This window comes from Ambystoma mexicanum, chromosome 5p (genome assembly GCF_040938575.1).
Source record: "Ambystoma mexicanum isolate Mex_15411 chromosome 5p, UKY_AmexF1_1, whole genome shotgun sequence".
Lineage (NCBI taxonomy): Eukaryota > Metazoa > Chordata > Amphibia > Caudata > Ambystomatidae > Ambystoma > Ambystoma mexicanum.
Window position 1 is genome coordinate 978,125,066 of NC_090930.1, and position 72,089 is coordinate 978,197,154.

Consider the following 72,089-nt stretch of genomic DNA (forward strand, 5'->3'; position numbering starts at 1 on the left):
CTTTTCCATATGTGCCCGTTTTTGCCCTAGAAGAGCTGTGCCACATTAGCCAGAGCTATAATCAGCTCCAAAACTGACTATTGTGGCAGCCTTTTAGTCGGGTTTACCAAAGGAGACTGCATGAGGCTGCAAGTTATTCAGAACAGCGCTGTCAGGGCAGTAGTTGGTCTCGATAGGAGAGCGCATGTGTCTGAGTCCAGACGAAATTGTTACACATTACCAACGTTGGTCTTGGTGGCAGAGCAGGAGAATAGGGAGAATGGCTCATAATGTATTCATGCAGGCTCCCAAAGCGTTCTTCAGGTAGAAGACAACGGTCTAGTTGTTTCAAGTACATCTGACGTACCCGTACCTGTTCACATGACTCCTGATAAGGAAGGAAGTGTTGCTAGCTTACGCGTCGCTACTGCCTTTACTGACGCTCCGTAACTTCGCATCTAGGATATCCACATTCTGATTCTTCAGACTCTCTTACCTTCTTATTACTAACTTCTGCCTTCTCTCTGCATCTCATACCCACAGGCCTTTACTCTGGCCGTATTCAACATACACCATTAGTTTCGTGTCGGGAGTTCCACCCTTGTCAGTGAGTGCAACAAAACTATACTTCCCCTCCAGCTCTCTCTCTCCCACCATGACTCACACTTCACTCTCCATTCCTGTTAGTTTAGCACGACAGCTCTAACAAACCGGAACAGACTCCTTGGACTTCTGGACTTCTCTGAGAATATCCGGACTCCATTAAGAACCCCATTCTAAATTCCTTGTACGTCACATTTCCTATACTCAGTGCTCTTCTTTCCTCGCAGTCTTTCTTGCTGGCACTTACCTGTCCTGTCTTGTTTCCTTGGTAAGGTCTTCGATCCTCTTCGCGTTCCAGCTCGTCTAGAGGGACCTGTCCAGACTTCTACCGTCCAGTCCGAAGAGTTCCAGCCACCCAGAGTTTTTTCCCCCAGGAGGGTTTCCTTGGGGGTCTTGCCTTCCTTGGTATCCTTCACAGGGAGAGAGGGAGCAAGATTGCCACGGGGGATTTTCAATTTTCTGCCAGTTGCTTCCGTTGCGGACCGCAGTCTGCCCAGGTTAGTGATATTTACATCGATAATTCAATATCAGTTGACAAAAATTGCACTGGCTCCCCATCGGGGCCAGAATTACTTTACGTTTTGTGGGATGTTTTGATCCACTTTTGCTCTGCCATGCGGCATCACTGTGTTCTGATGGTGCCACAAATAGTAAAATGGCCGCAAACACTTGTGCGCGCCAAAACCTCTGAAAATCGCGCTTTGCAAAGCACAAAAAGATGGCTATCGAATCTGCCATGCCTGTTGTCAGTGGTGGAACAGAGATCTCACTCCTGAAACACGTCACTGGGCTCCACAACATGTGAAAATGGAGCACAAAAGGAAAAAGCAGTGCTTTGCTAAAGGAAACCCCAAAATCTTGCTTTAAATCATGTTTCTTTGTTGCTGAAACTGCAGAATGCTGGTACAAAGCACCCTCAAACATCAAACATTCTTGCTGGGTGCTACAATTCACTTAGTGTAAGAAATCATTGTGAACTTACAATGTCCTGAAAAGCTGAAAGCATCAAGGGATTTCCACAGCAAAAGTGGCCTGCCTGTGAATCTGTCAAAATCTGGGTGCAGTACCCTGGGCAGCTTGAATGACAGCTGTCTGTAGCCTGCCTGATTAAACTTTAAACATGTATAAACTGAAATCAAATGTTTGCAATCTAAGAGGCCTCTTATTGAGAGTAACCCATCTTGTAATTGTTTTGATTCCATGGTTTAAAATCCTAAATAAGTATTTAGCTGTGATTTGATTCCACAAGTTTGTTTTATGCTAAGGGAAAATTCAACAGAAGTAACAATTAAAGTAAGCTGGCTAAAGCTACCAAACTGGAATAAAAGCTATCCTCATAGAGGCAAGGCATCTCCTTCCACCAGGAAATCACACCAAAGCAATAATTATAGGGTTTGGGAAGAACCTGGTCTTCAGTGGAAACAATGGCAAACTGCAAAGCAGGAAATGCTAGGTGTGAGGACAGTCGCAAAATGGCCTCTGCCAAGAGAACAGGGAGGAGACTGCTTCTGAACTGAAGTGAGACAAAAAGAGGCAGACCCGAACAGCCATCTGTGGCTGAACATTCACAAGGAACATTTTGTTTAAAGACTTCTAACTTACCACTTAAAATTGTCAAAAATACAACAGTAACAGAATTGTAAATCTAAATTTTGGTTGGACATTTCAGGAGGTGGAAAGATCGTGTGGCATGTTCTGGAAAGAAACGGCAGAAAATGCAATTTTACACCAAATGTATTTCTGTTAGAAGTATGAAACTTTATACACTTATGCCCAGGTTATACGCGCACACTTATAGAAATTTACTGATAAATTGGACATTGTGTTCCTGATGAAAAGGGCGAAATTCTGTGAAAAGCAGACAGAAAATCCCACAGCGACGGGGTTTTGAGGAGTAGCTGCTACACAAAATATGTAATCTGTATATGTGATTGTTATAGAGGTTGCTCACATGTAAATATGTATTGTGTCAAAAGTAGATTTTGTGTTCAAGTGGCTAGGGGTGGACTCTAAGCCTCATAAACCCACACCATAAAGGTGACACACTGTTTATCTCCTCCTATCAAGGCAGAGAGGAGACTCTGACCAATCACCTGTCAAAGGGGCTAGCTTAGGCTAAACCAGCATACACACCCCCTTTAACATAGCATAAATAGAGACAGCAGAGGGCAGATAAGACAGACAGAATCACTCACCACCCTGATGCTGGCGGAGCACCCTGCTAATGAACTTTACATCTTCCTTGCTCCAGACTCCAGAAACTTGGCAAAGCCGAAATCCATTGCACAGCTGAACCATTTTCAGCTAGGCCTCGAACTCCAGAATCAAAATCCCACAATTCTAAGGTGAATCAAAAGACAGCCGTGCTGCGCTGTTCTGCTTGCCTGCTAAAAATAAATGTCATCCTAACCAAGAAGGGCAGATCCAGTCCAGTCCTGTGCCGTGCGGTGTCCACAGCGCCTTGAAGCTGCCCAATCCGATGTGCCCAGCAGTCTGTCCTAGAACCAGATCCAGTTCCCTGACCAGAAATTTGACGGACCAGAATCCTGACGGTTCCGTTTAAAAACATATCTAGTGAGTATCTATAGAAAGAACTGTGCCACTAGCATATGTACTGTCCATAGTCAATCCCTATTTTAAACCCATCCTATCTTGTATCCAGAACCTGTGTTGTTAGAAATATTTTTGAATTGTCTGAACGCTCCATCCAAACCATCCTATCTTCCTCCTGAACTAGTATTGTTAAAACTATCTTGGCGCTGATTATTTTTCATCTGAAGAAGGCAAGCTCCTCTGCATGCAGTCACCCTGATCAAGTGGCTGTGTTCCTGTGTGGTATTTGTTTATTTATAGTCATCTTTATAGTCATCCTCTAGTGTAAGAAATCCCATTTGTCATTTTAAAAGTGCATTCCCGTTTTCCATTCTTGTGCCTATCTCAAAAAAAAGACCTCCACTAAAACGTCCATAACGTCCTCAGTATTCGTGCTAGAAACAATCTGAAAACCGCATCCCAAATCCATACGGTTTTCCCGTTACCGCGATTATTGCGCAGTGAAAAAGTTTGCCACAAATTCCGTTTTTGGGAAATTCTGACACATGTAAAACAGCTTTTGATTGCTTCCGGCTTGAATTTTAAGATTTAAAATTGTTTCTGGGTATTAAATCATTGCTTGTGTTTGTGTGCAACTATCCAAAGCGACTCCCATAAGAATATATAGTAATTTCAGCATTTTTGACCATATTTAGTGTTTTACCCTGTTCATTGTAAGATAACTCTAAAAGCCATTCTGACAGCTTAACAGTCAATTCCGTTTTTCTCTTGTGTTTGCTGGGGGACAGTGGGATTGATATTTTGTGTGAATTCTGCCATTCCTGAATACCTTCTCTCTCCTCCTATCTCTTTACATTGCCTATTGGGGGTTGAGGGGTGTCACATCACCTCATTGGTGATTATTACGTACCCATTAAAACATGGTGTGATTAAATTGTAAATCCATCATTAAATATTTTAACTTTGCAAACCAGCCTGATTCCTGGTTCAGTGTGTCCCGGGGGGGGGGGACTCCAGGAGAGGGGCGTGATATGAGTGGTATATCATTCAGAATAAAGAGCTTTTAGACAAAAATAAATAAGGATTTCCATTGTGCATTACACGCTACGCGTTGACTTGGGTGTGTTCCGGATTGAAATCACTTACAGTTTGTTGGCCATTACACACAATTTCTTGGCCGGGAGTAGTCCCACCTAAATCCTAGAGACCCTTCACAAAAAAATCAGCCACTAGACTATTGAGATCTAATGACAGTAACCTGCTTCTGGTTCCAAGAACTAATTTAGTAAGTCGCACCCATTGCATTGAACTCTCTTCCTCCCAACTTCAGGGTCAATGATTCTAAAGTCATATTTAAACAGAAGCACAAGATCCATATGTTTCAGTAATGTTTGCCGGCTCCTCTAATGTCTTCTAATGTTTTGCGTTGTGTTATCCGCCCTGTTTGTGCGTGTTGTGTTTGTTGGATATGCGCCCTCATGCCTTAGGGTCATTGGTTGCGCACCCTACATTTTTTAACATAACAAAGCAAAACAAGATGTACTCCATCTGTACAACGGCGTCTAGTGATTTATTTTTATCAGAGTGTCATAAATATTTCCCAAAAATATGCCAGCACGACCAAACACAGTGAGTCAGGGGCCGAGAGGGTTCTCTCCATGAACATTGTTTGAATAATGGGTTAAAATGGTTCATTATACTGAACAGTTTTGGTAAAAAAATTGGATAAAAGTCAGACAGCTTGAAATTGGTTGTGTAGTGTAACTCCAATCCAAAAATCCAATATATACAAGTCAGCAAATGTGCACATGAGCATATCCCAATGCATTTTCATAATGCCTTTGCCCGAAATACATGCCAATTTAAAAACATGTAAAAAACACACCCATGTTTGCTTTGTGCATAATACCAGTAATTGTACTGTATTAAAACATGTTCATGCTGGCCCTGTCACTACATGGCAGTATCCCCATGTAAGAACATACCCTACTTGGCTTTGCATTAACAAAGTAGACCAGTTTAGACACGTAACACTTAGCATACTTGCTTTACCCTTGATACCCAGTAGAAAATGTCATGCCGCAGTACAAAATAGCTAGACTGGCTGCACCAACATTCAGTTCTAGCCATTTTATAAAACTTATCATGATTGCTTTATCATAGATGCCGAGAATAAAATACCATGCCACACTAAGAAATAAGAAGCAATGTATGTATTGGTAATAATGGTATGCATACGTCTCACCTACACAGGAGAGTTGAGGGGTACAATATGAATTTATGGTGGTTTTATTTTCGTGGTGTTATTGTGTTTTTATAAAATTTGATTGTATTTTGTAAATGTACTATTTTAGGAAATAATTGCATTGTCTGGTTTTTATGGTCTGTTCACTGAAATTAAGCAATATCCTATCGTAAAAAAAAGTAAGAATTAGCTAAGAAATAGTTAGACAGGCTGCACCAAAATGCCAGCCTACCCCGGTAATAATATTTATCATGTTTGTTTTATCATAGATGCCCGTATAAGATGCAATGCCATAGAAAGAAAGTGCTAGATTGACTGCACCCAAATACCAGTCTAACCACGTAATAACACTTATCGAGCTTGCTTTATCATAGATCCCTACTAAAAATTGTCATGTAACAGTAAGAAATTGCTACACTGCCTGCACCAAAATGCCAGTCTAGCCACGTAATAACACTTATCATGCTTGATTTATCATAGATGCCCAGTAAAAAGTCATACGATAGTAAGGAAAGAATGCACCAAAATGTCATGCAATGATAGATGCCCAGTAAAAAGTGCCACTCCTGCCCACCTAAATCAGCTCCCTCCCCACACACATGTACTCATTCATTCATACACAGCGCTCGCTCACTCATTCACATGTGCACCCATACATCATACACTCACTCATTCACGCACACATTACATCATTATAAAAACATCATCTTTCTTGCAGCCCTGGTCTGGACTCTGCTCCACTCTACCAGTGCCTCAAGAAAGCCCTCTGGCTCCCACGCATCACAAACAGGAACCAGGAATCAACAAGCACTTCCTGGTTCCTACGAAAGTATGTAGGAGCTGGAGCACCGCATTGGCAGTGCCCCCATGTATTTGAATGTGTGGTGAAGTGCAGGAGCATCCCCTTGCACTTTCAAACATGCAGTTCCCCGGCCATGCAAGACGGGGAAGCAAACGCCCCTGGCCTTGCCTTGTCCATTGGACATGTATGCTGGGGAACTAAACTGCCAGAAAGAAAGTATGTTTATCTTTGACAATTTAATCCAGGCCAGGAGCACGCCCTCAAATGCAGCCAGCTGTTAGGGAGCACTCAGTGTTTCCAGTGAGCCGGCACAGCTCCTCTATGATGGGTGATGGCACTCGAGGGTTGGATTTGGAGCACCCAAACCCATTATGGATGAGCTATGCCTGCATGTGTACACAAATTGTACTTTGAAAGTTATGATGTGGTACCTAAGACATGCCATATTCCGCCATATATGTAATGATAAACTGATGAACTGTTAATCATGCACCAAACATTTTCTGTTGATACGCAGTTCTCTGCATCCATGTCTTAGGAGCAGCCAAGCCAGAAAATATGTTGCGACACCTTGGGAACATAATAAATAACCTCAATACATCATGCTTCATTTCTCTATTATTTTATATTAACTTTGTATATCCAAAGTTCTTATCATCAACATGTAGGACAATGTCTGGAATATTGTGCCCACTTGTGTGACATTGTACCAAATACTGCCTGATGTAAATACTACATAATGTGTCCGCCCTTTGCTCCACGATCGCCATTTCAATGGATTGTAACATTCAACAATTGTTGCATCCTTACCACTCGTCTTACATTTTTTAACCAAAATATCTGTGGATACCCAATAATCCAAATTGATGTTGTAGATATCTTCTTTAAAAAAAACGATGACACTCCGCTACAGAATCTTGACAAATATTGCGTAAAAATATTCACCATTTAAAAGTACACCTTTTTAGAAATGTACGCAACATAGTTTAAAAGTACACGTTCATACAAATGCCCACAACATGGTTAGCCATTACACGCCACAAAAGCATTCCCTAGCAAAAAAAAATAATTTACCAGTCAACACCAACAAACATTCTGTGGTACTATTTTTTTTTTTTACAAACATACTTGAGAAGAGCCTCATCATGAGTTGGGCCTCAGCCCTTAAATTCAGTAGTAATACTATTACTGCTGCATTTAAGGGTTGGCCCAATTTCGAGTTGGGCGGTAAATTGAAGGTTTATCTCCAGCGTTTTGGTGGTGGTAAAAATGTCCACTCACTGCCCATTTTTGGCTGTTTTTGGCACTATTACCGCCGGCACAATTACTGCCGGTGGTAATAGCGCCCCCCAATGGGAATGGGGTTTTACCACCCCCCGCAACTCTGGATCCAGCGCAAATTGCGCTGGACCGAGTTGAGGTAACACAAATAGCGTTGGGCGGAATCCCAAGACAATTAGCACTGGGATACTGCTCAGGTCTTGATGAGGTCCTTTAGTCATGTAAACCACACCCGGGCTGTAATGTGGCACTCCTGTGCACACCACACCTGGGACAATTACAAGTAAGTAAACAATGCTAAAGTTAAACTTGGACAAATCCAGGTAATTTCTCCCTTCTCTCCAAGGGGGAGCCATCCCCTTTGGCACTAGAGAGGTGAGACAGCTACAGAATATCCTCCCTAGGGCACAGGGTAAATTGACTTCTGTTGTGGATGACTCTCCCCCACTGGAGACAAGGACTGGTGAAGCAGTTATTCCCTTTCACCTCCCCTCACTGCAAAGTCCCAAGTATTTGTGGGGTATGTGAGAATTGAGCAGGCTAGCCATGTGCAGTGCCTCTATAAGGCCTGGTCCCTGCCTTACCTGAATTATAGCGTGATGGTGAAATCCAAATCCAATGGAGTGTCCAGAAATTGCTAGGAGAGCAAGACAAGGAGATCTCAGCCCCAGCATGAGCAACACCTGCTTGTGGTACCAGTCAAACAGGAAAATCCACCCCGTCAGCAGGAGCTGAACAGGAAAGCCACACAGTCAGTGTGGTATGCAGAGACTCGAAGCAGCCAGTGGAGCGCTGCCTCCTCCTTACTTGAGGTTTAGATCCCACCAAGCTCGGGACCACCGGGAGAGGAAAACCACTTCCAGAGACGGAAGAGTTACCAGTGACCTGCTCGTCCTAAATAGGAGGAAAGAAACAAGGTGAAACAGCCGACCATGTAGCCTGGAGCCAGGACAAGGAAGCATGTCCGCAAATGCCCAGGAGACTGCCTCCACAACCAAAACTCACCCTGGAGTAAAGATGTGTGATGTTGCACAGAAGGCGGGTGGAAGGCATTGAAAGAGGTCCATAGCCCACTTGGGGCTGACATTCAGAATACCCGAGAAAGGGTTAAGCAAAAGCACCTGAGGAGCTGCAACCAAAGCGGGCCCAGTAGGCCCATAACTCAGACAGGGCTGACATTCAGAAGACCCCAGGAGGGGGTAAGTGAATCCGCCATAAGCGGGGCCAAGCTGGCCCTTAGCCAGCATGGAATGGATAGGCAGAATACCAACGGAGGGGGTGAGATGTTGTAAGCTCGACCACAATCGAATTATGGTCAAGCAGGTCTAATAATCGGAAGAGCCCAGGAGGGGTTCAAATAAACTATGACAACAGACAAAACATAAGTCCGTTTGAGCAAGCCCTTGGCCTAGCCGAGGCTAAAAGCAGGACTATCCAAACAGGAACAAGGAGAAAGTGGTGTTTGTCAAAGACCAAGCAGCACAAAGCATAGGACCTCATTACATTCAATATATCCCTGAAGAGGGGATAATTCAAGAACTGTTTGGACTGATAAAGCTGTTTTGTGTCAAAACAACAGTAAGATACCTATTTTGTTGCCATTTGTCCACCAAGAGAGAGCTGGAAGAGACTCTTTCCTGTGAAGAAATTTTTGGTTGTACATTGGAACCACCAAATCAGGAACCAGAAGATCTCTTTAGTGAGAATCAGAAAACCAGCCTAACCTTGTGAATCCAGGGAGAGAAGCACCCTATTCTAAGTCACAACTTAAATTGTCTTTCTTTCTTACTTTAGAGGTGAAACAGATATTAGGATAGCAATTTTACCTTTGACCAAGTTTATTAATTCAGCATCCTGATGAGCACCCATTTGTTGTTTTTTAGAGTAGGGAACTCACCATAGTGGTCGGGCTTGGAGAAGGTTTTCTTTAATTTCATATAAACAGTTGTGTTGAAACATGTCCTCTTGTCCATCTTGTATATCTGATTTACCACAAAACACGCAAATATACTATTGAAATAAAAGCAGACAAACACATTTACATACGTACACTTTAAAAATCATGCATTGTATTCAGTTCTTGTTTCGGAAATAATGAAAAGGTAATGAGAACGAACCACAAAAAGGTGAATTGCTTAGATGTAGAGGTTAGTTTCCTATAAAAGTATTAATGTTGTATGTGTGCACACTGTAAATGTAATGCACACCATTCTACACATTGAAAACATGTATGCAGTGATGGGTTTACGTACAACCCTCATATAATGGCATTATAGCATTCACATAAAACTACAAAACAGTAAGATGTATTGGAAACACATGGAAATTACATTAAAAAGTAGCCATGCATGCTTACTTATACATTAAACATTATGTATTAGTATGCAGTAATGAAGTTAATGGGAGTATGCATAAATGTACACATTAAAACATGTACATGAAATGTATACACCAACATCGTCATTTATTTATTTATTTATATTGCGCCGGTAGCTCTCAAGTTTCGGGGCGCAGAGATAGGAACACGGAGGACAAATGACGAACAAAGTTCAAGTAGCACGAGACAATAGGTCTACATAGATTGGTGGGCGGGTTTTATTACGTGTATTTACTTAAAGATGTGAGTTTTCAGTAGTTTACGGAAGTGTTGATAGTTAGCTTCCATCCTTAGCTGGCCTGGGAGGTTGTTCCATAAGCTTGCTGCAGATATGGGGAAGGATTTACCTGTCCATTTTTAAGTCCGAATGGAGCCACCACAATCAATCCTTGTTCGGCTGATCTTAGCTTTCTGGCGGGCTTATATGGAATGATTCTGGTTTTAAGGTATTCAGGGGCTTTACCAAAAATACATCTATGTGTGAGAGTGAGGGACTTGAATTGGACTCTTTCTTTAATTTTTAGCCAGTGTAGTTCTTTCCTGGCTTCGCTGATGTGCTGGTTTGTGGTTTTTTGCTTAATGATTCTCAATGCGTTGTTTTGTAGAACTTGATAGTTGTGGTAGCAGTTTTGTTAGATCCTAGAATTAGGCATTGCCGTAGTCAAGGCGAGATAAGATGGTATCTCTTGCGACTGTGGCGCTATTTTCTTCAGATAGGTATGGTCTTATAACTTTCAATAAGCAGAGATGGTATGAGCACGTTTTTTTTAACGTAGAGGGTTTGGGCATCTGATCCAAGGGACGCTTCCAACATCATTCCCAGGGTTTTAACCTTGTTAAGAACCTGAACTTGGGTGTCTTTTATGGTGAAGGTGTTGTATGCGGGATGGAGCTTGGATCTGGCTAGACTGGAACCGAATACCATAAGCTCTGTTTTGTTGCCGTTTAGGCACATCCAGTTTTGTTCCATCCATTGCTCTACGGCGTTATACACCAGGCTTAGTTTTTTTGTTGTCTTTTTGATGGTCTCCACTTAGTTCAACTACCAGCTGAGTGTCGTCGGCGTAATTGGTGAAGAACGTATTGATGTTATCGAAGACTATACAGAGAAACCTTAGGTATAGGTTAAAAAGGAGTGGGGACATGCTAGGGTCCTGTGGGACTCCGCAGGTGATTTTTTTTTCTAATGAAAATAGGTTTCCCAATGTACTCTAGAAGTTCTGTTTTGGAGGCTGTCTTTAGTGAATTATGATCTAATAGGTCGAAAGTGGCGCTCAGGTCCAAGAGTACGAGCAGGCCTGCTTTCCCCTGATCAATGATGTTGAGCATCGTAGTCTGTAGATCCAGCATAGCGGTTTCTGTGCTATGCGCTCGTCAAAAACTAGACTGTTTGGTGGAGGAGTTCCGAGCTTTCTATATGGTCTTGAAGCTGCGTAGTGGGAATCTCGTCCATGATTTTAAGTATAAAGTTGCAGTTGGTTATGGGTCTTAGATTGTTTGGGTCCCTCTGGTCGAGATTAGTTTTTTTACAAGAGGCGTGGCTGTTACCCTTTTTATACTTTTAGGCACGATTTGATCGCGGGCGGACACATGTGCTAATCACTTCAGTTAAAGCTGGTGCAAAGATGTCAGGGTGGTCTAGAATGATGTTAGCCAGGAGTATGTTTTCGGCGCAGGTGGTGGGTTTCATGGATGCCAGGGCTTTTATCATGTCATTTGTAGTGATGGGCTTGAGCCTAAAAAATTTCCTTAACTAAATCTTGGGTAGGTGATTTGGTGGCTGTTTGGGATTTGTCTATAGTGTCCCTGGCTTTATCAATTTTGTTGAAAAACGCCATCTGGGTTGCATCACATTCTTCTTGGGTGGGAGAGAAGATGGGTGTGATGCCTTTAGGTTTATCGACTGATTTCATTATATTGAAGAGTTTGCTGGCTGAGATCTGTTTATCATAGTAGTTCTTTTTTGCCTCAATTATCATATCTTTATAGGTTTTCTCACTGGTTTTCCAGAGTGTTTTATTATACTGCGTGGGCTTTTTTGTCCACTCATTTTCCCTTTTTCTTTTATGTTTTTTCTGCTCAAGGAGTTCCTCTGTGAACCACTCTTGTTTTTTTTTTTCTTTTGGTCTAATGGTTTTGGTTAGGAGGGGGGCTTCTAAGTCCACTAGGCCCTGTAGGTGGCTAACTAGGTTGGATAGGGTAGCCTTACATGTGTCTTCGTTGTTTCCCTCTGATTCAAACATATCTAGATATTGCATCAGATGTTCTTTGCTGATGTTTTTAAAATTCCGCTGTGATTTGTTAATGGAGAGGTTGGGGGGGATGGGGGGGTTGGGTTTTTGAGTGGGAGGAGAGATATAGAAGGACACACTGCAGTGGTCTGACCATATGCATGGGTCAGTTTTGTAGTCTTGGGATATAAGATTGTTGGTAACAACCCAATCTAGTAAGTGACCATTGTCCATGGTGAGGTCTGTGTTCATTACTTGGTAGTCGATGTTATTCAGGAGTTTCTCAAATTTAATGGCCTCTCTGTCTTTGGGGTCACCCCACCACCGGTTGAGAACCCATAGGAATAGAGTGGCAGTGTTGGGTCCTTTGATCATATTGAGCTGTGGGTTATTTCTTCATTAAAGTCAGGCCTGGTGGATGGTGGTCTGTAAACAACGATTATGTTGAGACTACTATTATTGGTTTGGAGGTGTTTAAGGTGAAGGTTTTCTGTACCATTGCATTGTATTTTATTGGGGAACAATTGGATGATGTCCTTGGTGATTAGGCCACGCCTCCCCCTTGTCCAGATTCTCTGTTGATATAGTATATAGTGTAGCCCTCGGGGACCACTAGGTTGCAAGTAGGGCCGACAGGCTCTTTTAGCCAGGCTTCAGTGACACACATGATATCGATATTTTCTGCAAGTGTTTCTATAGTGGTGATTTTTGTGTCGAGACTAATTCTTTCTAGAATTGAGTCACAAGCTGATTGGCGAGTTTTGTATTTTGGTAGTTACGCAGGATGGTGGCTGTCATGTCAAAGGATAGTCGCCCCATGGTTGCTTTTGCTTAGCTGGGGTCCCTGGGGCAGTGTGACGTGCACCAGATGCCGTGGACGGCGAGGACCGGCTTGGCCCAGAAGTGCCGGCGCTGAAGTGCCTGATGTTGCTTTAATAGGGATGTTGGTGCTTCTGGGAGTTGAAGCCCCAATAGGTCTCTCACCCATTGGCAGTGGCTGGAATGGCCTTCTATTCACGTGTGCTCTGTAAAAGAGCAGGTTAACACGTGCCGCAGAGTGGCTGGGATTTACTTTAGTGTCTGTGGGACTTGGATCCCCAGTGTCAGCAGGGCGTTTGGCCTCAATACCAGAAGCTCTCGTCTATTAGTTAACAGTGCTCAGACTGTTTTTGCACTTAGAGCCTTGCACAGGAAGGTTTTTCAAACAGGTCAAAGTGTCAGCAGAGCTATCTGCTAGGCAGAGCAGGCCCTGTTAGTGCTACGGAATCTATGGCTTCAAGTAAGTAATTGTTACAACGCAGTCATTTGTTGCTTCATTCATACAAATTTCAAAGATATCAGGCGGGCAAACAACAAGTTAGTTCATCTAAAAATAAGAGACGTTTTAACCCCTGCAGTGACTAGCACTGTACCTCCCACCTTGATTGCCAAGAAGTGAATGCCCAGGTCTTCTGGGTGTTTAAGTAGCCCAGCGGGACCGCGCAAGACCAGCTTGACGCAGAAACGCCAGTGCTGAAGCGCCTGACGTTCCTTTAAGAGGGATGTTGGTGCTTCTGGGAGTTGAAGTCCCAATAGGTCTCTGAGCCAATGGCAGTGGCTGGAGCAGCCTTCTATTCACGTGTGCTCTGTAAAAGAGCAGGTTAACATGTGCCGCAGAGCAGCTGGCGTTTACTTTAAGGTCTGTGCGACTCAGAGCCGCAGAGTCAGCAGGGTGTTCGGCCTGCGTACCAGACGTTCTTGAAGGACTCGCTCTTGCAAGGACTCGCAGGTGAGTTGTATGGGAGCGTCTATTAGTTAACGGTGCTCAGACTGTTTTCACACTTAGAGCCTTGCACAGGAAGGTTTTTCAAACAGGTCAAAGTGTCAGCAGAGCTATCAGCTAGGCACAGCAGTCCCTGTTAGTGCTACGGAATCTATGCCTACAAGTAAGTAATTGTTACAACGCAGGGATTCGTTGCTTCATCCATACACATTTCAAAGGTATCAGGTGGGCAAACAGTGAGTTAGTTAATCTAAAAATAACCCCTGCAGTGACTAGCACTGTACCTCCCACCTTGATTGCCAAGCAATCATCGTGGGATTGAACGCACGTAGATAGTACAAATCAATGCAACAACATGTAATGTTTTCACTACTGCGCACTTGACACATCCATGTTCAAAAACTGTATACACAGTGGAAGATCACCTGCATACATGTATGTAGCATTGGAAATGTGCTAACATTGTAAGATATTACAAATGTACATGGTGGAATTAGCACAATGGCAATATGTAAACGTGTACACATTAACACATATGCTTCACATTTATATACAAATAGCATCTTTAACAAGAACACACATATACTAATAATAATATAAATGAATACACATTTATATACATACATTTACATACATACACTTATACAACATTGCATTGTTTAACATTCTTGTTTTAGAAATGAGGAAAAACTAACACCAGAAAATTGAACTGGACGGGTGTAGACATTAGTTTACTTCAAATATGTTACTGTTGTATGTATGACCACTGTAAATTGAGCACAAATCATTGTATGCTTCGAAAACATGTATGCAGTGACTCATTCATGTACAACCCCCTGACAATGGCATTAAGGCATGTCCAAAAAATGACAAACCAGTTCAAACATAGATGTGTTTTAATTATATTAAAAAAAGAAACATTTAATTTTGATATTAGTACATTACATGTACACCTGTACACATATCTGCATGTGTGTATTTATACATTAAACATGATGTATTTAAATTTAGTAATTAAGATGACAGTAGGCTCAGATGTACACATTAAGGCATGTATATGAATTATAAACACAAACAGCCACATCCATACAGTGTACACATTAATGTTGCTAGTTTCACCCGTTTAAGCACTGCAAACATGTGTGGAATGACACATTCTTGTACAATTGCCATATGCATACATTAATACATTTACGTACATGAATGCATCATTAGTGTAGGCATATAAGTACGTAATGATGCATTCACGAACAGTAAACATATGCATGCTGCAACACATGTAGACACTAGTACAGTAATATGTGTATCAATAACTTACTTGGCATGTATGAAACTGCATATATTTTAACAAATTACAAATAAAGAGAAAGTGCATGCAGGTTTGCATACAAATTAGATTCACATAACAGAAACCCAAATCTCAAGATATTTTTGTAAATCTTATTTAAATTAAGTTATAGATGTACCTTTGAAAATATAAATTCTAAAGACTGCCTATGTAGGATAAAAATGTTATTGTGATGTACTACCCATATCCATAATATAATAAAAGTTGATACTTATACGTAACAATTTTTACAGAGAAATCATTAATTTGGAACATAAATAATATCAACAATTCTATTATAATTTATATAAAATATTTACAAGTTAGGTATTAGAATTCTTTAGAAACTAAGTACAAATCAGGTTACAGATTAAAGTAAAATGTAATTGAAAATTATGTTTTATTACCTTTATAGATGAAAAAGAATATCATTCAGAATATGAAAAACATATGGCATGCGAAATTAATGAAGAGGTGTGGTCCCCAAAGAAACATAAATAAAGGCATAATAAAAAGAAACGTCACCATCACACTTGGAAGGGTATTTGTTTAATTACATAAATTAAATAACATTCCGCATTTGCACTTTTTATTGAACATCAGCTTTAAAGTCTGGGCATCACCAAAACCAGAATCAAGCAAAAAAGACTAAAAGAACGTCATATCTGGAAGAAACATTTACATCAGAAAAGCAACGAAAACAAAATGAAATAATATCCTTTGGTATACCTGGAATAAACATTTGGCACACCTTTGCAAGGTTAATATGAAGTTGAGAACTAAACAATTGGAACACCTTCAGTAACTCAGGAAAAACTGGAGAACCAAACAATTCTATTGGCACATATTTACAGGTACATGTGAAGCCAGACCACTACTTTACTATTAGTCACAACTGATTTGACATCAATAGATATGTACATAAATATATATGTGTTTTTATTACATGCAACATTTACTTACATTGTTCAGAGTCAGCTGTTGATGTTCCTGAAACATTTGCAACAAGTATCCCATCAATTGAAGAAGAAACGAGAAATGCATAAGTACCTGCAAATAATGTGGTCTAAGTAATAGATCGCCAACCTGATGTTATTACACACATTATTAAATAATGCATTAAGTTGTCAATCCCAAAGGTTAATAAATGAAAACTTCAAAAACCACAACATAAGTAACAACACAAAGCAGTGCACAAACCTAAATAATTAAGAAGAAAAAAACATAAATAGCCCTGTCTCCACATCTCCTATCATTTCCACCAAACAGCCAGTGCTCACTGAAACATAACCACCCCATTAACCCTTTGTGTAACATTATCATTTGGAAATTTATATTCATGGTTGTCGTATTTTTTGAAAGCCTAGAACTAGATGTGTGTCTAACATAATCTGTACACTTTGTAAAAGAGGGAATCCTAAAAATGCAACCTTGAAAATCTCACTATGTTGTCACACATGAAATGCAAGCACCAAAATATATATAGCGAGAATGTGCAAAAGTATAAAGCAAACTGCTGAGAAACTCAACTGTGACTTCCACCTTCGGGAAAAAAAATAACATTTACAACAAGGAAAGCACACAGAAGCCTATTTTAAATAAAGAGGTACATTTCCCGGGACCGCTTACTGTTTGCAAGAAAGAGAAGGATGCATTCAGTTGTTTCATACGAATAGATACTTTGCTAATCTGATTTACCCAAGACAATGGGCTTGAAAAAGAAATGCTTAAATAGACATATGAGTCGACATTTGCCATGTTTTCTCATTACAGACACATTCGACCACAATGGGGATTTCCTTAAACACATTGCCATCAACCTTGAATTAGAAATATTGACTGATGCATTTTGCTTATCCATAAACTAAATATGTATTCGTTTTTGAAGTGCCCTTGGAATGTGGGCTAATAGCACTGCAGCACTGGCATATAAATATAGGGATAAAGGGGAAATGGAAGAATTGGCACATCAAGGGCGTTGGTAAGCTTCAACTCTAAATCACTTATATATACATTGAAAAGGAGAGGTGCACGTATGGATCCCTACTGAACACTTCTCTTTGATGAAAAAGTAGTTGATAACTCACTAGACATACCATAATTTATAACAATACTTGGGCCTGTGTAGGTTACCTTTAAAATACTATAGTTCCATAAATGCCAAATATATTAACATCTAAAGGCCCATGCTTATCCTGCTTGTAAGAAGTTATAGGTTTAACGCCTTCTCTGTTGTGCTGACCCCTTCCTTGAAGCCATTCTGGGTATCAGATATTGGGGAGAATCCTTTTGCCAACCTAAAACTCTTCCACAAAGAACTCTCCCAAAAGGCATTGGCACTGTATCCACTAGGGGTATGACCCATTTAAAATTGCTTGTATCATCTTAGGCTATGAAGAGCTATAAAACCCTACCTTAGTGAAGACAACTGCACAACAATAGCCAGAGCAATTATACTATTGCGGCTGGACTATGGAAACTCACTAATGCCTGGTGCAAATAAACAGTGCAACACAAAACTCCAGCACATACAAAATAATACCATCAGAATCATCAAGCAGAAATCCAAGTCTGATCACATTAGTAATGCAGCTTCATTGGCTCAAAGTGGAAGAGAGGGTTCTGTTGAAGGCCATGACGCTTGTCCATAAATGCCTTTATGGGAAAGCACTGGCATAGCTCAAATCAAACATTTTCAGAAATGTTGCATGCCGCTCATTAAGATCTGAACACAGAGCCCAAATAACAGGAGCCACTCACAAGAGTTCCAATGAAATGGGTAAGGCCTTCCCCATATCTGCAGCTGTCAAATTGGATAGGCTGCCTGTAGATCTAAGACTAGAAACCAACCTTCTGAGCTTCAGGAAAAAGCTGAAAACCTTCCTCTTTAAATACCTCACAGAAACTACTTCATTCATAGTTCCCAGCCATTTTGTTCTTTTCTATGCTGTCCTGTCTCCATGTTAGTCTCTTTGTGTCTGTTGAGTCTTCATGTTTGCGCCCTGATGCCTGCGGGCGACCGGCGTGATATAAATAAATAAATACAATAAATAAACTGTCTGAGTCCCCACGATCCCCCTTCCTAAACATGGAAGGTAGTATAGAATGTTCCCAACTACTGTAAAACTGCAAATATTTGCAGATGGCATTAAATAATGCTGTGAGTATTGATACTCAAAAGACGTTGTGATTATTGATACTCAAAATATACTGTCTAATTTATAAATATCTACAGGGAAAAAATTGGATCACCTACTCATGTGTCAGCCACAGAACTTTCCTACACATCGTGTTTTTCTGTCCGGAGTTATAGCCATAAAGAGCTGCAAAATTCTCCATCTATGAAGACTCTTGCATGTTACAAATAAATCCCACTAAGTTTATAGGTTTCCTTGAAATGTCAGCTACTATTTCTCGCAATCTTGATCCCCTTAGCTAAGAGCTCTGTTCAATTCCTCCCATGCTTTCTTTCTGCCTCGTGTTCCCATGTCTAGCAGAGCGTTTATAACACTGCCTTTTGTACGATATTTGCTGAAATCTCTTTCCTCCTTTTTTAGCACACACAAGTGTTCCCTTTATGCAATACAGGTTTTAGCAAACCAGGCTAATACATTCCGTTTTTTTTACCTCTAGATGCCTGTTCGTCATAATCAACGGACACAAGCACCTAATTCATTTTCAAATGTGCCAGTATAAGTCATGGGTCAGTAAATTATAAAATAGTCTCAACTTCATTGATTCGTGATATCTTAAACAAAAGCCATATCCAAACAAGTGAAAGGACTGACGATTTTAGTGCATGTATATTGCTAGTGACTGTCCCCATTGTAACTTTAGGTTCTATGGGTTTAAAACCATCCCATGAACCAAACAAATATAAAAGTAGCAGCATGTTATGGTAGCTTTCTAAGCGGTCATCAATCGCGAACAGAAAAATGTCATTTAACTGCTTTTACGCATGCACAATTTCCAGAACCATGTCTTCTTGAATGGGAGAGTATAGTATTTGGTTCATTAAAATGTATGTCTTCCTCATCATCAAAGGAACTTTCTTTTTTATGCAAGCCAATCTTAATATTACAATCACCACATATCAATAATCGCTCGTCTCACAGCTTTTAAGACTCAGTAAAACAATTTGAAAATGTTTGAAGTTTAATAAGGACATTGATATCTGTCAGAGCCTTTCTGGCATCGTACACTTTTGTGCCTAGACGCTTTTCTTTATTACAATAATGTACCACTTCTAACACGGGTCTCCTTTGGATTCCCGCTACAGGAGTAACCGCTGGTGACTCTAGGGGCACTATAGAAACTATTTGCAACTTTACGGATAATAAGGCCACCCTGTTCTACCCTATACTGATTTTGTTGCCTTATAAAACAGATATGAACAACCACCTACTCCAGCAATCCTGCCATGTCTTTTGCAAAAATAAAATATCAGCATTTTTGGCAAACAATAAAAAAGCCATTCTTCCATACATGAGGATAGCCCAGTTGAATCCCGTCAGCAAATAAGAAAATACTGCAGTTGCTCCTCTTCCTTCTCTTTCCTTACCCGTTTGTCCATCACCAAAAATCCTCTGGGTGATTAATGCCAATCATTCATATCCAAGGAACATAGCATCCCAAATCTATTCATGCATAATCGTGGCATGGCTCGCCAGATCTAGCCAGCTATGCTGCCTCGGGCTACACATTTGCTCTCCTTTGCCAGGCTTTTGGCTCATATTGGTTCCTTTCCATTGGTGGTTACTCAATAGGGCAGAATATTGGTGCATGCGCATTAGGCACAATTACTCACTTTGCCTCTGTTGATATGTTGCCCCTTAGGGAGGAGCTTCCTTCCTGTGGGCCTTATGTGATGTTCCCAGGTCAAGAGCACCACCCACGGCTGGTTATTTGTAGAATCCCTCACACATACACTTTTCATTTCTTTTTGGAGCAAGCTGCTTATCTATAAAAAAAAAAAACGTCCAGAACGGCCCTGTCTTGACGTTATTCAAGGGTCTCAGTGAATAAAGGAGTCCTACTAGTGATGACCACACAATCCCCCTTCCTAATATTCTCACCAAGACCTAATCATCTTGTTCTCCTGGACAGAAAACTGTACCACAATGGCTCACATGCTAAACTAGTTACAGTGTTAAGAGAATGTATTGGGAAACGGCTGATTCCACCTGGGCAGTTCTCAAGAATGGGACCCCTGTATGTATAATCACCAACAGTGTTACTTAAGGTGTACATGTAAATGATCCATTCTGGACCCCATGGAAGCAGCCTTTTTAATACTAGGAGGATTTGAAGTGTCCATACCCAGTGGGCATACTTGTCTTGTGTCTTCACAGGCCAATTCGTTCTTCCCGCCCCCAGCTGTACATTTAGACGTATACCGCATACGCGTCCCCTTACTGAGGGGGTTTTCTTCAGTTAGATGACTGGGACCCTCCTTGTCATCCTGCATACCTATCATTGTAGAAACATCCCGTTCTTCGTTAGTGATAGATGCAATGATAGCTTGTATTCTTGCTTATTTATTTCCCCTGGATAGGCTTGGCTATTCTTAATTTTCACCTCTAATTTCTCCTGCAGCTCTGCACAGTTGCCAGTTAGTAGGGCCATGTTAATTGCAGAGTCATCATTTCATCCATGTCTTTCTCTGTGGCCGTTTTTAATATATCAATCAGCATTTCAAAAGCAGTATAGCACATGTGGAGCCATTGTGCCTTTCAGGGGGGGGGGATTAAACCGTCTGACAATATTTTAGTCTGGTACTGTTGCTAACAGACTTACCAGAGGTGATTATTGGGGGCCTGCTCCGGGTCACCGGGATGGCCCCATGCTCATGTCGGGATCACCTGAGGGGCTGCTACAGTGTGGCGATCACGCTGCGGATTCATGGGTGGGGGTCACCCCACCCGCTCCGGATCACTGGAGCCGCCCACGTGGCTGGGGGCACCCAGCACACAGCAGCCCTGGCTCTGGGGGCACCCAGGCCGGGGTCGCCCCGCCAGCCATGGTCACATGGCAGTCGGGTTCCCATGGGACGGAGTTGCCCAGTAGGGGCACCATCCTCATGCTGGGCCCCGTCCTTGGGCCCAGCTAACATGGTGTAGCACCAGCATGGTGCAAAACAAAGAACAACACCGGAGCCTCTGATGGAGTGACTGACGAGCCAGAAGCGGCTTGTTACTTTTATTATGTTGGTCACGTGGCTACTGCCACGTGACCCATTACGACATCCTGGGAGCAACCATGCTCCCAGGACGGGTACTATGAAACACCGATGAACAAACAAATCAACACCCTATGTCAGACGAAGTCATGGAAAATGGCAGAGCATCATCCCTTGCATTACGCACACGTGACTCACGTTGTTTCTATCACATGATGAGCCAGCATCAATTAGGAAGCAGATATAAACGCACTCGTCTTTGCCACGTTGCAGAATCAGAGGGGACTATTTCACCAAGTTCAATAGTGAGCTGCCCACCGTACAGAAGCATTAACTTTTACTGCTTTCTGTTTGCAATTCTCACCAGTAGTTGTTGGTTACTGAACAGGTTGTGGAGGGTCACTATCGCACTGACCAGTTCATCTTCAGTAAGGTTTGTGTTGTTTGGTCAAACATAACTTCATGCAATTATATCATCACCTAAGTATGATGTGTCTGGGACTGGCGGGTTCCAGCACAACCAGCTAGTAACTTGGCGAAGAATATGGGAATATTATTGTCAACTGCCATGAGCACCCATTGACTCCATTTTCCTTTCGCCTTTTGTCTGCTTTTTACTTCCTCTGGTACCATCTTCAACAATCGCATACTTTCAAATGGTGTTTTCTACGTGACCTTGCATTGTAATGTATTGATTGTGGGACCACTGCAGCAACCTATTTATCTAACACTGTATGGATGTTCATCACTTCTGTGGCATTTGCGATCAGATCCAAATGTATGTACATTTCAATGCCTGGACACTTCACACGCTGGTGATGGGTTTAGTGGCCTGCACAAATTACACGGATGTCACAACTGACTGTTTGGGTATGCTACTCTCATGACAAATTATTATGGCCCGATTGGGGGTTATTGATTCAATTTCGCATTTTTGGTCTCTGGGCCAAGAGCCATTTCGATTGATTTCTTTATATGATGCACAGTTATTTAATGTGCCCTGATGAAGGACTTAATAGTCCGAAATGAATTGACACACTGGCAATGGCCTTAAATACTGTTTGTTTTAACAAAATTCATTCTGTTTCCTAAAAAAACGCTTGATATAGTTTTTCTTATTGAAGTGGTGAACATTCGATCAATGCCTACCCGTGCATGCTAGACAAAGGGAGTGCAGCCCTCACCGTCATCTTTTTAGCCTAGGTCTTGTAGTAAATTGGAAGTGCCCCGTGCAGAGGCATTTTTATGAGAGGGCGTGCACCACAAGTATGCCGAACTGTTAAAATTTAAAGTCAACAGACCAATTAATAATATATCGAACTTAAACTGTGCCCACTCACCAAGGGTTGTTATGGCATTATCCCCCTCCTTTCCTAACTGCCCAAAAAGGTTAATCAAGAATCTGAAATTGGGAACGCTCAGGGCAGGAAAAGGACGGTGGTGAGTGTGGGTATCCAGAGTACCCAATACATTACAGCCAGCCTCCCAGTTAACAGCCTTTGCCCACTCGATGCAACAGGAGCTCCCCTTTCCACATGTTTCACTCCTCCAAACACTTGCATTATCAAGTGAGCCACTACAATTCACTGCCAGGGAGAGACCAAGAGAAGGTTGCTCAATCAATCTGATCATTAATCTATGCAGCCATATTGATGATCTGGAGCTTGCCGCCATCTCCTGTTGTAGCGTTTACTGTTGTTGCTGCTGCTGCTGTTGCTACTGCACTCTTTGTCACAGGGGCACCACAAAGAGGTTTAATGCAAGAAAGGGAGGGACTCAAGCACATCTGTAGTATCTGCATTACCCTGGCCAACAATTCACTCAGCATTATCATGTTTTGGCTGTAAAGAGTCCTTTATCTGACGGTTTCATGGTTCCTGAACAAACTAGCGTTTTCCTCTTTTTTGCACTTCCCAAGGGGGGGCTGCCAGAAGCCACAAAGGGTTTTTCCTCTTAACCATTGTCTTTTATATGCACAGCACACTAAAGAGTCCTGTATAGCAATGACAGGAAGCAGCTCCTATGGAACCGCGTAATACACACCACACCAGCATGCTGGCCTTGCTCAGCACGATGCAGCACAAGTAATGTGCAGCTGATGCTCATAAAATGAAGCCTATTCAATAAGTACCCCAGTGCTACAGCCCCACTACATTAATAGACAAGAAATGAATAAGTGAATAAATAACTACTTTTCATAATATTATAATCAAGTGCACAATGGTTCAAGCCGCACCGTCCTCTGTAGAGTTGCCACCGATCCCGTCATGCGTCATACCAATAAGAGAGTAAGATGCTAAATATACACAGTTTAAAAAACAATCAATGGCATTCAGCATCATTGCACTGATTAAAATTGAACACATATCTGCAACTTGCAACTTACAACTTCCTTCCCTCCCTCCTTTCTCCTCTGCCCTCAGACAGAGCTGGCCTCACCACCCCCATTCAAGTGCTTACCATTGAGAATGCAACACTTACAGTTCATATACTATGCATTAAAGAATAAAATAAGTTATGTTTAACATATGCAATACATATACAAACAATTGAAATATATAAACAAATTGGAATAGTCCATTTTAATATTAAATCGAAAGTATCCAAACAAAATCAAACTAGTACGTTTTTAATAATAACTAGAAAAAGCATTAATTTGGAACAACAATTAAACACCATATAATTCTTCATACAAATAGTCCTCCAGCTTTCATTAACAGTGGAGTAAATTGTTAAGCAAATGTTACTTTATGAATACTGTTACAAATAACACCTTTAATTATATAAACTGAAATTGAAAGTCACAATCTCTTTATTGTAGCAATAAAAGCAATATTTGAAGAAATTTAAAAAATGTAAGCACATAGCTGTATTATTATACTTACAGAAATAGACAAATAATTAAATATAAACTATTTCCCAAACACTGAACAACAAGATCCACTATCAATTACTGTTGTCAATTTTTCATTTATTGATAGTGACGGGAAAAAAAGCTGTTCACAATTTTTGGTACAAATTGTACATATAAATAATTCTGTGGGGCAAATTATTAAAAATGAGAGCAAATGGAAAAAGTGCAGATGATGTGCACTTTTCATTTGCACTATTGCACTATTGCATACGTGTTCAAACTTATAGATGACCTGCTCATTTCAGTGGTTACTGGGGGTACTGGGTGTTAGAACTGATATAATATAGTTTCATCCTCATTGTATATGTTGGCCTATGCCCAGTCGCTTTGCGAGGAAATTCGTATTACAAGGTCGTGACCTTAAGTGAATCAAGCCTCCATTTTAGGTTATAGCCGCCATTTTAGTTTATTGTACAAAGTCACCCTGTGGCCTAAAATGGCCGTCTCATGTGCTCTTGTTCTTGCTTTAACCTCTTCAACCTCTGGAGGAGAGTTAATGTCCAACCTGCCTTCAGGCTACATGTTAGGGTCATGTAGACCTTGTCCTTTGTTGACCTCGGGACCAGGGGATTACTTGAATCAGCAATGTTAACCTACAAGTATACAAGAACAATAACGCTATCCAAAATATGAAATGCGAAACATTTGTTTGATCTGTGTTAAAGCAATGTGTAAAGAGTGTAACGTTAAACTTAGAGAATAATAATGTTTGTTAGTAAATGTATTAAAAAGTAAACCGCATGCACGAGATATGTAAATTAGGAACGAACCTGGCATGACCCTAGCCCAGTACATGATTAATTTAAAAGAGGCTGGACATCGTTATAACGAAAATGTATAAATACGCCGATGTCCAGCTAGCAAATGCTGTTCACTGCTCACATTGAACCCTGCTGGTGGTCTCTGTGATGTATTGACGGCCAAATAGCTATTTGTGTACTTTGTTTTGTAACTGTTCAGTTTTGTAATAAAGAATCTGGGAATCTTTACAAGCCTGTGTCAGTGTATTTTCCTTTTGCATGGTGTAAAAGCCTTAATATTGTATTTTTCTGATTCCAAAGATGGCGCCCGAATAGGGACCCTCAAGATTGACTTCGTCTCGTTGAAGGTTGGCTCGGCTATCGGACCGGGATCGGACGGTGCCAACAGAAACGGCCACTCTGGACGAGAAATGAATTCCTCGACAAAACTGCACGATCCGATCCCTGAACGGTGAGCTGTAGCCCGAGACGACGTCTTGACGAGGGTCCATATATCGAGGTGGGGAAATTTGCCGAAAATCACCAGACTTGTGGGTCATTAGCATTGTCCTTAGTAACCCGATCGGGCCTCCCAGTCCTTTGGTCAGGTGAATCGTGACCTGATTCTTAATTTAACCCTGACAATTTGAATTTGGCGCATTGTACTCGCGAGCACAATTACTTGACCAGGTAACACCAGAACATTGATATGCCTGTGAAATTGTCTGCCTGCTTTAGGGCATTATTCCACAGCGACAGACAATCTTTGGAAGATAGCCATCCCGCACCACAGGAGGGGTCGCCGGCATGTACTATGTAGTGTAAGAAAGGCTTTGGTAGTATAGCATTTAATGACATTTGGCACAGACAGACCAGACATAATTCTAATGTTCGGTCGCCAACCAATGGTAGTTTTGAAACCCCTCGTACAGAATATCTAGAGTCTGTATTAGTAAAGAAAAAGGCTAGACCTGCAGCATTTGACGCATTGCATAGTTGGAAAACAGAAGCTTTACAGCAACAAAAGAGTAGAAAAAAACATATGCGTAGACATATGACAAGTGTCGAAAAGGCACGGTTATATGATCAAAATAAACAATTGGAGTCAGTTAGGAACACGGACAGGGCGTTTCAATTAGGCATTCAGAAAATGTACCCTTCAAAAGATTTTCATACATCAGATGAATTGATTAATAAACTTTTGCATGAACGAAGGCCCGGTGCCTCCGCGCCACCTCCGTACGTCCCTCCTCCTAGTTCTTTGCCCCTTCCCGTTGTTATTCCCCCTCCTATAGTTCCTCCGGTCCTCCTTGATGTTCTTCCTGTTGTTCTTCCAGCCGTTGCTCCTTTGCCTGCCCCCTTGCCTCCACCTGTTTATATTCAGAATGTGCCTACTCTTCCTATTCCAAGTGATTCTGCATCGCTTGTAGTAGACCAGGGAGCGATACCAAGGGTTGTGACTCGTAATACTGTGCCCCCAGAAAAAAAGAATGAATTGATCGCTTGGGCTAAACATTGTATGGAGAAGGGTGAACAAGCTGATGTTTTTTTCACACTCGAAAATTTAAAAGGTATTCCTGAGAAAAATGTTTTTATTGAAGCGTTAGGGACTCATTTGAGTATTATGTGTAATAGATCAAACAATGTAGATTTCCCACAAGGGTTACGGGATTTGAACGCCTTAGCGTTGTACAAAGATACTGCGGAGAAAGTATATGAGCATGTCGAGAAGATTTTTGGTATAGGAAGGAGTTGGAAGGGTTACAGAATGGGGAAGCAGATGGTGGTAGTTTAGGTATTATGTACTCACAGAAACGTTTTTCTCCTCGCCGTGAATTAAAAGGTGAGGAAACGCGAATTTGTTCAAAGGATGCGATAAAATGGATTTCGGATATGTCGATAACTCCAGATGAAGTATATGACACATATAGTCAGTATACGTTAGAAATGCAAAAGAAGGTGATACAGGTGATGGTAGAATACCTGCAGAATGAGTGTGTAAAAAGGAAGTTTTGTTGTCCCGCAGAATTGTTGAGTGTTTATAAGAGAGCCTTTTCGATTGATACTTCTTCGACTGCCTTAGCGCTTCATTTGGCTCAGTTGCTTAGTAAGCGTTCGGAGCTGCCTACTTCTCAGTTGCCTATGAGAGAGGTCCCTCCGACATTTGTCCCGAAAGTTGAGATTGCGGCCGATGCTGCACGAGGAATACTCGCGGTGGACATCCCTGCACATTACGTATCGCAGTTTGTTCACGTCCTGTTTTCAAGACAGGAAGTGAACACCATAAAGCAATCTATTCCCGATGTAAGAAAGAATCGGACCGGGTTCTATAAAGAAATAGGGCCTCATTACACGGTAGGCGGAGGACCAAGGTGCTATAAGCACCTTGGTCCATGCCGGTAAAATACCGGCACCGCCTTGGTGGAAAGGGGAATTACCGCCCTATTCCAAGGTTGGCGGGGCGGTAATTCCCCCTTCCCCCATTGCCCTTCCCCATTCCCATTTTTGCCCCATAGGGCATAATGGGAATGGGGAAAGTGCTAATTACGGTACCGCAATTTGCGGTACCGTAATTAGCACCCTGGTCCCTTTGCGGGTAGGTTTTTAAAGCCTGCTAAACAGCAGGCGTTAAAGTACCTACCCGCAAAGGGACCTCGTAGTAAGGCGGAAAGGGTTAACGGTCACCGGTACCATTACCGGTGACCGTTAACCCTTACCGCCTTCCGTGTAATGAGGCCCATAGAGTCGGTTTTACAGTCGTCGGTATTCACCTTAAGTGATATTGATTTATTATTTCCCGTACTCCTGCCAGTTGATTTATGGAATCAACACACATAGGGGAGTCCCCCAAATGAACCATTCAACAATTGATTTAATGTCCCAGCCCGTGGTTCTGTTTCTCGAAATCTGAGGTTTCGAATGCACAAACAGGTCCCTCAAATTTTTCTGTCTGGTCATCGCAAATAATGGCATTGGTTCATCGCTCAGTTCCAATTTGACCAAAGGCCAACATTTCTTGATCAATTTCTTAACTGCATACGTATGTGTAGTGTAAGGCAGGACACAGACAAGTTTTTCTTCCATGGTGTGTACTTTCGGAGTGAGAAGGCATTCCCTAGGGGTAAATCTCGCTCTTTTAGCCGCCTTGGAGACCAGTTTACTTGGATAACCCCTTGCCACCAAACGTGTTTTGAGGTTATCCGCGTGGATGGTATACTCAGTAGTTGACGTGCAATTTCTGCGCAATCGCAGAAATTGGCCATACGGAAGATTCTCTTTCACTCCCCTAGGATGGAAACTCGAGAAATGGAGTAATGTGTTTCTATCCGTAGGCCAGGAAGATAGTGTTTGTGCCCACTCTCCCCCTGATCATAGAATGTTTTCAGTGTCACCCTTGGTTTTATGATTAAATCACATAAATGCTATTAGGTGTATATATGCATCTTTCATATTGACATATATTTGTATGTGGTTTGTTTTATTTTGTCAACCTAGGACCAATGGCCTATGAAATAAATTATAAACATTTTATATAAAATGACAAATACGTAGTCCTGTGTGTAACATTCTGTGTGGTGATTTAAATAGCCTATGGAATGGGACTCAGTATGAGCTAAGACTGGGACATTAAATCAGTTGTTGAATGGTTCATTTGGGGGACTCCCCTAAGTGTGTTGATTTTGTTACTCATTTGTCCCCTGTATGCTTTTGAGTATTTATCCCTTGTGTGGCAAGTTGATTTATGGAAACAGATTAGGACTGTAGATGATGTACCTGGGTTAGGAGATACATGGGATAACATGGTTAGGCTAGATAGAGAAAGACCAGCTGGCGAGCGACCGCCTCAAGTGATATTAACCTTGCCTGATAGGATTATTGTAAAATTGAAAACTATAGTTCCTGAAAAAAGAATCATTTGGGACAAGCTTACGGCCTGCGTCCAAGGAAAGTCTGAGGGTGCTACCGATTTCTTCAATCAGTTTGAACAGGTATTTTCAGATTTCAGTGGACAAGACTTAGGCACAGAGTCAGGGAAAAGGCTGTTTGTCGACAAATTTGTACGTGGATTGCTGCCTGACATCCAGTTACAGATTATGTCTTCCAAAAGCGCTTGGCAGGCGAAGTCTCAATCAGAAGTTCTGCATATGGCTCAGTACTATGAAAATAGTGTGAATACTGAAAAGGAAAACCTTGAGGAAAAAAAGGGTGACCTGAAAACAAAAGTCCTATTACAACAGATTGTTAGAAACCCTAGAGGGGGTAATCAATTTAGAGGTCAGTACTTTCCACAGGGAAGTACGCCCCTGGTTCTGGTAACCATTAACCAGTGTGCCTATTGTCGACAGGAAGGCCACTGGCGCGCACAATGTCCAACCTTGCAGCAAAGGTCATTTGGGAACATGGGTAGACGATCCAGAGGTCGCCCAGGTGCAGGGGGCCCTGGAAGAGGTCAGTTTGCACCGGAATCACAGCAACCTCCCTGACAAGATAAGCAAGTTTCGAATGTGGATAATAGAAACATTTTTGATCACCCTTCTGCCGTGTACCTCTCTGAAGAGCTTCCTTTTGATAATATTCTGTTTCGCTAGGATTGCCCGAAGCAGGATTTGGAACCAACGCCAATTCCCGTTCATCAGAAAGGCCCCTACGTTCAGATGGCGGTGGGAAATAGGAAGCATCTATTTTTAGTAGATACGGGAGCACAGAAATGTTCCATTGATCATTCATGGGTTCCAAATATTCCCCTGTCAGGGCAGTCCAACGTTTCCGTAGGGTTTTCAGGCACACCTGTAGTTTGTCCGGTCTCTTTGCCGGTCCGATAACACTGGGTCCCTTCATGGAGCACTGTCCATTTCTACTTACCACAAACTGTGGGGAGAACTTGCTGGGGTTAAATTTGTTGAAGGCATTGCATTCAGTAATACATTGTTCTCCGGACGGAGTTCGGTTAACAATTTCACCTCAGCAATCACTCGCCTCTCAGTTTTTGACTCGACCTTTACCGCCAGAATTTAGTAATGTTCCGGAATGCTGATGGGCAATTGATGATAATGAACTGGGCATTCTTCAAATTGAACCTGTTAAAATTATTCTGAAACGTGGAGTAAAATTGCCTCGCATCCCGCAATATAAGATCTCAGTTGGAGGCGAGCAGGCTTTGAAATGTATAGTTTCTGATTTTGTACATCGTGGAGTAATTGAGGAAATTACGGGTAGCCTATGTAACAGCCCCATTTTGACAGTATACAAAAAAGGTGATAATGCGATTCCCTTTCAGTTTATAATTGATTTACGCGCTATTAACAAAATTGTGGCTCCTCAATTTCCTATTGTACTTGATGTTACAACGAAACTAACCATGATTCCGGCTTCTGCCACTCATTTTAGCGTTGTAGATCTTAAAAACGCGTTTTTCAGTATTCCCATACACAAGGATAGCAGGTATTATTTGTTCACGTTTACCTTAGGTGGACGTTCGTTCACATTCACTCGTGCACCACAAGGGTACACTGAGAGTCCAAGTATTTATAGTAGGGCATTAAAAGAGCAGCTCGATACTCTCGAGTTGCCTACTACTTGCACGTTACTACAGTATGTAGATGATCTCCTCTTGGCTGCTGATTCTGAGAGTGCCTTGTGTTCAGCACCGGTTTTAGGAACTCCGAATTATGACAAGGCCTTTGTATTGTATGTGCATGAACGTGATGGATGTGCTTTGGCTGTGTTAACGCAGGAACATGGAGGGAAGAATAGGCCGTGCGGCTATTTATCATCCGCCCTTGATCCTGTTGCATGAGCTTTGCCGAGATGTTTGAGAACTGTTGCTGCTGCGTCTGTAAAACAGAGTGAGGGAATGGTCCTGGTTCATGCGTTAACCCCAATGGTACCTCACTCTGTAGATATTTTATTGAATAGAACTCAAACGCAACACCTCACTTCCGCACGATTGACAAGATATGAACTGATCTTGTTTGCCCCCCACATTCAAATTCAGAGGTGTTGTGTATTAAATCCGGCTGAACTTTTACCTGTCCCGCAAGATACTGTTGATGGTGACTAAACTTCACACGATTGCTTTTATGCGACAGAACAAGAGACTAAAGGTAGAATCGATCTGAAAGACATGCCTTTGAATAGCCCACAAGGAGAGCTATTTTGTGATGGCTCTTGTTTTAAACTTCCGAATGGTACATCCACGGCTGCTTATGCCGTTACTACTTTAAGCACGATTGTGGAAACCAAAAGAATTATGCATAATTCCACGCAGGCCGCAGAAATTATATTGTTAACTCGAGCTTGTGAACTTTCTGAAGGGCTTACAGTAAATATATATACCGATAGTAAGTATGCTTTTGGGGTGGTCCACAACTTCGGTAGACTTTGGAAAGAACAAGGTTTCTTGACCTCGCATGGCACGAAAATTCAGCATGGCACTTTAATAGTACAATTACTTTCAGCACTCGCACTCCCTGTTCAGCTAGCTATCATAAAATGTGCAGCACATCAAAAGGCTACAGATGATGTAGGAAAAGGGAATGCTTTCGCTGATCAGATAGCTAAACAAACTGCCACTGATTTTAGTTCAGAAATGTATGCTGTAAGAGAAACTGTAAATATTTGCACTTTGGGTGAAAGTATCGATTCTGTAAAAGACATTCAAGCAGATGCTACTATAGAGGAAACTAAGAGATGGGTCGAGGGTGCAGGAAGACTGGATGATGATGGGTGTTGGGTGGACAATGTTGAAGGAAAATGGTTACTCCCTGACGCCTATATTACAATGATGGTTATTATGGCTCATGGTCCGACACATGTGTAAATTGACTAAAATGCTACACAGTGTATGGGCCAATGATAAGATTTTCAAAACTGCGGAGCGATTTGTCCAAGGGTGCATGGTCTGCTTGCAGCATAATGTAGGAAAAGGTACCTCGGCTCCTAGAGGAAGTTTCGCTCCACCTTCTGTTCCGTTTGAGGTTATTCACTTTGATTTTATTGAAATAGAACATTGCAACAATCTTAAATATGTGTTGGTTGTCATTTGTGCCTTTAGTAAGTAGAGATGCAACGGCCATAACCACGGCAAAAACTCTGTTGAAAGAGTTTTTTCCTAGGTTCGGGCTGCCGAGAGTCATCTGGTCAGATAATGGGCCACACTTTATCGCTGCTGTAATCCTACAAATATGCAAAGGATTACAGATTGAAAAACTGTTCATTCGGCCAGACATACCCAAAGTGCCGGATTAGTGGAAAGGCATAACGCCATTATAAAGAACAAGCTCACTAAAACGTGTGCTGGCACCAAGTTCAAATGGCCGGACGCCTTACCGATCGTGTTGCTGTCGATGAGAACAACCCCTTAAACTAAGACTGGGCTCTCTCCCTTTGAGGTAGTAATGGGGAGACCTGCTAATATTTGGGGTTTGCCAAAAAGCAGTTCATTGCGGGATATAGAGAATGTGCTTCTTTCAGATTACTGTAACCAGTTGACTAAAAATCTGTTTTCAATTTATCAGCAGGTGCGAGATGCATTACCTGTACGATACAAGGGTGCTGGTCACAGTCTACGACCGGGGGACTGGATCCTCACGAAAGTTTTTGAGAGGTTCTCTTGCCTTGCACCTCGGTGGAGGGGTCCCTACCAAGTCCTACTAGTCACCCAGACTGCTGTGCGGGTAGCGAGTCGTAAGAACTGGATCCATGCGATGCACACCAAACAGATCCCGCAACCCGTGCCATACGATACAGAAGACACAGAATCCCTTCCCACTGCACTAACTAACGTGCCTGTAACAGCAACAACCGACAAGAGAGTATCGGAGACCGCTCCAGAATTCGCAAGGCCAGACAAAACAGCCATCTTGTCTCTGGACTCTCCAACAGTGGAACTTCCAGATCAATCCTTTTCTGATCCCATTTCCGTTCACTCGCCACCTCCAGTAGGAAGTGACGACACTATGTTCTCGCCAGAATTTGTGAAATATAATTTATGTCCAAGGAAATAAACGTACAGCACGGTCTGACTGTGTGATTGAGGAAATCATTTGAGGGCTTGCCTTTTGGCCCGACTGTACGGGAGGATTCTGTTGGCTAAGGGTTGTGGGAAAGACATTAAGAAGACGCGCGACTGGAGTCACCAGCAAACAAACAATTGGTGTTTTTTCGATTGAAGACTACAATGCCTGCACCCGCTACCGCTCGTACAGAACTTTTAGATAAATATGTGACTAGCAGAGACAATGATCAAGCATGCAATGGGACCCCCAAAGTGTATTGTTGCCTTTTTGTAATAATAACTGGATTTTTAGTAACTGTTGGTTTTGGGTTATGGTATCTGGAGGAAGCATATCCACTAGAGGACTTTTTACCTATTGAAAATGTATCTGTTATCCCCACTCCTTCCGTGCAATTGCATACTTTATCGCCTAGAGATTCTTCACATAGACGGAATCATCAGAATAATACCCTTTTGTTAATCATGAATGCCACTCATGCAATTTTAAATAGAACCAATTGCTGGATCTGTTCACATCTACCGCAACATGGGGATAAGGGGCTAGGTTGGTATATTCATCCCCTACCTTTGACAACTGCAGTTACGCTTCTCTTAGAGCACTATTCTTGGGCCGATGGAATGACATCATCTCAGGGAACTTTGATGGAACAAATTTGAATAGTTTTGAAAAACGTGTTTTGATGCCCCTGGGATGCTCGCTTTTTGCAAATAGGAGTAAACCGAACGTTGCTTCTGTTAAACCCTCCGAGAGATTGTCTCGTCCTTTTCAGTCTTTGATCTCTTTCAAAATGGCTCCTATTGGCAATAAGGATGCCACGCCTCCATCTTATTCTGTTAATCACAGCCCGATTCAGTATCCTTCTGCATACAGAGGAATGGAACACGGTCAATGGTAATTTTAGAAAATGCACCAACGTTGCGAATTTGACTAGTGAGAACAGACCTCTGTACGTAGGTGAACCTGTCTATTTTGTTTTTGGTAATGTGGCATTTCCATGGTTGCCCAGGGATTGGCAAGGAACCTGCTATTTAAGGATTCTACTACCTGGGGTATTTATTGCCAGTACTGCAGAAATTTTGAAAACTCGCCCACAACGAGGTGTGAAAGGGGATACTCCAGCGCAAACTCTAGGGGACATCATGAATCCTTTGTGCCATTTTTTGGGCAAATTACGAATTCAGAAGATATCAGGGGACTAGCGAGAGTATTGGAGAGAACCATCAACCGGACCACTGACATACTCTACAATATGACGTTAGAACAGAAAGCGATAAGATTAGTGGCTCTTCAGAACCGGATGGCATTAGATGTCATTCTGGCTGAGCGTGGAGGAGTATGTAAATTAGTGGGGTCCGCTTGCTGCGTTTACGTACCAGACTCCTCTCCAACAATCTTTAGGGCTTTCCAAAATCTACATATACTTAGTTCAGAAGTGCATGTTCCTGAGGGAAACTGGGAACTTAGTGCATGGTTTTGGGACCTCCTACGGTCGTGGGGATGGAAGTTGTTTTCGGCCCTGCTGATTATCTTGGGAAGTTTTCTATTCCTTTGTTATTGTATACAGTGTCTCCCTGGTATATGTTCAGTATTAGGGGGGTGTTGCGCGCAAGCAATAAGTGTATTAGGGCATAAAATATACGCCCCAGATAAGGTTTCCAAGGAGTATGTGTTGATAGAAACTCTAGTGTCTGATCTAATGGCAATAGATATGTCTGACAATGATTCGGGGTGTATAGATGTTGAAATATGGAGTTAATCACAAAATTATTGAAGGTAGTTTAGCGCTTGTCATAGGCCAAAAGGAGGGTTTGTTAGAACTGATATAATATTGTTTCATCCTCATTGTATATGTTGGCCTATGCCCAGTCGCTTTGCGAGGAAATTCGTATTACAAGGTCGTGACCTAAGTGAATCAAGCCTCCCTTTTAGGTTAGAGCCGCCATTTTAGTTTATTGTACAAAGTCACCCTGTGTCCTAAAATGGCCGTCTCGTGTGCTCTTGTTCTTGCTTTAACCTCTTCAACCTCTGGAGGAGAGTTAATGTCCAACCTGCCTTCAGGCAACATGTTAGGGTCATGTAGACCTTGTCCTTTGTTGACCTCGGGATCAGGGGATTACTTGAATCAGCAATGTTAACCTACAAGTATACAAGAACAATAACGCTATCCAAAATATGACATGCGAAACATTTGTTTCATCTGTATTAAAGCAATGTGCAAAGAGTGTAACGTTAAACTTAGAGAAGAATAATGTTTGTTAGTAAATGTATTAAAAAGTAAACCACATGCACAAGATATGTAAGTAGGAACGAACCTGGCGTGACCCTAGCCCAGTACATGATTAATTTAAAAGAGGCTGGACATTGTTATAACGAAAATGTATAAATACGCCGATGTCCAGCTAGCAAATCCTGTTCACTGCTCACATTGAACCCTGCTGGTGGTCTCTGTGATGTATTGACGGCCAAATAGCTATTTGTGTACTTTGTTTTGTAACTGTTCAGTTTTGTAATAAAGATTCTGTGAATCTTTACAAGCCTGTGTCGGTGTATTTTCCTTTTGCATGGTGTAACAGCCTTAATATTGTATTTTTCTGATTCCACACTGGGCAGCAATACAAAAGATGCTCTGGGCAGCTATCTTGCAAGCATTATTGACAGGAGTGTGCTCCTCACACTAATGTATGACTGTTTTTTGCCTCCACATGGTTATGGGAAAGGAATGTCCCAGAGAAAAGCCAAGTCTGTGTCCATGAAATGCGAGAAAAAAAGAAGCGCTTCTATCCCTGTTTGAGGGATAGAAATGCAATTGGGACATCATTGGTTCATACAGTTCCATTGCGATTGCTGTCCCACAATCCAACACTCTGCTCCTTCTCTGGTGTAGTATCAAAGTATTACATTTCTTTTTGCCTGAGGAACACCAAAGAACCTCTAATATTGATCATCCAGCCTACTGGGATGCTACATCATTATTTAATTGGCTGAGGAGCGATCTCCTTATTTCTTATTTCAGCTTCTTACAGCCTCTACATATTATAGCACAAACAGGATTGGGGGCAAATGACTCCCCTGCCTAAGTTTCTAACATCTCAGACCTTTCTTTTCATCATAGAGGGCAAGATGGTTCCAACAAAAACATGTCAACACTTGTGTGTTTCGGCCTTTCAACAGAGGGTCAGCTCATGAAGAAGGTGAAATGAGAAATCAAATGACCAGACAAATGTGTTAATCAATACATAGGAAAATCTAGACTGGTGTTTTTTGGTTCCAAATTTACACTTTTTACTAACACCACCAATTGAGCATTATTTGCACAAAAAAAATGTTGTTGAGTGTTAAATACATTAGGTGTTCACACACTATATTCTGTTTGTTTGTAAACATCTGGAATTGTATGAAAGGTAGATATGTTTATATTTTTTGATAACTGAATAACATATATATTTTCGGAAAATGGCAGGCTGAAATGTGCTCCTATTCTACAACTGTATTGTGAGATATGACTATGGTTATGAGTGAATGAGAGGGCAATTGTACGGAGAAACCATTGTCTCTTATAGGTGCTTTGTTTTGCCAGCTAAAACATGACAGAATTATAAGGGATAAGAAGAGAGAGATGAGACGTGCAATCCGTACTGTAAAGCATGGGAGTATTTACCCTTCCACCTTGATTGCCATTAGAAATATCAAGAACAAATATAGAGGTCCGGCTCGCTGGTGGAGTGTCTCGACTAAATATGTGATGTGGCAGAGAATGCTTGGGGTATTGAACCCTAGGAACACCGGAAATACTTGCCAGTTGCTGGGTGAGGCGAAAGATGACACAAAGGATCAGAGTTTCAATTCAGTGAATGAAGCGCAATGGGTTAACCAAATTAACGCGATGGCACGGAAAGACTCTCGAATAATTAGTTTCCACTGTTTGCCCAATGATTCATGCATCAATGATCATGATGATCATTGATTACTATTGATAAGGCTGAAATTATGTATACAAATGGCAAATGAAAAGCCTCAAAGTCTCCTGGTCCAAGTGGATTAGCCAGCATTGTTTTGAAACACAAACCTTAAATTTGGGCTTCAGTGCCAGAAATGGTATTTAACAAAATTGTATTGACTGGCAAAATCCTGTTATCATGGAAATCATCTATATGGATACCCATATACAGAAAGGTGACCGTACAGTGCCTTGCAATTATAGGTTGTTAGTGATGTTAGTTATCACAGGCAATCTGTTTGCCTCTTTTTATTTTAGATGAATTGCAGTGATGGACCAAGTCACAGGATTGTTCGAACATTTTCAAACCGGGTTTTGACCCGGATCTTTGACAACTCATAATTTAAAACTGCTAGACTTGTTGTCCACCTATAGCAGACTTAAAAAGAGTCCCATGCTTTATGCATTGTTTGTCGACTTTCAATCGGCTTTTGATTCAGTGTCCAGAATCAAATTGTGGCAGAAGCTTGACGGGTACGGGTGTCCTGCTTTTCTACTGCACTCCCTGAGATTCTTTCATGAGGACAATACAGTTTGTGTTAGGTTAGACTGCGAGGGTGCCTTGACGCAGCCCATTAATAGTGCCAGAAGGGTTAAGCAGGGCTGTGTTTTGGCTCCCTCGCTTTTCAACTTATATCTCGCTGATTTACCGGTCTGTTTGAGCAGGATAAGAGCATGTCCCCCTAAGATCCAGTCATATCATGTTAGATCAACAAAGAATACAGGTTCCTTATAGATATAGATAATTCTCCCTGCGCTATATTATGATAATAATCTTGTTTCAGATACTGTTTCTTAATACACTGGTAGGCTGCATGGGTGTATTGAGGTCCTGACCTGTTAGGACTATATACGAGAAAGAACCTAAAACATTTGCAGCCCTACGGCGTCAAACATCAATACATGGAACATAATATCTTGATGTATAACTTCAAATAAAAGTAATGAGCAATGAGAGCTGCTCACTAGTCCATATAACATAAGCCCAATTTAAATATAGACAAAAAAGAAATACTGGTAGATCAGCGAGGTACATGCTGAATAACACAGGTACCAGTATGCAACCAGAACCAGATATTTAAAACCAGCATGAGAGTAAAAACAAAGAGGATCATTACAAGGTGGGTGGTTAACACAAATGCCCCTTTGAAACTATGTTCAATCAGGGTTAAACTCTATGCCCACTGTTGCATGGTAGATCTAACCATAAATGAGCACACTATCCATTATGCATCAAATTGAGAGGGATGAGGACTACCTTCCCTTCAAGACCCCTTTATCAGACACTGGCAGGCACTGATTCCGACCTCACAAATGAACCAGATGACAGTTAACAGGTGCTGATGGATTGAGTAAAAAGGCGGAAAAGATCATTCTGAGACACCTTCCGCTGGTCTGAAAAGATAGCAAGAAAGGCAATGTATGTATGCAGGTGGACAGGAATATATCCAATAAATTCCCCTGACTACCCCAATGTATACTTGATTAGCCTTGTAGTACTTCAGTGTACCTATTGACCATATGTGGATGGAAAATTGATTCCATTTACAGGCTGGAACAGAAAAGGGAATAGATAACTTGAGACTTGCATGGTCTAATGAGTTAGGAGTAGATTTGTCTTTGAAAGAATGGGAAAATATAGGGAGAGTCCCAATAAAAGTGAATTTACGCTACATTCAGCAGAGAATTTTAGGACGTCTTTATTGGACTCCAGTTAGAATGTAGAGACTTGGCCTGAGTGATAGTGATAAGTGTTGGGGTTGTTTGAAGCAAAGGGGCACCATGTTAAATATGTTGTGGGATTGCACAAAGGTGAATGGCTATAAGGGTTGACATGGTGTGAATATTGCTTTTGCAAGAACACCTTTGGCTGTACTTTTGAAATCCCCAAATTGTGTTCGACGTTTGGATTGCGTGACGTTGTGTTGGGTCACTAAAGTTCTTCTAGTGGCCGTTAGACACAATTTACATGTCTGGAAAACAAGGAAAAAGCCATGCGTTGAAGAATGGCTAGTACATGTGCAGCTCCTTTCGCGTTTTGAGAAGATCAAATTTGGCAAACTGCATAGAGATGAAGCTTATAATGAACAATGGAGTGTTTTTAATGAATTTTATGTTTAATATTTGGCCGGAGTTTGGTTGTTTATGTTTTATTTTCTTAAGAGTGAGTGAAGGGGGGAGGTTTGAGGGGGGGTTAGTGTTGTGTTATGTTGTGTGTCTTGTGTTGGTATGTCTATTATTGGTATCTTTGACAATATTGTATCAAAGTACTGTTTAACATTTTTAAAATCCTGTGGATATTCTTCTTACTGTTTATGCAATCTGTTTTTGATTGTATTATACGTTTCATGGAGTCACAGATCCCAGAGAAGCATTTCAGAACTGAGTAACAGGCAATGAGGCAACAGTGCACAGCACAATACAATGGTCAAAAAAGTAGTCAGAGAAGATGAAAGGTAGAAGCAAAACTCAAAGGCAATTCAAATAGGAAGTCAGGACTCGGTGCACAGGTAAGTAGTCATAGGCAAAAAAGGTCCAAATCAGAACAGAAGCAGGTCAAAGAAACAGGATGTGGTGAAGTAGTAATAAAAAGATGTAAAAACATGGCAATTGGAGTAGGTACTTATGGGCAGATGTCCTTCCAACATTGAGGAGGGCCATGGAGTCTTCCTCTTATGTCAAAACCTGCTGTCTCTGTTGCGCCTCTGCCTTGATTGTGCTTGAAAATCCTGATGACACATTGCTGCCTGTAGCATCCTGAATGCACATCTTAATGGGAAATATGGTCCTGTTAGGTATGTGTAGTTGCAGGTGCTACAGCAACTTAATTCTGATGCCCTGTGGGATTCCAACCTATGCAGGGTCGCAGGGTCGCAGGGTCGCAGGGCCGTTGGGCCAGTTCCTGACACTCATGCAGTACATGCTGGTCTCTCATCAGTAAAGCTCAAACTGCATATTACTACTATCTCAGTCGTCTCCCAACAGGAGTAAAGCTCTCATAATGATATTCACAAACCACTTACACCTGCTGCCTTACACGGTAATCCCTAGGTCTACAATAAAATGCAATGCTATTAACAACTTTTTCACCAACAAAATAGAAAACGTGTGTCAACAGAACAATACGGTATCGGTCAGCCCCACTCTTGAACCCACACAGCATAACATAAACATGGACATCTTCACTCCACTCATCCCAAAATATTGTTGACACCTTTGCATCACTTAAACCAAATGTATACAAAGATGGCACCCTCTCCGCTGCCACCCTAAAGGAGGCCAAGGGGACCACCTCACAAAACTCTTCAAAAATGTAAATGCCTCAATTCTGAAAGTATATTGCCAAGCACCTCAAAACAAGGCTAATCCACACTTTTCTCAAAAAACTCACCTTGGACCCAGACAATCTTACAAACTACTGATGGATAACTAGCTTCCCATTCACTGGAACAATCATTGAGACAGCAGTTGCCAACCAACTCCATGACCAGATTAACCATCATGATCGGCTCTGTGATTACCAATCTGGGTTCAGGACAAAATGTAGCAGTGGAATAGCCACCATCCGAGTCATAGATCACACTCTTCAAATCATGGGCAAAGGTGACTCATGCCTCATCTTCTCCTTCACCGCTCTGCTATGTTTGGCACAGTCAATCATCTCACACTGACCATCCGACATTCCATTTTGGGCACATTACTTATCTGGTGTGCATCTTACTTCTCAGACAGAAATCAAAATGTTCAGAAGGGAAACATCCAGCCAGACCGCCTCGTGGTCAGCTGCGCAGTCCAACAAGGTTCAATACTCTCCCTGCTGATCACTAGTCTATGCATCATCATCATCAAAATATGTCTATTCGGATAAAATCCATTAAACATTGTACACAATGAAATAGCAGCAATATGTCACTGTTAAAATACAGTTCATACGTGGAGGCTACCAGGGGACGCACAGGTGATGGCAGCCTGAGTTCATAGTTTCCTTATCCACCGGCCATTATGGGATCAAAGCCCACCCCCCCAACAGACACCTCTGTGGAGAAAGGACCTCTGGGCCGAGTGTGGGAACACCCACTGATCACGCAGGCACAATTTTGAGCTCTGGGGCCCCTGCAAAGTGTGGAACCGGACGGGGCCGAGGAGCGACACACAGAGAAGGAGCCTCCTCTCAAGAGACCTTGCGCTGCAACTCAGGGAGGTATCCAACCCAGAGAGCAGTTGGCCCCAACTTCTGAAAATCTGCAGTGATGACGGGCCCCCTCCACCCCTGGATGGCCTTGGTGGGGCGAGACGCCGGACCAGAGAAGCAGTGTGCAGCCGTGGGACGGAAGACAAGGGTAACAACGTTACATGAGAAGAGGCTCCAAGAAGCTGAGGAGCCCCTGTGTGCAGCAGGAGGTGCCCAGCCTGCGGACTATGCAGGACTGACAGACACCGGAGCACGGAGGCAGCATCCCACTGAGGGACAGTAGAACTTGAAGACAACGTCTCGGAGAAAGACGGAACAGGTGAGGAGGCCCGGAGCACTGGAGGAGCTCCTCAGGACTGTCAGAGGAAGGACGTAGCCACACTTCTCGTGTGGCCTGACCCCCCTCCTTATCGTTGAGGACTTCCAGCATTTGGGCATAACAGGGCACATGGACCAAGATGTGGGAAGGCCATGGGGACCATGCAAAAAGGGGCATTGAGGGTGAATCCTCCGGCCCTCTCCCTGGACAGCAGCAGTCACAAGGCTATAAGAAAGTCCCAGGGGGGAAAGTAGCAACACGCCCATCGGACTACTTAGGGACAGATTGGTGTGAATACACACTCCTACTTAGGGGCACAAGTGTAACGCTTCACTCCTCACAGTGTATATCTCTTCTCACAGAACACTCAAGCTGTACTCTTTAAGACCTACATCACACGGTGAGAAGAAAATTAGTGACCAGGGGGAAGGGAACCACCAAATTGGCCACAGACACAGGGTGGTTACATTTGGGACAGGCAAAGGCAACCTTCCTCTCTGCATTCAATGAAGAAATGCCACACTGATAGGGAGGATCCATCTTGAGCAAGCAGTATAAGCAGTAGGGATGCAAGGCCCCCCTTGGTAGGGGCATTTTCCTGCCTTCTCTCGGCAGACTGAGAGGGGTGGGAGGTGGAAGAAGTTGACCTAGACCTAGCGGACAGTTGTGCCAGGCTGGGTCTCCCAGTGATGGGAGACGTAGGAACAGAGTTGACTGGAACACCTCCTGTGGACACGAGTAATGGGGCAAGATCTAACTATGGGTGGCCCGTGGTCCACCGCTAGCAAAAGAAGAAGAAAGGAACTGTGACAAGGGGGGCACTGAAAGAAAAAAGGTGGGCCCTGAGTGGGCAGACTAGGGGATCCAGAGGACAGAAGGAAAGAGAGTGACCTCAGAACACGTCTGAGCGCTTGGGCCATGCATGCACCCCACCTGCGGACAGTGGACTCTCTGTATTTTTTTAAGGGATCTTTGAAGAGGACAACCTCTGTTGGAGCAAGTGAGCTGTTGGACAGGGACAAGGGACTCCCCGCCCCCCTAGTGGGGTGTGAGACATTTTCCAGGCCAGTTCCAGGAGGTGTGGTCCCCAATTTTGGGGTGTCTGCCCGCCTCCCGGACTACAGACTGCAGGAATTTGGAAGGTGGAAGCAAAGAAGGGAGCACTAATAGCCGGCACCTGCCGATCACAGAGGGGTGTTCCCCACAGCAGACAAGTAGGAGACAGCGGGAAGAGGTGCATGCAAGCAAGGCAGAAGTTGGCCACCTATAAGTATACATCCAGGGGTCCAGGAGACCGAGAGACATTACAGCCCAGCATGGCCACAGCACCAGAGGAATTTGCAGCAACCAAGAAGGATGTCGCCGCGCTGATGGAGGAAATACGAAATATGAGTGCGGACATTGGGAGCAGAGTGAATGGGATCACTCAATGGATAGTCAAGACGGAGGAGAGACTTGAGGAAGTCGAGCACAATCAATCTTCCCTTGACACCCTAAAGACACAAATGGACATGCGGATTAAAAAACTGGAAAGACGCGAAGAAGAGGTTAGAATGAAGATGGATGACGTTGAAAATCGGGAGAGGCATAACAACCTCAGACTTTTTGGTATCCCAGATCGAGAGGGAGAAAAGGAACTCGACCTGAAGAGAGCACTACATGAAGTAACAAAACTGGTTTTTGAGGATGACACCATTGATGAAGCAAAGATTGAAAGAATTCATTGTGCGGGTGGGGTTCCGGGGGGCCAGAGGTCAGTCCTCGCTAAATTCCATAACTACGCTAACAAAGTGAAAATTCTTGAAACAGCCAAGTTGAGAGGCCCGGTCACATACGGTACATCCAGAGTGACGATCTTTCAGGACCTGTCCTCACTGACCATAACTAAGCGGAGAATGTGCTGCCCCCTGACCAAATGGCAAAATGAGAAAAGAGTTAGGTATAGATGGGGTTTCCGTTCTCCATCTCCTTTGAATTTGACGGCCAGAAAATATAGGTTGATGACAGAGGAAGACATTCGGAAGTCACAGGGGAGTTGCTTGGAGAAACCAGAGCCTCAGAGAATCAGGGAGACATTGTGGCAGGTGACCGGCAGTGGCTGATTAAGGGTCCAAGGAGAAGACGGATGCCGAGCTCCAGGAAATACCAGAAGTTGAACATGTTGCCCATGGCAGATACCTGACCCAGTCTGACAAAAGCTTTGGAATAGGACACGAGACCAGGGTATCTCACATCAGGATTTAACTGGCTGATGTTTGATCAAGCAAGGGGGGAAAAGGATTTGTTATAGGAGAGACCAGGGGCTGAAAGTTTATAAGGTTTGTTGTGCATGGGACCAGAAGGGAGCTGGTTCCATCTGGTGGTCCGATCTTTCTTTGGTGATGTTAACCAGGGGGATTTGGGCACCACGCAGGGTTAGGAAAGGGGGGGAGTAATCTCTGAGCGGCCTGTGATAAGGATCTTCTCAAATAGGTGTTTACCGGTTGTTGGGGGATGGATTTATACGCACATGCCACCCATAGCGCATACAGGTCTGAGGAAAGAGATGATGGGGGGGTGGCTGTAGTTCTGGGAGACAAGGGAGAAGGCCTCCTAAGGATAGGGATGCTGAACGTTAAGGGGATGAACTTGCCCATGAAGAGGTCCCTGGTGGCCAGGGAATTTTGTAAAGCTGGTTTTGATGTGCTGTTCCTTCAGGAGACTAAATACGCCAGAGGGGAAGAAAGGAGGGTCCCTGGTAGGGCACTGGGGCAAGAATACTGGCGGTCAGTCCCCCTTACAAAAGCGAGGGTTGGAATTCTTATTGCTAAAGGGCTAAGGATGGAGGTCACAAAGGTCTGGGCTGATGACGAAGGTAGGGCCCTTCTGATCTCTGGGACTATAAGCAAGGTTGGGTTTACATTTGCAGCAATTTACTTCCCAGAGGTATCTGTTGAAAACCCTCCCAAAGATAATTCTCGAAGGTACGGGCCATATAATTCTGGGTAGTGACGTTAATATGTGAGTAGATTTTAGGACAGACAGACAAACCCGGGAGGAAGTGATGGAAGATGGGCCTAGGCATGTGCATGGAGAGGTCTTGGGAATGTTGGAGATCTATGGACTACGGGACATATGGCGACATCTACACCCAGAGGAGAGAGGGTATAACTTTTTACTCGGCCCTACATGGCACTTCCACCAGAATTGATTACATCTACATATGAAGGGGTCTATGGGATGAGTCTATGAGTTCGGAGATCTCTCCGATTTTGTGGTCGGACCCTATTTGGTTATGGTGGACCCGAATTTGCAATGGTTGGTACCCAGGGGGTCTCAATGGAGATGCAACGATTCCCTATGGAAAGACCCGGTGTTCCATGAAGAACTGTCCAAAGAGATTGTTGAATATTTCAAAACAAATAATACAGGGGAGGTCTCTAGGAGAATGGTGTGGGAAGCGGGGAAGGCGACATGAAGGGGGATCCTGATAAGGGACGGGGCCCGGAAAAAACGAGAGCGGGAATTAATCAAAAACAAGCTATGGGCCAAAATCGCCCAGCTGGACAAGAGGGCTGGGGAAACCATAGAGGGAAGGGAAGAGAGGGTTCTGGAGGCAAAAAGGAAAATGGAAGTTTTGTGACTCCTTGAGGAAGGTCAGATAACTAGGAAACTGTAGTTCCTGAAACAAAAGTTCTATGAGAGGTGAAACAAGGCGGATGCCAACAGGTGGGTGAAGGGCATAGAGGGGGTGGGGAAAACAGAGCACTAAGCGGGGCGAAGGGATCCAATAGGCATTTGCATCACTCTATGAGGACGTTTATAAAACAGGCATCAACCCAGATGCTGTAGGAACTACCCGGTACTTAGAGAGAATCCGAATGCCCAAGCTCTCCCGGGAGGAGGCCGAGGCACTGGAAGCCCCAATAACGGCTGATGAAATAAGGAGGGCAGTGTCAAGGGTCCCCACGGGGAAGGCCCCGGGAGAGGATGGCATCTCTGCTGGATTTTATAAGTCTTTTCTTAACCCCATTATCCCATTCATGGTAGAATTGTTCAGTGATATCCTGGAGACGGGGGAAACCCCTGAAACTTTCTCCCGAGCAAAGATATGGGTCATATTGCACCATCTCACTGCCAAATATTGATGCCAAACTTTATACGCGGGTTCTGGCAGCTAGATTAGAGCCTCAATTGATTCATTCAGACCAAGTGGGTTTTATAATGTGACGCCTGGGAGCAGACACATTTTGGAAGACCTTACATCTGATTCATGAAGCACACGGTATGTGCGGGGACCCCGTTCATCTATCGGTGGACACGGAAAAAGCCTTTGACAAGGTTGAGTAGGGCTTTCTCAAGGAGGTATTGGGCAAAGTGGGTCTGGGTCCAAGGTTCAGGCGAGGCATTATGGCAGTCTATGTGTCCTCCGAGGTGTGCGTGGGGGTCAATGGAGGCCTTTCCCGGTGGTTTACTTTGAGCAGGGGTACGAAGCAGGGCTGCCCTCTCTCCCCGATTTTATTTGCACACTCTCTAGAACTGCTAGCACAGCGAATTAGGAATGACCCAGGAGTAGAGGGACTCACAGTGGGGGGAGTGGAATATACGGTCACATTATATGCCGATGACATGCTCCTGCACATGAAGAACCTCGTAACCTCCATACCCAGGGTAGTTGGACTGATTGAAGAGTACAGAGATCTTTCGGGGTTTAAGATTAACAGATTGAAATCGATCCTGCTACCGCCGGACAGGAAAAGGGACAGAAATATAGGACGGTTCTCTCCTTTGGGGCTAGAGGTTAGCCAGGACACATTAAGATACTTGGGAATTAACCTCACGAGGGTCCTGGAAGACATATTACAGGCTAACTTCCCCATGCTGCTGGCTGGATTCCGGGCAGACCTTGAAAGATGGGGGAAGCTAACTATTTAATCGCTCGGATGCCTTAACACCCTTAAGATGGTGTGCCTACCGAGATTCCTTTATGCATTTCAAATGCTCCCTATTTGTGTCCCGAAGCATTTTTTTGGTAAATAAAAGCCACAGTGTTGAAATTCCTTTGACAGGGGAAAAAGCCGAGGATATCCTTTGAGGTCCTCACCCTACCGAAAGACAGGGGAGGGATGGGGCTCCCCAAGCTCCCCAATATGAAACTGTACTATAAAGCCTCACAGCTAAGGGTCCTTATCCCACACCTCAGAATGCAGAAAGAGTACCAATGGGTGGGTCTGGACAATCTATACCTGTCGCCCGCCTCAGTTGGAGAATGGATGTGGGTCCCTAGATGCAGGCTCTGCTGCAGAATCTGCGACCACCCTATTCTGGGCACAATATGGGATGTGTGGAAACAGGTATTTGAAAAGGTTCTTGCCAACATTAGGTAGTGTTCCTGGACAAGTCCTTTATTTGTTTCTTTTGTTTGTTATAGTTGTCAGCACACTTAAGCTCAATATATTGTGACCGTGGCAATAATATACATTAACTTTTTCTCTTGAGTTTGAGCCTTGTTGCAGTGCGCTAACTATTTTCCAGTTCAGTTTACTAATATGTTAGGCATTTTGTCCCTTTTTCGGATTGTGCTTAATTGTTGTCTTAGTTCCAATTCCAAATCAAAAGTGTAGATTTCAGAATAGCTCTATTGCAAACAAATCAATATCTTTCCACAAGTCAAAGGTTTCTCTGATTTTGTTTTATTGTTATCATAGTTCCAATTCCAAGTCAAATATGTAGATTTCAAATTTACTCTGTTGAAAACAAATCTGTTTCTTTCCACTAGTCAAAAGGATTTTTCTGGAAAATAACATCTTCACTTTTGACACAATAATCTACAAACAGCAACAAGGAAATGCAGGAAGTGACGACCTGGCCTATCCCCATTGAGCCATTTATGGGCTCGAGAAATACAGGATGCAATCCCGAACCCAGGGAGATTCCAGGCCGGGTTTGAGGCAGGTCTTGAGAGAGTGGGTCATCAATGGAGGAACGGTACACTTGTTACTATGAATGAGCTAGAGGGGGAGCTGTGTTTTTGCGTACACTCTCTGGGCCTCATTCCGAGTCTGGCGCTAACCAATGGCGCTATTAGCGCCTTGGTCGGCGCCGGACCCGTACCGGCACCGCCCTGGTGGAATGGGAAATTACCGCCCTATTCCGAGTTGACCAGGGCGGTAATTTCCCATTCTGCAGGGCTCTTCCCCATTCCCAAATGAGCCCCCATAGGGACTCACAGTACTTTACGGTCACCGTTATTGGCTTAAAAGCCCCTTTGCGCCCTCGTTCCTAACGCCTGCTAAAAGCAGGCGTTAGGGACGAGGGCGCAAAGGGAACTCGGAATGTGGCGGTAAGGGATTACCGGCACCGGTCTCATTAACGGTGACCGGTATCCCTTACCGCCATACTCGGAATGAGGCCCTCTGTCTTCTTATATCTTCAGTTGAAACGGGTGCTCACAAATGGAAAATGGAGAGACAAGATACAGAGGGACCTTACTCCTGTCGAGCAGCTTTAAGATAAGAGAACGGAAATGAAGGGTCTGATCTTGGTCGTGTACAGAGAAGGGGTTGACGGAAAAAAATTAGACGGAAATGGGGAAATGACCTGGATAGGGAAATAGACCCTGGGTTGTGGCTGAAATTGTTTAGAGGGTCCTCGAAGACATCGATTTCAAGCCAATACAAGAGGCATGCCATCAAGTTTTTACATAGGTTGCAATATGACCCTCTCAGGCTTTCTAAGATGTGTCAGAATGCTAAACCGGAGTGCTGGCACCTGTGTGGGAAAAGGGCTGACTACTGGCATATGTGGTGGGGATGCCCACGGGTACAGATATTTTGGGACAAAGTGTTGGGCTGGATAAAGGAAATTGATGGTGTTCAACGAACTAAAACACCAATCATGACCCTGTTCGGGATGGAAGAAATTGACGGAACAGGGCAAGATTGGGGGGCTGGGGGTGCCCCTGTTGCTGGCAGGGCGGGCCTGCCTGGTTATGAATTGGAAAAGTGCCCGGACCCCAAGTAAGAGGGAATGGGTCAATGTGGCACTGAACATATGTACTATAGAAAGGATCATGGCAGCACTTCATGGGAGGGCAGCAGCTCATGAGACCATGTGGGGGGACTTCATGACCAAATATTTGAATAATTGAAGGAGTGGGCGCTTACTACAAGAATAAAGAAAGGGGGATTGTGTTATGCTCAAAGAAGGTGAAGTGAATGGGAAACCACCCTGGAGACTTCTCGTTACATTGGACTATGACCAAAGGACTATGAAAGGCGCAGGAGGCGGCCATGGACATGTGTGTAACTTATTTCTTGATTTCTACCCCACATTTTTATATCCAAAGGTTTTCTTGTAATTGTTTTCTTAAATTAGAGAATATTCCGTTACCTGGGGGCAGAGGGAGGGAAGGGGATGGGGGAAATGGGTGTTTCCTTGTTGATGTGTTTGCAAATGTTTTATGTTCTTAAACTGTGAAAACCCAAAATAAAATTAAAAATAAAAATAAAATTGACACAATAAATAATATATTATTGGATCATATAGACTATAGATTACTCCCACTTTAAAATGTTCCTGTGCATACAATCAGTTCAGGTGGGATTGTCCAGATGGCGTTTCCTGGCACTTCAGGCCCTCCTCAAGTAAGTAAGAAATGCCTAAGGAACGAGAAGTGTCTCTGCTTGAAATAAAAAGGTTAGTGCCGGACGACATTGAGTACATTTCTCTTGTTTCAATATCAGAGTGATCATCTGCTTTCTCAATTTCATGTAATATAGACAGAGAAAAACAAAATGCAAAATGTTTTCCGCTGCTAAATTACAACAAGGGCATTCCGAGTCATGCATATAATCCTGCCAATTCGCTGTAGTAGCTCGCAGCAACAAAAGACCAAATCAGGCTCTTGTTACAATCCAGCGATCTGTTGGATGATTACTATGAGTCAGGTAGGGTTGGAGAAATTCCACTTTTGTCGCAATGGCGTGTTTCCGGTTTGAGTCCTAAGAGAACCCCATTGATTCACGTCTCTCCTTGCTTAGAATGCAACGATTCCTATTAAAGGACCTCCCCCTGCCCCCCCCACCCCTCCCGCGGCTCAGCAAATTAGCTAGATGAAGGAGACTTGGAGCATTTAACTAAGCTTGAATGACTTCTTGCATTACCAATGCTCTAGGGTTTGACTAAAAGCTCAGCCAGTGTAATAATGGGGCCTGGTACCATTTGTCTGCCAAATATTTTGCTACGAGCTCAGCATGCAGAGCAAAGGTCAGGGCCGAGCACAGTGAGGCTAACATTTTCTTAAAAAATGTTTTCTATGATCTGAAGTGAACAGACATTTTCTAGGATCTATAGTTGGTCGTTGCCCTGTTTGTGCATTATAAACTTTCATTATCAGGTCAAGCAGTTTCCACTAGCACTGTTGCATAAAACAAAAGACCGCCCAGCCGATGGTCTGGCTCAATTTGAATCTTTGGTTATGTGTGTGCGCCATACTCTTCCAATCTTCTGAAAAACGAATTCCCAAGTAATCAAACTCTTTCACCCTCGGGATTACAGAACCATTGCTATGCATTCTATGCATGTCGGTTTTCTTCTTTCGCCCAGCAGCACAGGCCATGACAGCTGATTTTGTTGTATTGATTTTCAAGTCCAACTTTGTCATAAAATCTGTATACAGATAAATCAGTCTCTGAAGGGCATTAGGTGTCTGAGCAATGATAACTGTATACTCATCATAAGCTAACAAAAGAAAGGATGTATTGCCTACACAGGGGTCATCTGCATTTGATTCGACAAGGGCACTGTGGAGGCCATTTACATAATGTAAATAGGACAGGTGCGAGGGCACACCCCTGATTGCCTCCTGTATTGACATCAAAGTATCTAGTACATTGACCCACCTCCCCAATACGAACACATTTGTATTTGTATTTCTTCATTTGTATAGCGCGCCTGGCCCAAAGGTGCATTCATGTACCAACTGCAGTACCCCTAATCTATGCATAGAGCCATTGGAATCACTTCTGAATGACTCCACCAATTGGTGAACAATACCAAATTATACCTAAAAGCCAGTGGAACCCATGGTATCACCTAAGGAATTGCCTTGCTTTCATTCAAGCTTGAATGACAAGCACATACCTGAAGGAGAATCTTATAAAGACCGAATACATTTTTCTCGATCTCCCATCTAAACAGGAGACAATGTAATGTGGCTAATCAACAACCACCTCGACGGCTTCACAACTTGTCTAGCCGGACTGCCAGATTACTCAGCAAATTACTCAAGGTCACAATAGACAGCACTTGCTCCTTCAAACAGCATATCAAGAAAAAGGCTCAAGTTATGCCTGGTACTAGCCAACTGACCTCCAAAAGATAAAACAGTTCCTTCCACTGGAGAACCTCAGACCCACAGTCTAGGCCCTAGTAATCTCCGAAATCGATGGGGGAAATGCCCCCTCACCAGGGTTCTGTTGAAGCATCAGGCCCCACTTAGGGCCATCCGACATACTGGAGCATGACCGATAATAGGAAACACATCTGTCCCATCCAAAGGAAGCTGTACTGGCTTCCTATCCATCCAGAATACACGTTAAGACTGCCTGCATTACTGATAAAGCGATCACTGCTAGCACACCTACCTAGTTGAAACTTTGACTGGCTCAGGTGCATCTGACTCCTCATGGAGCAAGATCATCTCTGGTCTTGAGAGGAAACTGGAGTGCAAAGAACAAACGGCAAATGGATCTTATATTACTACTCCCCTTCCTACTGGAACATTCCAGTGGCAATCCAGACCGCCCAACATTCTTGCAGTCCAGGAAGGATCTCAAGAACTTACTCTTCAATTAATGCCTGTGTGCTACCTAGGATCCTTCTAGCATCATATACCACCCCATGGCTGGCCCATCCCTGCCACCTACTGTAACCCCATTGCTCCATGTTACCCTCAATGATATGCACAGCAATCTGCAGCGTCATAGCTAGGTTTGCACTATATAAAACCTAAAATCAACATACAAATACCTGTGAGCGAGTTTTGCACATAGTATTTTTTTTTATTGACAAAATTGGTTGCATCAGCAACAGCTACAGCTCTCAATGCTGGTTTGGCCCAATCTATTTTTGATAACAGCTGTGCACAGAATTTCGAGACACTGCTCATCATTTCATTATTAGATGGCTTCTTCGCATTCAACGGGCGTGGGAGCACCCACACAATAATGTGCTGGCCCTGGCTACAGGCATAATTCAAGTTGCATCCTTTCAAGCAAGCATTCAGATGCTGATTGCTCCCTGTCTATGTCATCTGTGGCATTTATTGGGTATTTGTTTAACATTTTAGTTTTCACTTACCTTGTTTTCATCATGATTCCGCCTAGAAACACTTGTGTACAGGCATAGCTCTCAACCTTTTTTGACATCAAGGCGGGTGAAAACATCCAATTTTTTGGGGGGTGTGGTGAGAGCCAATTGAAGTGAATGGTTGTATAGGGGGCTTGGCAAGTGCAGTGGTGGAAGTGTACGACAGGAAGTAATGGAACTATGTTCCCTGCTGGCCTGCACCCACTCCCCACAAACCCCATCACCACGTCCCCTCCCACACACAATAAACACCCCAAAACACTTGCACCTGCGGGTTAAGGGAACGTGTGCAGTGCACTGAAAGTGCAAGTTTCAACTTCTTTCTACACTTTTATTTTAAAACGAAACCATTCCGGAACGGTTTCTTTTTAAAATAAAAGTATAGGAGCTGTGAAAGGTAATTTTAAAAAGTAGAGGAGCACCGCTCCCGACCGCTCCCGCTCACTTCGACCACTGGGCAAGTGAGACAGCTGATTGTAAGGAGGGTGACCTTTTTTTTTACAAATGAATCTCGTATGATATTTATAAACTAAAACATACTGGTCCTCATTACGATACTGGCGGCAGCCGTGATTTTATTTCCGGGACCCGCGAATGGGCAATTAACTGCTTATTATGGCCGGTAATTTCCCATTCGCGGGTGCCGAAAAAAAATGCTTCCCATTCCCATTGGGAATGGGGAGGTTGAATGCACCGACACCATTTGTGAATGGTGCCAGTGCATCCGACATGCTCTGCTCGCGGGTGCCAGTACGCCTGCCAGAGCACCCGCGAGCAGAACTCGTAGTTTGCCGGTCCAGTAACAATGGTACCAGACCGCCAAACTTATAATGAGGCCCACTGGCTAAATAAACACAACATAAAAAGTTGATGCTTATCAGTGCTGACTCAGTAGACTCGAGTCTCTGTGGTGTTCCCTACACTTCCTTTTGGCTTTCTCCTGTACCCACAGCCCACTGCGCTGGCTCATTTAGTAAGACTGAGCATGTGTGAGGTACGCACCAGGGTCTGTGGCTCCAGGGCGGGTGAAACAGACAAGATGGAGGGTGGGCAGGTTTTTTGCAGGTGACACCTGCCAAAAGCGAGTGAGTTGAGAGGTATGTACAGGCGCGTTATAAATGACTCATCATATAATATCATATATCATGTATGTAATTCTACTTTCATTTCTTGAGTGCGTGTAATAAGCACAGAAAATAAGCCATGATGAATGTGTGTGTATTACTTGTTTATTTATTTGTTTTATTGATACCATCCTGTTCTTACAGTACATGTTGAATGCGTAGGTCATAATGTATTGGTATGTACTAGATACAACACCAACCAGAAACAATCAACAGTAAACTTCCTGATGAACCCCCATTCCACCACCTTAATCAAAAGCAATGTACAGCTCAAGTTTAACCTGTGTTCACTGTGATCCCCTCCATTCCCACATAGTTAACAACTTAAAGCAACAGGCCCTCATATGAAAAAGTGCAGTTTGCTGACAACTTGCATTTGGCAAGAGGCAGTAAAAAGCACACTGCTGAAGGTTAATAATACTCGCTGCATGAGTGGTGCTCCCTCATCCCACAATCACCAAAACACCAAAACCGAACGTACTGTTAGAAAAGTAAGAAATGAGAAACGGCAGCCCAAACTGTAACACACTTTTCAATAAAGATGTCACAATAAAGAGACACCATTTTGATTATTATCATAATTTCACACAAAAATAATGTTGGTCATTAAGCAGTTCGGAACCCGCACTATTTGATACCTCAGGGAATTATTTCAGATCTCGATACATAGAGTTCAACTTTTATTATTATGTTTATTATTATTATAATAGGGTATTTATTGAGCAAGGACTAAGCTTCTGGAAGCAAAAGAGTGCTTTACAATCATAGTAGGAAAAACAGTGTACAGGGAAGCAGAGAAACAATTGAGCGGGGAGCTAGCAACAGAGGCCGGTTGAGGAATTTGGCCTCAAGGGATCTACAATCAACCAGGGGAGAAAACAGTGGGGAGCAGATCACCCAGTCTCAGGGGATAAGGGTAGTGGAGAGAGTGTGGACCTACGTGGCCAGCTTTGCTAACAAAGCCACAAAGGTAACTGCTACTCCAAATGTACACACAGTAAGATGCAACTATTTGTATTCTGTTTTTGAAAAATGTTTTATTTTTATTTTAATACGTGAAGACAACTGAACAAACACAAGCCAAAACATACATTTAAAAAGGCAATTGTAAAAGGCATTGGAGGAGGTGGGAGTCAACCCATGATCTTCTACTGGTGAACATGATCACTGCTTTACAATCAAAGCCATGAAGGTGAAGCCAGGAGAAGCATATACGACTATCAACCTATCCCCAAACGCCACAATGCGCTCTGCTACACAGTGTCAAAGACATTGCACCATACCTTAGTATGAAAGGCACATTACCACTCCAAGCATGTCTGTTTCCAGTTATACTGTTATAGAAGCAAAAAGAAGCATTCACAAAGCTAGTCTAGGCATTTGCCAGGCATTCACCATATATATTATTGCCTTGATCTTCTTTATTGCTCACATCATATGAGAGGTGTTACTATCCATATAACTAGGCATTGCATACCAGCTAGATCCATAAAAAGAACAGCGTGTTCATCCATTGATAGGTTTTGACACCAGATATCAAGGTACTTGCCCCATTACATGGGATTGCAATCAAATGTGCAGGTACTTGTAAAATTCATGAAAAAAACACACTATTCACATACCTATACACCACAAATCAGCCCTACCATACTGCCACCAATTCAGCCTACTATACACTTGAACTTTCACACATCTCTGCTTCTAACAGTTCCTACAGCGAAGTAGTGGATTTACACTTCATCTACTATAATCTACCCCTCTTTTGTAATGTAAGAGATTGCAGTAACCAAGGATTGTCGATGGTTCCAATCAATTTTCTAAAGGATGTTTGGTGGCAGTTCTTGGTTATGTAGAGGAGTATCATTGTTCATTGATGGTGTGAGCTTAGAGGTAGTGTTGGGATGAGGATCAGCCAGGACTACAGCTATTAATGTTTGATCCATTATACAGACAGTAGAGCATTTTGCTCAGCACTTTATATCCATGCATGTATATTACAACATTAAATGTTGATCACCACTAGACAGGATGAGCACAGTTTCTCCCATTGGGAGTTTTATCAACACTTCATAGCGGATTATGCTTCTGCTCAGTGTTATCAAGCACAGAATATTTAGTGGTATACGCATGCATTATTTGCATGAATTCGCTGGGTTCGATTAAATGATATAAGGTCAAAAAGCTATTGTATACCGAAAATGCAAGTAATTCATGTTAAACACACAAATAAAAGTAAAAACTAAATTCACCAGTCACAGTTCCGTAAGGAAAACCTGCTATGTTTGTATTCTGAAAGTAACTTCGAGTGCAGGTATAATCCTATGCATAGCAAATACAATTTTTGTTGAAGTTATTAACAAAGTGTTAATGTGTATTGTAAATCACAGCATCGTTTTATAAATGAACACAGCAAGATGCAGTAGAGTATCTCAATACGTGCCCCAGAAAAAGAAACATCCCACTCCTTAAAGGACATATGCATGAGTGCAACTTAGGTGCACTCTTGGAGATGCTCTTTTTCACCCATTTGCACATTTGCACAAATCAGGTGGCACTTCTGCACATTTAAAAGCACATACCGAATTCAGAAATGTGCGTTTACATGAGTAGAAACTAGGGTCATTTCCCTCTGCATGTTAACAACAAATACATGGGAAGGCACCATTCATTTTTCAACATTTACTTTAAGAGAAAATAATGAATTGTTCTTTAAGTATGATAGTCACAGTTCGAACGGAGGCTATAACATTTGCATTTACATCCCCCTAATGGGGAGGGAAATGCTTGTCTTCCGGGCCTTTCACAGCGATGGCCAGTTTAAGGGTCCTTCTCTGTGAAATGCTCTCCCAACAACCACATTGTTGCCAGCAGCCAGTCACACATGTCAGGAGATGAACAGCACATCTTTGTACCACTCTCCAGTCTCTCTTGAAATGTGCAGGTCACCTTTGAGTATAAGGGCACCTGCTAATTTCTAAATTTAATGCAACTGAAACAAGTGCATACTCTGTGCGCCTTTCATTTGTGCTACTTTTTGAGAATCTTCCCCATTATATTCAAATGTGTGACTTATGCATAATTTGATATATCAATAACTCCAAGATGCATGAAGTGGCAGAAAAATATAAATGTTGTCTACTGATTTAGAATATTACTATGACCCTGTGTTATAGTGGATATCACGAGATCGGTGGGTACCTGTTTGTCTTGCTGAAGGTCTTTGGTTGGCAGCCAGACTGTCTGTTCTTCTCCGAAGCTAGTGTAACGCGGGTAGCCAGTCCAAACCTAAACCCAAACTTAGCAACTGGGCGGAGGATGAACCGACTCCCAACGTCACGGTGTGCTTTACCCCTGATTATCGTGACGTCAGGACAGTGCGAGCACTGGCAGGGGGAGCAGAGAATGGTTTGTCCTTCCGTAGCAGTAGAAGAAATATCCGGTAGCAGGCGGGTCTTGTCCACGGCGGTTAGGTACCAGGCAGGCAAGGGGGAGTTCGCAGACAAGCACCAAGGAAGAGGCAGGCAAGGCAGGAGCGCAGAAGGACTGGGGGAGAACAAGCTGATTATGGTCAAAAGGACAGGTAGGGAACTGATAGGGTCTGGCAGGTAAGGATAATGGCCAGGGGAACCGAAGGGAACCAGGAGGGAGCAACCTGATAGAGGACACTGACCAGGGAAACAGAATTGAACCAGGAGAGCAACCAGGTGGAAGGGAATGGGCCCAAGACACAGATTAGAACCAGGAGACCAGCAGGTAAAAGGTAATGGCCTGGAACAGGTGTAAACCAACGGGATAGGGGAGCGGAGCGAAAACACGGTCTGGGCAAAACCGCGTTGAGACGCGATAGAACATGGCCTGGACTCATTTTATAGGGCTGCCAGCACCTGAGAGGCTTGTACCGCAATCCGCCTCGTTCCCAGGTGCTGGCGAGCCCAGAACGAGGCTTGAGAAGCAAGCCCTCGTTGCTCCGAGTGCCCAATACACTGCGCATGCGCGGGCGCGAGGACACGAGCGACCGCGCATGCGCAGCGAAACATAACGCCGGACTCCCGGAATACCCCGGGGAGCCGAACCCCAAGAGCGGAAGCGAGGATAGAGCCGCCAGGAGGGAGCCGATCGGGCAGGAGCGGAAAGACCAGACCGCCGGGTGAGTGGCATGACACTATGACCCCCCCCAGAAAGACCCGGGGCCCCAGGTTTCCAAGGAAACCGCTGATAGAACTCGCGGATAAGACGGGGAGCGTGCACATGAACATGTGGTTCCCAGGTGCGATCGCAAGCCGGGTATCCCTTCCAGTCCACCAAATAGTGAAGCACACCCCGACGTAAACGCGAGTCACAAATCTCCTGAACCTCAAATTCGGGAAACCCCTGTACCTGGACAGAGGCAGGACGAGGACTTGCACGTCCATACTCGTCAACCACATAGGGCTTCAGGAGGGAAACATGGAAAACGGGATGAATCCGCCAGGAAGGGGGTAGCTGAAGACGAAAGGCCACAGAGGACAAGCGCTGAATGACCCTGAATGGACCAAAATAACGAGGTGCTAGCTTGATAGGGAGGTTACGAAGAGGTAGATTCTTTGAAGATAACCAAACCCGATCCCCCACCTGGAAATCGGGTTCCAGGGTTCGACCCCTGTCTGCTTGTCTCTTCATGCGCTCCCGTGCCTCCGTCAGGGTCCCACGTGCCAACTCGTGATGCCTCTGTATGGTGGATACCAAATGATCAGCAGAAGGAACGGTACTGGGCAACACTGGACGAAAAGGCAGCAGTTTGGGGTGTTGACCCGTAGAACAGTAGAATGGACTCACCCCGATAGAGGCATGTATGGAGTTGTTATAGGAGACCTCCGCCAGATCCAGAAGCGATCTCCAGTTGGATTGCGTGGCGTTAGCATAACACCGAAGATAGTCCTCCAGGGTTTGGTTAGTCCTCTCTGTCTGACCGTTGGTCTGAGGGTGGTAACCGGAACTCAATGCTCTACGAATGCCAAGATGATCACACAGTTTGGACCAAAAGGAGGAAAGGAACTGAGGCCCCCTATCCGAGATAATCTTCTCAGGTAAGCCATGTAGGCGAAATATTTCATGCAAAAAGGCAGATGCCATTTGAGCGGCTGTGGGTATCGCATGGAAAGAAATGAAATGGGCGAGCTTGGTGAAGCAGTCCACTACCACCATAATACAGGTACATCCGTCTGAGGGTGGCAACTCGACGATAAAGTCAGTTGCAATGGTGTGCCAAGGATATGGCGGTATTTCAGAGGGTCGTAACAACCCCAATGGACGCCTCCTGGGAGCCTTGATCTGGGCGCAGACCGGACAACTCTTCACGTATTCATTGACTTCTCGAGCCCAGCCGGGCCACCAAAACTGTCTGGATACGAAATCTTGGGTGGCTCGGACACCACGATGTCCTCCGATGCACGAGTCATGAAAGCCATGTAGTATAGACTTGCGAACCGTGCCCCTTGGGATGTACAGTCTCCCTCGATAGAAGAGTAGACCATCACGTTCCGTGACCAACGTCCTCCTACGGAGAGTCGTTCTTTCAGGATCCATCAAAGTCTCCCGTTGAATGGTCTGAAGATAGGGAGAGAAAGTCAACAGAAAATGACTAGGCGAGATTAAGGGCATTTCGAGACCGGAATCCTCCCCTCCCTTATCCAAAGAACGAGACAAGGCGTCAGCCTTCAGATTGGAAGTGCAAGGTATGTACGTTATGTTGAAGACATAGGGAGAAAAGAAAAAGGCCCATCGGGCCTGACGTGGCGTGCGACACTGCAAGGAACGAAGATACTGTAGGTTTCGGTGATCGGTGCGCACCTCCACCGGAAAGCGGCCCCCAAGCAGATGATGTCTCCATTCTTCGAAGGCAGTCTTGATGGCCAACAGCTCCCTTTCTATGACCGCATAGTTTCTTTCACTGGGAGTTAATTTACGAGAGTAGTAGGCCACAGGGTGTTCGAAGGAAGTAAGTCCATCCTGTTGGAGAAGAACGGCTCCCACAGCAAAATCTGAAGCATCAGCCTCCACAATATAAGGCAGCTCGTCTTGAGGATGGCGCAAAACTGGAGCGGAGCAGAAAGCCGTCTTCAAAGAATCGAATGCCAGCGCGGCGTGAGAATCCCATTGAAATAGAACCTTGTTACTGGTCAGTCTAGTAAGGGGAGCCGTAATCCGAGAAAAGGACGGGATAAAACGCCGATAAAAATTGGCGAATCCCAAAAACCGCTGAAGTGACTTAACATCATGAGGCGGTCTCCATTCTTTAATCGCTTGGACCTTTCCGGGATCCATCTGGATACCTGCACTGCTAATCACATAGCCCAAGAATTCCATCTTGTCCTGGTGGAAGGAACACTTCTCTGCCTTGACGAACAGATGATTCAGTGACAAACGATGGAGAACCTCTCGGACGTGTCCAACGTGTTCCCCCGAGGTACAGGAAAATATCAATATGTCATCCAGATAGATCCAAACAGATATGCCTGTCAAGTCACCAAAGATGTTGTCCATTAGGCGCTGGAAGATGGCTGGGGCATTACACAGGCCGAAAGGCATTACCCTATACTCATAATGCCCGTAAGGTGTCTTAAAAGCCGTCTTCCACTCGTCCCCGTCCTTGATCCGGACTAGGTGATAAGCACCCCGTAGATCCAGTTTGGTAAAAATCCGGGCCGAATGTAGGGTTTCTAGAATGTTTCGGATTAAAGGTAATGGGTAGCGATCCTTTACGGTGATGTCGTTCAACTGCCGATAATCTATGCACGGACGTAATGTTCCTTCTTTCTTTTTGACAAAAAACAGAGGAAACCCTGCAGGTGATTTAGAAGGAACTATGTATCCTTTCTTCATACAGTCGGCCAAATAGTCCTGCAATACCTGTCTCTCAGTTTGAGTTAAAGCATACACCTTGCCATGAGGTATCTTGGAGTCAGGAAGTAGGTCAATGGCACAGTCAAACGGCCGATGTGGCGGCAAGGGAATGTCAATAGGCTCAGAGAACACATGTTCGAAGTCGATGTATACCTGTGGTATCTGAGAAACCGAATTCACACCAGACCCAGTACCACTAGATTCCAGTGTGGTAGTGAGATCCGAGTCTTGGGATAAGGCTGATGGGGTACAATGCTGAAGACAAAAGGCGGAGGCAAAAGTCAGAGTACGGGTCTCCCAGTTAATCACCGGATTGTGATGTTGAAGCCAAGATAGCCCCAAGACCACCTTGTATGTGGGAGACTTGATCACGTCCAATGCTATTTGTTCCTTGTGTTCTGAGACAAAAAGAGATAGTTCCACGGTATGTAAGCGGATGGGTCCCGAGGACAAGGGTGTTCCATCAATGACTTCGACTGGTAAGACCGTTCCTCTAGGCAAAAGCGGTATCCGGTTTGTGGTAGCGAATACCTCGTCAATATAGTTTCCCGAGGCTCCGCAATCCAACAATCCCTGGACTTCCAAAGACCGGTCCATCCATTGTATGTTGATCTTCATGGTCATCAAGACGGCAGGTTGCATGGGCTGGAGCACCGAACAGGAGTGGGAAAGGACAGATAAAGAAGTTGGACCCGTCGTAGCCTTTCCGTTACACGACAGGTCCACTAGTTTCCCGCCTTCTTTTGTGGTCGAAGAGGGCAGGTACCCAAAAAGTGGCCAGCAGCCCCACAGTAGAGGCATAGACGTAGATTCCTCCTGCGTCTCTTCTCTTCCTCAGGTAAAGGACCTCTAATGGCCCCCAACTGCATAGGTTCGGGTCCGGATTCCGAAGGACCAAAGGTACCAGTAGGAATACTAGGCATTCTGGCATTGGCCCTCTCGAACCGACGTCTCTCAACCTTCCGTTCTGTCAATCTTTGGTCTATCCGAAGTACCTGTTCGATGAGGCGTTGGAAGGTCTCTGGCTCTGGAATGTGTATTAACTCATCCTTGTATTCTTCTCTCAAACCCCGACGAAACAAGGTTTTCTGCGTTATTTCCGGCCATTGTGAATCCGTTGCCAGTTGTCGGAAACGACTTATGTATGATATTACATCTGCGTTTCCCTGCTTGATGTCCATCAGTTGGTTCTGAGCAACTGAAGCCAAATTGGGAGTCTGGAAGACCTCCAAAAAGGCCTTTTCAAAGCCCACAAAATCATTTAAGACAGGACTGTTAGTGGCAACCAGGGGTGTCGCCCAAGCCAAAGCATTTCCAGCCAAGTTTCCCAAGATGTACCCAATTTTGGCTTTGTCATTGTTGAAGTGGTTTGCTCTGAAAAGGAAATGGATCCGGCAATGATTACAGAATTCGGCGACACGTCGTGGATCCCCGTCAAATTTGATTGGTGCAGTGTGGGCTAAGGTGTTCTCTGCCGAAGTGCTTCCTACGGCTCCCTGCATCACCAATTGTCGCAATGTTTGGTTCTCTTGTCGTAATGCCGTCATTTCTGCTCTGAGAGCCCGTACCTCGTTGCGAAGATCCTGATCCTCCTCCATCTCGGAACACGAAGGCAGGCGTCTCAATCTGTTATAGTGGATATCACGAGATCGGTGGGTACCTGTTTGTCTTGCTGAAGGTCTTTGGTTGGCAGCCAGACTGTCTGTTCTTCTCCGAAGCTAGTGTAACGCGGGTAGCCAGTCCAAACCTAAACCCAAACTTAGCAACTGGGCGGAGGATGAACCGACTCCCAACGTCACGGTGTGCTTTACCCCTGATTATCGTGACGTCAGGACAGTGCGAGCACTGGCAGGGGGAGCAGAGAATGGTTTGTCCTTCCGTAGCAGTAGAAGAAATATCCGGTAGCAGGCGGGTCTTGTCCACGGCGGTTAGGTACCAGGCAGGCAAGGGGGAGTTCGCAGACAAGCACCAAGGAAGAGGCAGGCAAGGCAGGAGCGCAGAAGGACTGGGGGAGAACAAGCTGATTATGGTCAAAAGGACAGGTAGGGAACTGATAGGGTCTGGCAGGTAAGGATAATGGCCAGGGGAACCGAAGGGAACCAGGAGGGAGCAACCTGATAGAGGACACTGACCAGGGAAACAGAATTGAACCAGGAGAGCAACCAGGTGGAAGGGAATGGGCCCAAGACACAGATTAGAACCAGGAGACCAGCAGGTAAAAGGTAATGGCCTGGAACAGGTGTAAACCAACGGGATAGGGGAGCGGAGCGAAAACACGGTCTGGGCAAAACCGCGTTGAGACGCGATAGAACATGGCCTGGACTCATTTTATAGGGCTGCCAGCACCTGAGAGGCTTGTACCGCAATCCGCCTCGTTCCCAGGTGCTGGCGAGCCCAGAACGAGGCTTGAGAAGCAAGCCCTCGTTGCTCTGAGTGCCCAATACACTGCGCATGCGCGGGCGCGAGGACACGAGCGACCGCGCATGCGCAGCGAAACATAACGCCGGACTCCCGGAATACCCCGGGGAGCCGAACCCCAAGAGCGGAAGCGAGGATAGAGCCGCCAGGAGGGAGCCGATCGGGCAGGAGCGGAAAGACCAGACCGCCGGGTGAGTGGCATGACACCCTGAATGTGATATGTTTACCAATTTCAGATGTCCATGTACACAATTATATGAAAAATCAATATTTCAGATTAATATTGGTTCTCTACTAAGGTGTGGCTAGCTCATAGCTGACATATCCCCCATAATACAAAAGATTCAGTGGGCCAATAAAAGCAAGCTGAAGGATCCTGAAGAACACATCACTGGGCATTTGTGGAGGTCAGCAAAAATGACCATGCTTGAGTTATGGTACCCATCACTCTATAAGGGAAACCACATGGAACACAAAATAAAAGAAAACTGAAAGAATGCAAAAGGGTAGTTTCCACTCCCCAATTCTTCCTTAGTAAGTAAGGAGATGTAACATATCCATGCTGCATAGAAATGGTGTCCTGAACACTCTCTTACATCTGACAAATGATAATAAAGACTGATGAACCATTATTGGCTGAAAAACAGTATCTGTATCCTGCTAATCAATGATGAGGAATTACAACACAGTTTTCCCCAAAAAGTGATTTATTTGACATTTTAAATCTAGACATTCCTCACGGAATGGTTTAGACGTTGTTGAGTCCTAATATGATCCTTACATATTGTTTGCTTTGTTTATTTTGACAAAACCACTATGTGAGTCTTTATTACAAATTGTAAAAAAAAGTTAGTTTTTGATCATTCACAGAGGACCCTGTTTCAGTTATGTTGTGGGTCCTGAGGAAGGAGGTAAATTAGAGATACACCAAAACGTTTGTTAAATGTTGACTCTACTATGCTTATCTTCTCCATTTGGACTGTGAATTATGACTGATTTGCTCCACATCAATTTTGCCTTGAGAAATGAATGACATGCACGCCATACCATTTTATCTGATTTGACGCTGTCCAGTTCATAAGTGTGACTGTTGTATGTTGAGTTACTTTGTAATTCTTTGTGATGCTTGTAAAACATACATACCCATGGCACATTGCCTTTTTTGTTTTATTTCAATGGTAATGAAAGAGAAGTAATCACACATTCTCAAGACGTTATTTGAAGTAGAAAAAAGAGGTTTGCCATACAAATCCAAATGTTTAAGGAATGTTGATTGACATTTACTGTCCAAGAAAACATGTATTTGTATAGTTGAGTTTTACACAACAGGAACAGTTTAAGTATAGATAAATGGTTCCCCCAGTTCTTTGTTGTACGTTCCATTTTTGAATATGTGGTATAAGCAATGACTGTACATAGTCAAATTGCATTTTTTTAAATGGCTTGGATGGCCAGGGCATTAAGCATGTGGCAATTCATGTTGAATGGAAATTGTTAGCCCTCGCTCGCCTTTTCCCCTTGGCCATCCAACCCAATAGATTTGCTGGATATGTTATTGCCTGTCACACCGTCTTGCTTATTTTAATTCTGTAATCCTGTAATAAATACAATTTTTAAAAAGTATAAAAGGATGATCCAAACATGAATTGGCAGAGGTGGCATTTACACCCATATCTAATTACAGCTCCTCTTTGGGAGGACCGTGTCATGTCCTCTTTCCAAACTAACGTGCACGTGTGAAGCCCCCAAAGTGCAGGAGAACTTAACAGTGCTCTACATTTCACTATTCACTTTGCTCGAGTAAAACCTCGCACATGAGCAGCACGATTTCCATCTACTGTGGAGAGGGTGGAGAGGTGCAGCTGCCTATATTTAGGCATATTGGTGATGGGAACAAATAAATAAATGAAGTCGAGGTCACACAGCGATACAACAGGTGCAACCTCTGCAAGCCAATATTGCTGACAGATACTGTTCGAGATGGTGCTTGAATAGTGGCTTCAAAAGGACTTTAACTTCTCATACTGCCTTTGAGACGTGTTTATGATTGATGCTGATGCTGTCACTGTCCAATCTTCAACTGCTCAGACGTGGCGTTCCTGTGTATCTTTTAAGGGTTGCAGTTATTGCATTATGAGCGTATTACAGCACAATATTTGCCTACGTTGACGGCTTTGATTGTAATTTATATAATAGTCATTTTATTTTTTAATGTATTGTATTTTTCTGCATTCTGAGGTTTGCGCAATGGTGAACATTTGTGCAGGCCGTCCCTTGCTTATAAGGCAGTTTGTAGTTGCGTAGCGCATTTAACGATTATTTGAATGCATGATTATTCCTTTGTTCCAAGTGAGTGAGGTATCCAGGGCTGAATGGTTTCTTTCTTTAACATGACACGCTTCCATTTGCCTAAACAGAGCCTAAACAGAGTTCAGCCACTTACGTACTCTATACAGCTTGCGTGCTGGCGGAATACATTGTCTTCCTAATTTTCAATGGAAATGATTTATTTATTTATTTATTCAAATTTGTAGAGCACGCAGTAGCCCGAAAGCATTGTGGCGCTTGTTACATTGAATGATCAAAGCTTAGTTACATAGAGACAGCAGACAGTCATACATGTACTATTTGTAGAGAACAGTTTGTACATCTCATGGGTAGGGTTTGGGAAGAGGTGAGTAGGGAAAGGTAGTTGAAGAGAGCAGTTTTAAGGTTTTTACGAAAGGCAGGGAGAGAAGTTTCTGCTCTGAGGGCAGTGGGGAGCACATTCCAGAGCTTCGGGGCTAGACATAGGAAGACTGTCCCTCCTGCTTTCGCTCTGTTGATGTGAGGAATGGTAAGTTGGTTGGACTAGCACATTCTAGTAGGCCTAGTTGAGGTGGATCTTGATAGTGTATCTGAGAGGGAGGATGGTGCTGTAAGGTTGATGCATTTGTGTGTAGTTGTAAGAATTTTGAATGTGATACGTCTTTGACGGGGAGCCAGTGAACAGTCTTTCTTGCTTGTGAAATGTGGTCTCTTTTTGGTATGCTTAATACTGCTCTGAGTGAGTTATTTTGAGTGATTTGGAGTCAGTTTATGTTTTTTAAGGAGGTGACGACTAGTAGCGCATTGCAATAATCAAGCTTGGCCCCTATGGTAGCTCTGGCAATTGAGAGACAGTTGTCTTTTGTTAAGAAGATTTTTATGGCGTCAATGAGTTTAGTGCTTAGGGCGGAGGCAAAGACAATAGCGCTGACTTGCTTGTTCATGGAGAATGAAGCATCAATATGGACACCTAGCGTCTTTACAAAGGATAAGACTAGGATGATGCAGTTGTCAATGTTGAAGTTGGAATAGAGACAGTCTAGCTTAGCTAGAGTGTATTTTTGGCCACGGATAAGAATCTCTGTCTTGTCCCCGTTGAGGCATAGGCCATTTGTGGCAATCCAGGCTTGTATAGTGGAGTAGATGTGCTATAGGGTTGTGGCATCTTGGTGGTATGAGCCGGTTAGAGGGAGGAGCACTTGGGTGTCGTCAGCATAGTTTGTGTATGGGATCCCCAGTGCATCCAGTCTATCAAAAAGGGGCTTTGTGAAGAGATTGTATAGCATTGGGGTAGTACAAGATCCCTGTGGGACGCCACAGTGAATGATGGTGGGAGCTGTGTTTGCTATGTTGGAGAAGACTTTCATTGCTCTACCTTCTAAGAAGGAGGTGATCCAGGAAGCTGCTTGGTCGAAGAAGTGCGCATCATGCGTCAGGTGTGTGATGAGGGGTTTATGACCCACAAGATCAAATGCCACTGAGAGGTCTAGTAGAAGGAGGAGGATGGGCTTGCCATTGTCCAAGATTTGTATTATTAGATTTTTTAGGTCTCACAGGGCGGTTTCAGTTCGGTGCCCTTTGCTGAATCCTGCCTGTCTTTTTCCTAGTATGGAGTTGGTTTCTATATAAAGTTGGATCTGGCTGTGGGTGGCCTTGTCTAGTATCTTGAGCAGGAACGGGACGGTTGTTATTGGCCGGTAGTTGTTAGGCTGTGATGGGTTTAGTGTAGGCTTTTTTAAAAGGGGACGCACCCACGCCTCCTTAAGGCTGTCAGGGACAATGCCTGATTTAAATGAGGCATTGATGAAGGCGGTCAGGAGTGGGGCAGGAGGCTCGGCACACTCCTTAATGGTCTTGGGAGGGCACATATCACCCTTACATTGCAACGGTTTAAGGTGTTTGAGGATGTCTATGACGTCTTCTTCTGAGATGTCTTTAAATGCGAATTTAGGGAAATTGATGGTTTTGCTGTTGGGCAGGGTCTGTATTGGCTGGTTCTGGTACAGTAGTGTAAAATCAAGGAAATATCAAGGCTTGGTACCACCAAAAATTGGATCCGCCAGTCACAAAGTTTCAAAGATTTACTCTGCACAGATTCAAATATCAAAGCAGATAGCTATCTGGTTCACAGCACCTCGCAGCGTGTACCAGAAACACTGTGAGGGGAGTGAGTCCTGGTCATCACAAAACATGCAGTATTTATACACAATCCACGTCATAGCTCAGCCCATCTCCATACTAATAAGATACAAATTTGGGTTTGTGCCCAGTTCACATAGCAAATACAACAATATTGTCTCTACATACTTCAAGTGTTTTCCAGGCCTCATAATACAATGGTTACAACTTTGTTCTGTCTGGTCATGTTAGTTATTCAACTTAGGCTGATCCTAGTTCCAAGAACCAAATTCAATAGCTTTTTGTTAAGGTACACAGTTTATAGTTTGCCTACATTCAGTTCTTATGTTTGAATATAGCTGAGGCTATTGATACAGAAAACACTTTAAATTGGAGTTCACTTTAGCTCCAAGGTTCCTTAAACATTCTGACAAACTTTGTTGCCATCAGCTGTGTGGATCTTTAGCTTTCCAATCTACACATGATTCCTTCAGAAACTCGCAGTATCAGTTTGCATTCATTGTATAACACTGTTTGTGGGAAGATGATGTTTGTAGACATAGATAACACTTTGAATGGGAGTTCGTTCTGACTGCAAGGTCTTGTTTGCACAGGACAAATAGTCTGCTCTGCCAGCCCTGGTGTTGACATAGGCTCAAAGGTTGATTCTGCTTTTGCAGTAGAAAACATAGCTAATTATTTACTGAAGAGTGAGCAGGAGTTTTAGAACCAAAGATGGAGGGCTTTTTCCAAGATGGCACTTGAAGTCAATTATAATTCAGAACTTTGCAACACGGTTTTCCCCATAGAGCAACTAGGCTTAGGCCAATATGAATTAAAGGGAGGCACTTATATGATTTCCGTTTAACAAACCCTCCTTTTGGCCTAAGCCAAGTGCTAAACTAAAACTAGTCGCTCTACGAGTAACTCCCGTCTCAATGTCCATACATCCTGAATCACATTCATCAGATACATCAATCGCCATAAGGTCTGCAGCAGAAATTTCCTTCAACACAAATGTGCTTGTCACTTTCTCTGGGGGGGGGCGTACCTTTTGTCCTAATGTTCCCATCGCCTGTGCACAACATCCTCCTAACACCGAACATATGCCAGGAAGACACTGTATACAGCAACAGAAAAACAACAGAATACCCAAGATAATCAGCAAGACTGAAAGTAGCTTCCATCCCCAAGATCGTAAGAAGTCCCAGAACCAAGCGCTAAGATCCCAGTTTCCCTCGGGAACATGCACTTCTGAACTAAGGATGTGCAGATTTTGTATTGCCTTAAAGATGTTTGGAGAGGAATCTGGACGAAACACAACAAGCTGACCCCACTAATTTACATACTCCACCACACTCAACCAGGATGACGTCTAATGCCATCCGCTTCTGAAGTGCCACTAACCTTATCGCTTTCTGTTCTAAAGTCATGTTATAGAGTATGTCAGTGGTCCGGTTGATGGTCCTCTCCAGTACTCTCGCTAGTCTTCTGATATCCTCAGAGTTCTGTATTTGCCCCCAAAATGGTATGAAGGATTTTGCTACATCACCCAGAACTTGTGTTGAAGTATCGCCATTCTTGTCCCATCTTGGATGAGCCTTTGAAATTTCTACAGTGCTTGCAATGAATACCCCGGGTGACAGAATCCCTAAATAACAGGTTCCCTGCCAATCCCTAGGTAACCAGGGGAAAGCTACATTACCGCAAACAAAGTAGACAGGTTCGCCTACATACAAAGGTCTGTCCTCACTGGTCAAGTTCGCAGCGTTGGCGCTACCCTTGAAATCACCCATTGACTGAGTACCATTCCTCTGTATGCAGAAAGAAAGTGAATCAGGGCTGTGGTTAACAGTATAAGAAGGTGGCGTGGCATCCCTATTGCCTATAGGAGCCATCTTGAAGGAGATCAAAGATTGAAAAGGATGGGACAGTCTATCAGAAGGCCTAATAAAAGCAATATTAAGCTTGCTCCTATTCGCAAAGAGTGAGCATCCCAGGGGCGTTAAAAGACGTTTTTCAAAGTCATTCAAGTTAGTTCCATCAAAGTTCCCCGAGATAGTATTGTTCCATCGGCCAAAGAATAGTGCCCTTAGAGAAGCATAGCATGCAGTCGTAAAAGGTAAAGGATGAATATACCAGCCCAGCCCCTTATCTCTGTGTTGCGGTAAATGTGAGCAGACCCAACAATTAGATTTGTTAAAAATGGCGTGTGTGGCAATCATGATGAGTAATAGAGTATTGTTATAGTAACTCTGTCTGTGCCGTGAGTCTCTAGGGGATAGAGTGTGCAGATGCACGAAGGGTGTAGAAACAGTAGGTATATTTTCAGTGGGTAACAGAATTTCAAGCGGATGTACTTCCTCCAAATACCAAAACCCTAAGGCAATGACTAGTATGAAACCAGTTAACATAATCACAAGACAACAATACGTTTTCGGGGCCCATGCATTCGATTGTTCATTTTTACGATCGGTCACACAGTATCTTATCTGTTCCGTACGAGTGAGAGCGGTTGCGGGCATTGTTTCTTCAAACGAATACACCAAAGTTAATGTGCTGGCGATCTCCAGATTGAGCGTTTTCTTAGTCCTTTCCCAAACCCTAGCCAACAGAATCCCCTTATGTACAAAAGATTGGGCCAAAGAGACAAGCCCTTCAATGATTTTGCTTGATGGCACAGCAGAACCGTGCAGTAAGTCTATTTCCTCGGACGCAGATCGTACCTTGTGATTCCTGGTACTGAGTGATCTGCAAACAACGTGTTGTTACTCCCTGATGGAAGCAGTGAATTCAAAGCAGGATTTAACACAAGATTCGGATCGGAATTTGAAAAAGGAACTGTTGGAGAGTCTGGAGATGAAGCGGTTGTTTCCCCAGACCACATGGGCTCAGGGAGAGTCTCCGACGCATTCTCGATGCTGTTTGATGCTTCATGATCGTTGGTTACGGTATTGGTGAGGGGTTCTGTGTCTTCTGTATCGTGTGGCAAAGGGAAGGGAATCCTCTTGATGTGGGACGCGTGGATCCAGTGCTTCCTGCCCTCCACTCACACAGCAGTCTGTGTGACCAGGAAAATGATTTTTATCAAGACCTAGCTCCCCGGCCGTATGCTGTGGCCTGGGCCCTCGTACCTAATAGGTAGAGCTTCTCGCACCTGTTGGTAAATCAAATACAGATTTTTTGTTAACTGTCCACAGTAGTCAGAAAGAAGTACATGTTCAAACATCCCGTAGCGAGCGGGGCTTTGGCAAATTGCAAATGTTAGCTGGCCTACCCATGACCACCTCAAATGGAGAGAGCCCAGTCTTAGATTGAGGGGTCATTCTCATAGATAATAACACGATCGGTAAGGCTTCTGGCCACTTCAGTTTGGTGCTGGCACACGTCTTAGCGAGCTTGTTCTTGATGATGCGTGCCTAGCCGAATGGAATCGTTTATTGATCTGTAATCCCGCGCATATCTGCAGAATTACAGCCGCGATAAAATGTGGACCATTGTCCGACCAGATGACGCTTGGCAAACCAAACCTAGGAAAATATTCATTAAGCATGGTTTTCGCCGTTGTCATAGCTGTGGCATCTTTAACAGGGAAGGCTTCAACCCATTTACTAAAAGCGCAGTCAACCACTAGTACGTATTTGTAGTTGTTGCAACGCTCCATTTCAATAAAGTCAAAATGTATAACCTCGAAGGGGACAGAAGGTTGACCAAAACTACCCCTAGGAGTCGATGTGCCCTTTCCCACATTATGCTGCAAACAGATCATACAACTTTGGACGAAGCGCTCGGCTACTTTGGAGATCTTATCATTCACCCAAATATTTTGCAAAATGTTGGTAACTTTCCGTGCACAGAAATGGGTGGGACCATGTGCCATAGCGACCATCATCGTAATGTACGCATCTGGCAGTAACCATTTCCCTTCCACCTTATCCACCCAACACCCGTCATCATCCAATTTTGCCAAACCCTCAGCCCATTTCTTAGATTCCTCTAAAGTGGCATCAGCTTCAAAGTTTTTCACAGATTCGATACCCTCATCCAAAGTATAGGCATTTGTGGCTTCCCTTGAAGTATACATTTCTGAAGAGAGATCAGTGGCAGTCTGTTTGGCTATCTGGTCAGCGAAAGCATTCCCTTTTCCCACATTATCTATGACCTTCTGATGTGCTGCGCATTCCATGATTGCTAAATGAGTGGGGAGTGCAAGCGCTGAGAGTAACCGTACTATCAAGGAGCCATACTGGATTTTAGTGCCATGTGAGGTCAAGAAACTTCGTTATGCCCAAAGTCTGCCGAAGTTGTGAACCACCCCAAAAGCATACCGACTATCAGTATATATATTTACTGTAAGCCCTTCGGAAAGTTCACAAGCTCGAGTCAATGTTATAATCTATGCGGCCTGTGCAGAGTTATGCGTGATTCTTTTGGTTTCCACAACTGTGCTCAATGTGGTGATTGCATAAGCAGCCGTGGATGTACCATCTGGAAGTTTGAAACAGGAGCCATCACAAAACAGCTCCCCTTATGGATAGTTCAAAGGAGTATCTTTTAGATCGATTCGGCCTTTAGTCTCTTGCTCTGTAGTGTAGAGGAAGACGTGTGACTCTTCGTCACTGCAAGCAGTACCTTGCGGGAAAGGTAAAAGTTCAGCCGGATTGAGAACACAACATCTCAGAATTTTGATGTGCGGTGCAAACAAGATCAATTCGTATCTCGTTAATAGTGCAGAGGTGAGATGTTGCATTTGTGTTCTGTTTAATAGAACATTTACAGAGTGAGGTACCATCAGGGTTAAAGCATGGCCTAGGACCACTGCCTCACTCTGTTTCACGGACGCAGCAGCAGCAGCGACAGCTCTCAAACATCTTGGCAAAGCGCATGCAACAAGATCAAGGGCGGAAGAAAAGGAGCCGCACGGCCTATTCTTCCCTCCATGTTCCTGCGTTAATACAGCCAAAGCACATCCATCACGTTCATGCACATACAACACGATGGCCTTCTCATAATATGGTGTGCCCAAAACTGGTGCCGAACACAGTGCAGTCTTGAGCAGATCAAACGCTTGCTGGTGTTCCAAGTTCCACGGCAATGGCGAAGAAATCCCCTTCTTCGTCAAAGCCAACATTGGTTTAATCGTTAACGAAAAATTAGGGATCCACTGCCTACAGTAAGAAGCCATTCCAATCAAGGCTCTGACTTCCTTCTGTGTATTTGGGACAGACATGCCAGAAATTATTTTTATCCGCTCAGGCGTCAACCTTCTTCCCTCCTTTGACAGGAGATAGCCTAAATAGGCGACCTCCTGTCGACAATACTGAAACTTTTTGAGTGAAGCTTTGTGTCCATGTCATGCTAGGTGAATAAGC